Source organism: Strongylocentrotus purpuratus, unplaced genomic scaffold (genome assembly GCF_000002235.5).
Source record: "Strongylocentrotus purpuratus isolate Spur 01 unplaced genomic scaffold, Spur_5.0 spur5_scaffold_1, whole genome shotgun sequence".
Classification (NCBI taxonomy): Eukaryota; Metazoa; Echinodermata; class Echinoidea; order Camarodonta; family Strongylocentrotidae; genus Strongylocentrotus; species Strongylocentrotus purpuratus.
In genome coordinates this window covers 51,716,089-51,777,036 of record NW_022145594.1, presented here as the reverse complement: position 1 = coordinate 51,777,036, position 60,948 = coordinate 51,716,089, and the positions used below count along the sequence as shown (strand labels likewise).

At 37.4% G+C, this 60,948-nt stretch overlaps 2 protein-coding genes and 5 long non-coding RNA genes across 8 annotated transcripts; 5 read left to right on the top strand and 2 right to left on the bottom strand.

The window, feature by feature from the left end:
• The first annotated feature begins 496 nt into the window (after positions 1-496).
• Positions 497-2,599, top strand: LOC105444586. Its single transcript, XR_004062824.1, has 3 exons — positions 497-582; positions 1,845-1,952; positions 2,411-2,599. It is a non-coding gene; the product is annotated as an uncharacterized LOC105444586 (long non-coding RNA).
• Positions 2,600-6,844: 4,245 nt separating this feature from the next.
• LOC115921217 lies at positions 6,845-12,733 on the top strand. Of its 2 annotated transcripts, none has more exons than XR_004062822.1 (5): positions 6,845-6,968; positions 8,970-9,072; positions 9,622-9,716; positions 10,489-10,592; positions 11,461-12,733. It is a non-coding gene; the product is annotated as an uncharacterized LOC115921217 (long non-coding RNA). The 2 variants fall into 2 exon arrangements; XR_004062823.1 differs by having other exon boundaries at positions 10,489-10,614.
• Positions 12,734-21,057: 8,324 nt separating this feature from the next.
• LOC115921216 lies at positions 21,058-26,988 on the bottom strand. The gene is made up of 3 exons (XR_004062821.1): positions 26,875-26,988; positions 23,131-23,307; positions 21,058-21,509 (listed from the first exon to the last, which is right to left on the bottom strand). It is a non-coding gene; the product is annotated as an uncharacterized LOC115921216 (long non-coding RNA).
• Positions 26,989-36,278: 9,290 nt separating this feature from the next.
• LOC115921521 lies at positions 36,279-37,236 on the top strand. Its single transcript, XR_004062927.1, has 2 exons — positions 36,279-36,331; positions 36,999-37,236. It is a non-coding gene; the product is annotated as an uncharacterized LOC115921521 (long non-coding RNA).
• An 849-nt stretch (positions 37,237-38,085) lies between these two features.
• On the bottom strand, positions 38,086-40,584 carry LOC105440646. The gene is made up of 2 exons (XR_971750.2): positions 40,438-40,584; positions 38,086-39,420 (listed from the first exon to the last, which is right to left on the bottom strand). It is a non-coding gene; the product is annotated as an uncharacterized LOC105440646 (long non-coding RNA).
• A 2,846-nt stretch (positions 40,585-43,430) lies between these two features.
• Positions 43,431-44,858, top strand: LOC115921444. Its single transcript, XM_030978931.1, has one exon. The coding sequence runs from the start codon at positions 43,431-43,433 to the stop codon at positions 44,856-44,858; it is 1,428 nt and encodes a 475-aa protein (XP_030834791.1).
• An 8,619-nt stretch (positions 44,859-53,477) lies between these two features.
• LOC105440643 (RING finger protein 207-like) lies at positions 53,478-56,868 on the top strand. The gene is made up of 2 exons (XM_011671060.2): positions 53,478-53,541; positions 54,993-56,868. Exon 2 carries the CDS (start codon positions 55,003-55,005, stop codon positions 56,833-56,835), a length of 1,833 nt encoding a protein of 610 aa, XP_011669362.2. The 5' UTR covers positions 53,478-53,541; positions 54,993-55,002; the 3' UTR covers positions 56,836-56,868.
• Positions 56,869-60,948: the final 4,080 nt, after the last annotated feature.

Genomic DNA, 60,948 nt, shown 5'->3' with positions numbered 1-60,948 from the left:
CTCTCTCTCTGTCTACCACTCATCCCTCTTTTTTTCAATTTGCTCCTATTATGTCTTTCTCTTTATGATCGGAAGAGGTTGCGGTATTGTCATTTACATCAGTTTCCTATTTATGTATGAATGCATTTATGATGTGACTCAGAATGAAGTTTTTTTTTGTACTGTCTGCTGAAAGATGGAATGGTGTTCACTCATTCTTGTTCAACATTAAGTTAACCCCTTTGGCTCTCAGCATACAAAATCATGTTTGTGCCTATGTTAAATTGTATGTAACATCAATGGGAGACAAATTTTTGTATTACAAATGTATTATGGAAAATAAAACCAGAATCTTGAAACTTGTAAATGTATTGTAGACTAAGCATGCTTAATTAAATTCCTTTGAATTTTAATTATTTTACATGTTTTTACTGATTGTATCTATTTCAATATTTTTCTTTTGTATAACCCTAACTACAGTCTTCTTTGGAGCCATATGACAGACGTACATGTATACAGCTGAAATGGAATTTCCCTTCAACCGTACAATATTTCAGGGCTTATATTTCAGGAATCGGTGTTCGCCCAACGTAGCAGTTGCAGGTACATGTAATAATGCTATGTTTTATTTTATTTACAATTTTACATTTGCCGAAGTCCTTTCCCTGGAGATTATTCAAAGCAAAAGTATGTTCATTAAATGTATATACCTTTTTTCATAAAGTTTTCTTGTGAAATATCATGAGTTTTAGTCAAATTCCCCCCTCCCCCCACCCCTGTTTTTGTTGCTTCTTGCTCCTTTATATTTCAGCTAGCCCATAGACCTACGATATATGTTTAGGTCTTTTTAATTGAAATGAAAACATTGCTTTCTTCAGTCATTAATATGCAACATATGCATTATACACATATTGGGGATATGTTACCCCAAAAATATATAAGAGCAAATTACGTTAATGAAATAAAGTGTGGACGAGAGGCACTGAGCTAAAAAAAAAATTAAAAAAGGAAATGCAATCCAGGCTATGTACTTACAGCAGTAAGAACAGATTTAGGCTTCACTCAAGTCATAATGTAATTATTGTAATGAAGTGTTAAATATAGGGTCTGTGCTTGTAGACTAATAGGGAGCAAGAGAGGGCCATAGCAGAAACAGAAAGTGAATACATTTAAGTCATTTTAAGATATCTAATATCAAATGTAACTTGTCACTTTTTATCTCATAGAGCTACGTTTATATTAACAGCTGTGGTTGTAGTCTTATTCAGGAAATATCATAGGGAATGTCACTAAAATAAAGTCATTTGTTTACTCCATTCACAAGCTTTTAATACCCTATTGTACATCTCAAAGAAATCATGTTCACAATACAACTTTGTAATGAATGCACATTTCAAAAGTTGATGCTCAAGGCCATTGAAATTGCCTGTGTTGCTATGATATCGTTTGGTCAATTGAGACTTACAGCATTCATACATTTATTTTGTATAGGATTTTCCTCAAACTTTTACTGAGTTTTGTCTGTCATTTCTCTGCTATCAAGTTCATCAGTGTTTGTAGTGAATCTTCCCTCTCTTTTAAATACACCTTTTCATTATGATTAACATTTATAGATTCTCTAATGCATTGAACTAGCCTCTTTGCAAGTACACACTTTCGTATTTTCATGATTTCAATATTTGTTTTTACATGTATTGTAATGCTGACTCTGATAAAACAGTACTGGAATTGTTATGTACCTACTTTACGTTCACTCGTAAACGTTGTCATAGTCAGGAAGATGACTAGCTACACTATAATCATGATTCTATTAAACTATAACTATGCACATGTAATGTACTGTTTCAATTAAATCTTACTTACAGAAAAAGGACAACAACAAGTGGCACTATTCATGTATTCCTCCAAAGTGCTCATGCCAATCATGCCATAGCTGAACTTTCCTGAAAGACTGAGTCAATGAAAACTCTAAGGTAATTTTTTTTTTAAACTGATAAGTGTCAAAGCCTCACTATATATGCTTTTGTCATGATCTCTTCTTAGACTATACATAAATGGGGTTACAGCGTAAGAAAACCTTTCCGACGTTTTTAGGAGTATACCCATGAAATATATATTGAGAATAGAATATCCAGTCATATTCTACATACATGTATTTGAAGAGTTATATCTAGGGATTTGATATAATGACATGTTCGATAATGATCCGTTGTTGTACTTGATTAGATGCATTCATTCCTTAAATAAAGGCTTTGTAGCATACATGAATTTGAAATAGAGATCCCTCCTACTTAATTGTTATGTGTATAGAATTCATTTAATTTTTTTTCTTATTCGAGACCTTTTGCAGAACCCCAATAGAATCCATTTGATTTGTTTGCGTGATTGTATTTCACCATCCATGCTATCGTTTTCTTATTTCACTGTGCAGACTTCAACATATGTGCAGCATTTCAACCGAGAGTCAACACCCTCCATTGTAGTGTTCGGCAGGCTTTTCAATTGGAGTTTGGGCTGATTTCAATCGTAATAATAATAATAATAATATTCAGTTCTTGTATAGCGCATGATATGTTATGAAATAACACCTCTATGCGCTTCCAAAGAGCTTTGGAAATGATTACCCTTTAGCTCCGGCAGCCGTTATCAGGAATAATCCTGCCAGGTACCCATTTACCTCACCTGGGTTGAGTGTGGCAAATGTAGATCAATGTCTTGCCAAAGGACATTAGTGCCGCGGCGGGACTCGAACCGCAGACCTTGTGATCAACAGTCCGGTGACGTATCCACTCGACCACAACACAGGACCACCGCATAGCACTTTATGACTCTGTCTGCTTAAGCATGGTTGTTTCCTGATGCAACATCATCAACACATGCTTAATTTTCTTGCGTAGTGCTCGTATATCCTATATCCTGAGAGTTACTTTTATTTGTGTTACTTTATTTGGTCTGATTCACATTTGAACTTCCTGGTTTCTAGTGATGAATTATTGGCCATAATTGTAATTATCATTGCATGTCTACTTTAAGATGTGATGATACAGAAGGGCTACAGCCTAAGCACAGCTTCATATGCTTCCAGCCCCCCCAAAAAAACTATTAAAATGAATCACAAGGAGTAGAAAGAGAAAGAGAGAGAGAGAGATGGGGGAGGGGGTACTAATATGAAGGGATGGGATGGGGATTTTCAGCTATCAATGAAATTGTTAACTGACATATATTATCATTAATATTTCATTCACATGTTGCAGGAATGTCTGATGTTGAAATAACATGTACGTGAAGGTACAAAGTAACCACATTGTGTAACATATTTCCTAGTGAATGTTACCAAATATGTCAATGTAAAAGTGTTCAAAACGAATAGTCCCACCATTATTGTCGCTTGATAGGTCTGAAACCATGCTCTGTAATTGCCAATATTACAGTATGTGTCTATTTTCATAAAAAATTACACAGTGAGAGGGATCAAGAAACACTGTTTCAGTTCAAATGTACTATTCATAAAATCGAGATGGAAATCATTATCATTTCTCTGTCTATAACTATCTGATGCTTAGTTCCAAGATTAAGCGTGTAAAAGTAAGTGCAATTTTGTTCTCTTCACTCCAACCACATTGATTTACTGAGCATGATTCTGCATAAATTGATGAGGAAATGTAACAATACACTATAAAAATGTGTTGAATTTTAAAAAGTTGCCAGTTTCCGAAAAGTAAATCAACTGAAATAGGCCCTACAAGGATATTAATTCCCATTAATTGATGTCTTTGTAGTGCATGTTAATTTCTATAATGTGATATCATCAACTGTTTATATTTCATACAGAAAAATATAGAATACAGAAAATTAATTTCATTTGAAATGAAATAAAATTTAAAAACTATATATATATATATAATTCAAAATGATAGTGTTAGATAATTTTCAGATTGATGAGAATGGATAAGGATTTACGATTTGAATATATATTTTCTATGTGAACCTACTAAGATGTATGTACATCAAGTTAAATTAGATATTTGTCTACATATGCTATGAATGGTTTTTCAAAATGTGATGAAATTCAAATGTACATGTATATATCCAATCTTGTTGTTGTTATGGCTTAAATAACTTGGAGGACTAGGAGATATAAGAAACGTTGATTAATTACTCTTGATTGATTATTTACTCTTCTTTGCATCGTTCACTCTAACTGGCAAAACAGCGACAATTAGTAGACACACAAAAAAGTATTGCCAAGGCAATTTTATTTCTCTTATCATCCTGTAATGTATTTTTCTCTTCAATGTTTTGCAGTTGCAATGTGCAGAAGTTGGTATTGCTTCCGGTTCTAGGACACCTACCCCCTGAACAACCATTCCCCCAGTGCCCTACCCCCTGGACACCCACTCCCGGATAACCACCCTCTAGGACAACTACCCTCCTGACAACTATCCTAGGGGGTAGTTGCCTGGGGGGAGGGGTAGTTTTCCGGGGGTAGTCGTCCTAGAGGGTGGTTGCCCTAGGGGGTAGTTGTCCTAGGGGGTAGATTTCCTAGAGGATGGTTATCCGGGGTTGATGTCCAGGGGTCGGTGTCCGGATACGATTACTTTCCATGAATGAATCTAAATGAGCAAATTATCATGCAGTATCATGAATTTCAGTTGTTCTTTTGCAGGGAAGATTTTAATTTATATCATAGCTAGCCAGTTCTGAAATATCCTCGATTACAAATTACCATGCTCAAAAGTTGGAAATTATACATGTAGTTTTGTTTTCATTTTTGATATTGTATAAAATAGCATATGCAAGGGTTGTCCAAATCGCATCACAAGTATACAACCGTTTATTTAAAATTAACATTCATATGTGTTTTCTGGAATAAAGTTTGTTATTTTGTATTATTGTCCATTTCATTCAATTTTCACCAACTTATTTGTTCAATATTTCTACTTTTCCTCAGAACATGTGTTGTGAAGTTTGAATATTCCTTGTCGGTTTCATTATGCCATGAAAATAAGCTCATAAATGTAAATGCCCTTTTTTGCCCTCCTTAACGATTTTAGATATACAGTTAACACATGAATTATTCATACCCCTTTGTATATTTGATTTTTTTTTCTTTTTTCTTGTGTTTTTCGTTATTCAAGAATAAAAGGTCCACTAAGGGTAAATTATATGTTGGCTTTAATATATTACATTCTCAAGAAATGTAAATCGGAACAAATCAATTTTTTACATACTAATTTAAAAACTTGGTAAGGGTATAAATAATTTGTTCAATGTACATGTAGTGTAACATGTTTCAAAGGAATGGAAGTTTGATTTGAGTGTGCATTCGTGTTAGGGAGGAGAGAGAGAGAGGCCGGGGAGGGGGGGGGGGGGGGGGGGCACCAGTATTTTTTCGCCACTTTTTCAGAGAAAGGCAGGCACCTTGGGGTTCATTTAAGTAAAACATTTAATGCTGCTTCCTGGAAATTGAATACATATACGTAAGAACTGTTTTTTCTAGAGTTTTGGAAGAATTATTATATTCGGGTTAGTGCAGCCTAGACAACCAACATCACAGGCACGTACATACGTTTGGCATTTCAATTTCTACTGTTTGTAGCCATGAAGGCGTTAACTTTGTATATATATATTGGTTTTATGCTCTTGTGACTCAAAACAGAATTTCACGTTGACTAAATTTATGATAGAATATGTGATTGAATAAAATCACCAATCATTTTAATTTCACTCATTAATTTTCTTATTGCCTTTTTCTTTATAAACATGTATGAATATGATACAAAGAAACGGTGTTTAAACAAATTATTATAAAGTATTTGCCATCACCTGGGCCATGGACATAAAATTATAAATTAAAAAAAGTAGGCTTATATGCATCTTCTCTTTGTGTTTTGAAGAACATTCTTCAGAGAAATACACATGACATAAGATCATGATTTATGTCTATACATCTCGCAAGTTTCACCTGCTTTGTTTAGTTATTTCCATTGTGGATGTAAGACATCATAACTCCCTATAGGAGGTGACATCATATTTTGTAACCCCTTTCATATTCACATCTTAAATATATACGGGCTAGTATCGCTCCACCTGGTAGACCAATAATATTGCTATAAGAACATGACACCTCGAAACTGGACCTGTATAGTTGTGAATATGCAATATCAATAAAACAATATCATCTGCTTCAAAGTATGAACCACAACATATTTTCAGCACAGGACCACAGTACATGACTGTACTTACAGAGGCAAACAAACCTGGCCACGTAATTCAACAGGGCATATTTGTGTTTCATGCGTAAGGGTGTGGCACTAGCTTAATTTGGCTTAGCGGCAGTGTATATCTACGGAGCCCGGGAAGGGACATGGTAAAAATATTTTTATCTCGTTAAAACGAGATAGTTATCTCGTTTTAATGAGATAGTATCTCGTTAAAACGACATAGTATCTCGTTTTAATGAGATAGTATCTCGTTAAAACGACATAGTATCTCGTTAAAACGAGATAGTTATCTCGTTTTAATGAGATAGTATCTCGTTAAAACGACATAGTATCTCGTTTTAATGAGATAGTATCTCGTTAAAACGACATAGTATCTCGTTAAAACGAGATAGTTATCTCGTTTTAATGAGATAGTATCTCGTTAAAACGACATAGTATCTCGTTTTAATGAGATAGTTATCTCGTTTTAATGAGATAGTATCTCGTATAAGTCCATTGCATACTGGAACCGGGTGGTCCCTGTATTAAGCCTATGGGAGTGAGAGAATTCAGTAGTCCACGGGTTAACAACATAATACCCGCGGGCTAGACTAGACTGCGCGCGCTGGCGCTAGCGCGCTCGCTGCTTAATGCATGCAGTAATAGCGTATATAGCCAGGCGGCCATGCCATGCCAGGCCTTGTACGTATGTACTACTAAGTTACGTCTACGGTAGATCGACTGAATTCAACCAGAAGTTGCCGGTTGCAATCGCGAGGATTGAAGGTTAGTTCACTTCTTTTACTTATTTATGGCCGGGTCATTCAATGTAAAAGTGAACAAACAGCTAATTTAACAGATTTGCTCTTTTTCGCGATCAGTTCTAACGTTAGATCTGTGTAACGTTAATTTTAAGACTGCTCAATGAGCAGACTGCAGTCCCCATCGGAAGCGCCCTGTTCTGGGGCCCGACGCTTCAGGCTCTCCGCGGTCTGGGTCTGGGACCCTGGCCTTGGGCTTGGCCTGCTGGGAAGGCTGTGGTCATTTTGCAAGCTAGAGACAAAGTAAACTAGATCTAGACGTTACTTTTTTACGTGCTCGCATTGCAGTAGAAGTGTGGAATTTTCGTATGTATAGATCTAGACTAGTCTAGAGGTCTAGATATACGAGGAAAAAGCAAGCAAATGTCAGAATTGTAAAAAAAAAAACAACCTCATATTCCACGGCTATTGATGTCTAGTGTGTAGAGTCTAGATCTAGATTCAACTATGCAATATGCAATACACCGCAACTTAGTCTTAGTATAGATCTAGATCTATTTCAGCGGCGCGGCGGATCCAGGATTTTTCAAAAGGGAGGGCCGAAGTTGGACCGAAATATCAGCCTCTATTTGGCGTTGACGGTTGGATCCGCTGAGATTGCATATCTGGCTTCTCTAAATGCCTCTGAGCTCTGTCATTTTGTCAAAAGAATGCCCCCAGAAAGATGGTTATTCCTGTCTAGGCCGAAGTCTGCTCAGCCTCAGGGCCTCATCAGGCACCAGAAAAATTCGCTGACCAGCGAAAAAAGTGGAAAAAATGATCCTTAGCTTTTTCAAGTGTCTGTTTAGATCTAGATCTAGTCTAGATCTACCCAAAATATTCCTTGACAAGCAAACAAAAAGGAGAAGGGGAGGGCCATGGCCGATTCCCCCCCCCCCCCCCCCCTTGATTCCGCCACAGTATAGATTCTATGACTATGTTGTTCAAATTATTTGCTAGGTACCAGTTTACTAGTAGGTTTATTGTCACCCTTAGTCCTTACACTTCTAGCCATGTAATAACATTAACAGTAACTGGGATTTTGTCAAAATGTTTACATTTATGTATCTAGAGGCTAATAAAAAAACATCAGTGCAACACTGTTGAGTATGTTGAAGCACTAAAAATAGAGGATTTATTTATTTAATAAATTTACTGTCTTCATATTAACTTTCATTGCTAACATGTTGAGCTATTTGATAAAATTATTATTTTTTTTTTTTTTTCTCAGTAAATTTACAATATTTTAATGTTTAAATGTTGCTGAAATAGTTACTTGACAAATGCAAAGTAAGATTAATAAACAAAAACCAGTGTGCATGAAAAGTTTATTTAACCAGTTCTTTGGGGGGAAAAACACTGTTGCCTGTGCGTTTTAGATAGGTATACACCATGGGGCTAACGTAGTGAGCCCCATGCCTGCAGGGGTGGTTTATTGTACTAGTAACTACGAGTGTAGAAAATCAATAAGTTTTGAAATATTATAAATAAGGACTAGACCTAGACTGCATGCATGGCTGGAATACTCCCCCAGGGAGTGGAGAATGTGCATACATTGTGTGCGGGCAATCCTGATTGAATCCGATGACCGGGGACGGGGTAATAATAATCTGTAAACTGCTTAGATACAGTATTAATGCCTTACTCTTAAGCACTATAAAAAAGCGGATTATTATTATTATTGATTGTGTTTTCAATATTTTAATTTTGTATTCATTGTATTTCTTCAGTAACTTAATGCCTGGCTAAAACATCGACAAACTTAAACTAATGTCATACATAAGTGTTAATACATGTGTAGGATCTACATCTATATAAGTTAGTTGGGAGTAGACTCTAGACCCTATATCATACATGTATGTATATGGTCCATCCATGCATGGACCACATACTCATCTCCCATCTTCCATAAAAGAATAGCTAATGATTTTGGTAATAAAAAAATTGCCTCACTAATCATCACTGCTTCTTTGTTTTCTGTCTTCAGCGTGTTCTTCGGCAACACTGAGGCAGCATTTGAGAAGAAATATCCCTCAGGCTCAGCTCACCAATTGAAGGACAAGGACAAGGGTTCTATCCAGAGTTTCCAAGTAAGATAATTCCTCTTATAATCCTATTCAGTGTAAGTGTTAAAAAAAGAAACTGAATTGAAATAAGAAATTAAATTAGATAGAAGAATAGGCAGCAAGATGAGGGGTAATGGAATGTAAGTTCTAGGAAAAAGTTTTGAAAACACTTGTAACGATTTCTGGATCTGGATGTATACGATGCTGGACCAGTTGGTATATGATTGCAGCAGATGAGAGAGGGCGCAAAGAATAGATAGTTGAATCGTAGGTGGCTCTTCTCAATCTTAGACTTGAACACCTTTGATGATGGACAGACTATTGATTACTTTAATATTAGAGTACAGACTCAGTAATTTTGAATCCAAAGGACCTGTAGATGGTACGTACTGAACTGATAGACTCTTAGAGCTGTAGCGTACCTTTAGGATAGACCTAAACAATCCAATTTTCTGGGCATTAGTTGGCACATAACCTTATTCTTGAAACTTATGACCTAATTCTTGTGCAGCCCTGATATGGGTATTAATTGCACAGGTCACTTACTGACTTTTTCTTAAATTCTCTTTTTAGGCACAATTTTTGTAGGGTGTTTTCTGCAGCTGTGACCCATGCATACACACCCTAGCCTCCAGCACAGCATTGACCACCCAGCTAATCTCATTCAGGTATGACTTTCTGGGATTGATTTGAAGCTCAATGAACAGAAGGCTCAAGATTAGCTATTGTCACCTTCATCAGGGGTGGGTTCATTAGGATCAGGGGTGGGGGCTAAATGGAAAAGGGAACAGATTTATCAATTTTTTTGGTCAAAATGCATGATCACATGTAACCAAACTTGGCAGGAATCATTCAAAATTCTACCCATGGATGTACAATTTTTAATCATGCATGTAACTCAATAAATGTCTTAAGATTGTTCTAAAGATAAAAGAAAGGGGCTAAAGTGTGGTTCGATTCACCTCTCATTCCATGTGTATACCTTCACCATGTACAAAGTCTATGGCACTAGACTATGGAAATGGTAAGCTGTCACTGGCAATTCAATGCCAATGATGAAATAAATGGCAGTGCTTGGAGTAGTGACATTAACCATAATGCGATTGAAGTAAATAATGAAATGTTTCATGTATTTTTAAAAAAAAATGCATTTTCAGATTGTAACCGATATATGTATGACTATAGGAATCATCCATGAGGATAGGAGCTCAATGTAACTTAATTCAAACTCTCTGCAAGTGAGAATCAGCAACAGGTAAATTATTCACAAGTTGCATATTATAGTAAGTTCATACATGTACCTCTTCAAAAAACAGAAAGACTAAACATTTTATTATATTTCAAGAAATGTAGGTAATTGTTAGTCACTACCTAAGCCCCCCCCCCCCAAAAAAAAATGCATCATTAGTCGTCACTGTTCCCTCCTTTTTTCATTTTCAGCATTTTCCTTGGCAACATTGAGGCAGCATTTGAGAAGAATTAACCTTCAACTCACCAACCTGCTCTTAGGCATTTTCTTCAAGGATGCTATCCACAGATGCCAAGTAAGTGGAACAGATATACGAGGTGTGTCAGAAAAGTTCCAGGACTGATATCACAAAAGAAATATATACCCAAATTACAGACTTTGAGTTTTCCCTTTCGAAGCAATCCCACTGGAGTCTTACACAATGTCCCATCTTTCTCTGCCATGCCTCCATGCACTCCTGAATGATTTTTCTTGGATCCTCTGCAGCTTTTTCCGTCCTCATGGCCATGTTTACATCTTCCACATTTGTAACTCTTTGTGCGACCAACCATGAAACCCCTGTGTGCCCCATTATTTTAGGGAGTGACAATTTTGCCGCATTCTGCCAGACACTCCTAATTCAAAGGGCTGTAACTTTTTCTGCAATCGTTATGAAGAAAAATTGTGTCCAGCAAAGTTGTCTAGTTTTGTATTGGCTTTCCAGTCATATATATTTCTATTCTTTGGCTAATTTTGGGATCCAACACTTAAGAGGGGCGTTAAACTGTTATCAATCAAGCATCTCAACACTGAGCAAACAGATACTATAAATTGGTTCTTTCTATTGAAGAATATTACTGCCATTTTACCTCAAATGAATATTTCCTTTGTTAAGAAGAGTGTTTGATGCTATTCTAATTAAACAAGACAAAAATAAAAGAAATCCATTCCTTTCTAATTTCCATACGTCTGGGTCATTCGCTCTAAAGTTTGAACGAAGTTATTTTCATGACAAAGTACTTCTATCCATGAAATTTCATCAAAACTAGGGAGGATGTGCCACCCAAGACTACTTCCCTTGAATGCCGTACTATTTGATGAATATCCATACTATTTCAAGGTGATGTTTCCATGATCTGCTTTTAAATCTTGTTTGGTTTCTTTCTTCTTCTTTTTTGCCACAGATGTCGAAGTTGTACCACCACAAGCTAGACAAGATTTTGATTCCGACTAACCCATTCTTTAAAGGTCCATTGCCTTAGGAAATTAAAACTTTTATGTCTTGTATCAAGACCCTTTTAAAGCAACATAATAACAATTGTTTCATAAATAAATGCCTCCTTATATTTTTTACAATTTTTTGAAAACCTCTCCAAGTTGCTCGTCTAATGGTGGACCCCGCCCTTAAAATTCTCAGAGTTCCTCGGAATGATTGACCAAAGGATTAGTGATGTTATATCAAGAACGATCTCCGCTTAGGCAAGCTACGGTGCTTGCTAGCCAGCTCTGCAGGCATTATGTTTTGTACATAAACATAAACAATTACTTTTGTTATTAAATAGTGTGCTATGCATCTTTACTTGTTATTTATTGTGGTGAAATTTCACTAATGGCCCAATTTTAAAAAGAGAGCTATACCATGAGTCGAAGAAGATCGTAATTGATTTGAATGCCTGTATAACGTGTCAACTAAATGCATGCTATAAAGAATTTCAAAGGTAAGAAAAAAATGTTTCATATATCTAAGTGACTGAATGTTTTTCGTACTACCTTCTTCTCAATTTAAAGAAATATTGAAAGTGGTATATCAGAGTGAAGAAACTTGTGTTTTTCCCTTTACAAGCTCTGCTCTTTCTTACTTCACTTTCAAATTTCCTCTCTTGTTATATAAACATTTAGCGATTGCTTTACTTCACACATTCAAGCAATGTATACTATCCCTCCTAAAAAAAAAGTTTGTAGATGTGTTAACAATAGATATGGCGACGAAATGTATCAGCATCTCTGAAATGCCTAAGCATAAAAAATGTTGGCAATTTCTCTGAATTTTATTTTTTTAATTTTTTATGGAACATTGTTTACATTAATTGCCTAGTTCTTGGCATGCAAATGGTGGACACTTTATTAATTTCTTTATATTTTTGTGCTGTACATATGTAGAGGAATCTTGTCATAAGCAATCGTGTTCGTCTGCCAGAAAGTTTTTTTTTGTTTTACTCGGGAAATTGTGAGGATTGTTTATTATATTCGTACAATGAATTTCAGTATGTTATGTTGTGTTACGTGTAAGCGACAATTCATTTTTATAACAGCTCCTATCGTCCTAGCATTCATTGATAGTAGGCCTATATTGTGACACATTGAGATACCTTGAACTTGAAACTACGTTTACATCTTTTTCGAATTCACGAAAATACAAAAGAAAGATGTACAATAATTGTATTCACATTTACAACAGTTTGTTTATTACACATAAAATAAAGTATGTTTTATCACAAAATCAGTTTATTTTCCTTGTTCTTTTGTTTTGGAGGGAGGGGGATGTATTCAGAGCAAATTCTAAGAAGCAAGATGGTGAACTTTTCATTAAAATGGGACAAATAAGTTGTTATCAAGTTTTGATAGTGATTAAAATGTACAAGATAATAGACATGACGAAATTAAAATAACATGTCCCTCTTGCTTCAATATTGTTATTATACATATCTTCCAGAGGGATCTAAGTCGAGTTCTATAATGAACTTTTCTCAAATTCAGTCTAATTTTGATGAAATTGTTACTATCTTCATTTTGTGGATTTTGCTCTGTTTATTTATTTAATCCAATCTTTAACTACTTGGCTTTTTCTTGTCACGTTGTGATGCATGTGTTTGAATGATTGTACATGTCCGATGTAGTATGATCTTGACGATGTTCTTATGAACGGACGACTGATGTTGGTGTGAATATGTTTTTGAGTTGGTGTTGGTAATGTCACAAGGATGTTGGCATGAACTGGAAAGGGGAGGTACAACGTCGGCACATGGTGGGATACGGGTTGGCATAACGTTGCTTCTACGTCGGCAAATGGTGGAGAAGAGGTTGGCATAACGTTGGTCTAGCATTGGCACATGGTGGAGGAGGGGTCGGCACTTGGTGGGAAAAGGGTTGGCATTATGTTAGGACAACGTCGGGGAGACGTCGGCACATAGTGTAAAAGGGGTTGGCATTACGTTGGTCCTACGTCAGGGAGACGTCGGCACATGGTGGAAAAGGGGTTGGCATTACGTTTGTCCCATGTCGGCATATGGTGGGATAGGGGTTGACATGACGTTGGTCATACGTCGGGGGACGTTGGCCCGATGTTGGCTTAATGTCATTTCGTCGTTGTCGAGCCAACGTTGGCCCGCCGGCAAGAAAGCCGTTGGCCCAACATCACATTGGCGACGATGGCGCAACGTAACAGCCCACGACGTCGGCACGTGGTGGGATAGGGGTTGGCATAACGTTGGTCCAATGTCGGAACTACGTCGGCACATGGTGGGATAGGGGTTGGAATAACGTTGGTCCTACGTCGTGGAGATGTCGGCACATGGTTGAAAAGGGGTTGGTATAACGTTGGGCCAATGTCGAGGAGACGTCGGCACATGGTGGGATAAGGGTTGGCATAACGTTTATCCAATGTCGGAACAACGTCGGCACATGGTGGGATAGGGATTGGCATAACGTTGGTCGTACGTCGGCACATGGTTAAAAAAGGGTTGGGACGACGTTGGTCCAATGTCGGAAAGACGTCGGCATACGGTGGAAAAGAGGTTGGCATAACGTTGGTTCAATGTCGGGAGGACATCGGCACATATGGTCGGATAGGGGTCGGCACAACGTTGGCCCGATGTTGGCTTAATGTCATTTTGTCACTGTCGGGCCAACGTTGGCCCGCCGGCAAGAAAGCCGTGGGCCCAACATCATGTTGGCGACGTTGGACCAACGTAACAGCTTACGTTGGCCCCACGTTGGCGTAACGTCGTATTGTTATCTGGGTTAATACAGGGACCACCCGGTTCCAGTATGCAATGGACTTATACGAGATACTATCTCATTAAAACGAGATAACTATCTCATTAAAACGAGATACTATGTCGTTTTAACGAGATACTATCTCATTAAAACGAGATAACTATCTCGTTTTAACGAGATACTATGTCGTTTTAACGAGATACTATCTCATTAAAACGAGATACTATGTCGTTTTAACGAGATACTATCTCATTAAAACGAGATAACTATCTCGTTTTAACGAGATACTATGTCGTTTTAACGAGATACTATCTCATTAAAACGAGATACTATGTCGTTTTAACGAGATACTATCTCATTAAAACGAGATAACTATCTCGTTTTAACGAGATAAAAATATTTTTACCATGTCCCTTCCCGGGCTCCGTATATATCACATGTAGTTGCTCTAACTCGGATGTATCACTCCTGATCCCATCAAAACGGACAGAGTAGAGTGTAATGAGCATGCAATCTTCTGCCAAGAAACGTTTCATGAATCAGGATACGGTAAGATTACTTATCCTAACCCTATAGGCTTGAATAGTTCATGGTTACAAAATGCGACCCGGCTGCTAAGTAGGGGTGTGGTTGTATAACTTACCCCCAAGTGCATTCAATTTCATTATTTTTGGCCCGGCCCCTCCCCTCAGTGTTGTTGTTGTTGTTTTTTGTTGTAATGGCAATCAGTCAAAACCTGACTATTATCACCAACGCCTTTCTTTTTAATATTAATTTCTTTCTTTCTCTTTTTTTTTTAAAAATAAGAGTATCAAAAATATAATTTAAATATAGGCTTCTCTCTTTTTTTCTTATTCTTTTTTTTCCCCCTTAAAATAAAATGAAAGAAAGTGTTATTTAGGGTACGCATATTTGTGTTCCCAGCACCCCCCCCCCCCCCCTTTCAGAAAAGTCCGGTGTGTAAATTCAATACGGCCGGGTAGATCTTTTTTCTTTGTTATACAAGCCTTTTTAGCACCCCCCCCCCCCCTCTTTCAGCAAAAGTCCAGTGTGTAAAGTCAATACGGGCAGATCTTTTTCTTTGTTATACGATCGAGCCGGAGATTTGGGAACACGCATGCGATACCTCCGTTCCCGGAGGGGGGGGGGGGGTATTCGTTACGACTTAATTTACTGCAGTAAAACTAAATATAAAAAAATATGATGAATAAGTATAAGAAAAATGAATTATGAACTACCAATTACCCCGGACCAATATCAACGAAAATTTAAGAATCCCCATTACACCATCACCATCGTTATCATCATCGCCCCCTCCCCGTTTCTGTCTGTCTGTCTCTCTCTCTCTCTCTCTCCGTCTCCCGAGACGGTAGTCAACATAAAGAATCTCGACTTTTTCATTTTTGGGATGAGAAAGATATCATATTAGTCGCGTATTAACGCAAGTTTGATTGGCATTGATGAACAAATTATAATCACCGTAGTCGTCCAAGAAATGTTCCAGAAATTTGTGAAATGCAGCTATTTAAAATATATATACATAGCATTTTTTTTTCTTGCTTTCTGTCTTTCTTTCTTCTTGTGGTTCTTTCTTTTTTCCCCTTCTTCGTCGTCTTCTTCTTCTTCATTAAGCTAAGACAATAAACATGCACAATAAAATTGTACAATGTATCTATGATGACCTGGTAGTCAACGTTTGATATGGTACATTGCTGCCGATATTGCTAAAGTCTGACTTTTCGTAACGCTTCGTAATGAAAAGTTCAGATAATGCTTACATGGTAAACAATCCTGAAAAAGAAGACTATAAGCTACTGATCATAGTTTAATTTCTTTATTTGCTTTAGTTGCAAAAGAGTCGTAGAGGGCTTTTTCCACTTTGGGCAGCGGTGCAGAGTCTCGTAATTCTGTCGCTGTACAGTTTAAAATAAAATATCCGAAGAAACTGAGCAAGACCCCTTACTTTTCTTAAAATTTGCCTTTTTAATACAGTAGGTGAGATAATTTAGTTTTGCAGATAGATATTTAGGAAATTGTCGCACATCATTATTAATAATGAGTAATAGCAATCTATCTTTATCTAAAACTGCATGCGTATTTATGATTTCATTCATACACCTGCATGGCTGCCGTAATTTGTACTTTTCCATTTTTTCTTTTTGTCGCCATGAACAGGAGAGGATTAAAACTTGTCTATTTAATTCATTTGAAAATTAATTCATTTGAAAGATTGTTTCATGCCTATATGTGGTGCATGGTGTCAAATCTGCAAATAATTCAACGTAATTATTTTCCATTTGTTCAATCATCATTGTTCATTCTTGTTTTAGAATTTGGTCGTCGTCTTCTTTGTTACCTTTTCTTTAGCCAATATCAAAATGTTTTCATGAATCTTTTACCAAAACTATCTCATTGAAACTAAAGATAAACCTATATCTATAATTTTGACCCCAAACCTATCCATAACTCTTATAACATAACTTTTATACGCTAACACCCTAAACTTAGCCACGAATCGCCAATTTTGCTCTAACCCCCACCAATTCCATAGCTTATTCATAGGCCCCGACCCTAAACCAGACGGTATAAACCAAATTATGAATAAAATAATCATAACCCTGTTTAAACTTTGAACTTAACCTATACAAGTAACCATACCACTATAAGCAGTTTATAATATTTGTAATCATGTTTGACTTTTAATAGCAAACAAAAACAAGTGATTTGTTTTTCTTCTATTTTTTTAAATATAATCTGTTCGTATTCTTTTTCTAAATTAGGGCTTGTTTGGATTTCTCGCCTTCCAACCTATTTGTATATTTATGTGTATGTTTTATTTAACTCAGTATGTAAATCATGTTAATATATAATGTATGTTTCTTTGTAAAATTGTGAATGCTTTTTATATGCACGGTCATGCCGAAGAACAGCCATTGGATGAAGTATGTCACCGTACTAAAATGAAATAAACAAACAAACAAACCCCAATCTTTGAACAACAGACATACCCACTAATATGCTTGAAGTGGACGTATAGGAGGAGGGGCGTTTTATTTAGAAAACCACGTAAACCCACTATTAGGACATCACTGCAGAATAATCAACCATCCATAATTATGAATTGGGTCGTTGTCAGGAATAGGGTTAGGGGTAGGAATACGGTTAGGAATATGATTAGGGTTATGACCAGGGAGGGGGTTATAGGACTAGGGTTAGGGCTAGGGTTAGGGTTTGGACTAGGGTTAGATTTAGGACTAGGGTTGGGTGAGAGTTAGAGTTAGGACCAGGATTTGGGTTAGGGTAAGGACAAGGGTTGTGGTTACAATCGGGGTTACAACTAGGCTTACTTTCAACCAATCAGCTCTTTTTGGATGACCAATAAATCCAGCTTTCCAAAAGTGGAACAATAGGCGAACAATAATAGATGAAGATTGACCTCTTTATCCAATCTATTTCACACTAAATGCAACTTTTTATGAAATATGCTTTCAGTTTACATTTGACACATGCAGTGGCGGATCCAGGGTGGAAGCCAGGGGGGGCGGCACCGTCCCTCACCCCTGAAAAAAAAAGGAAAAACCACAATTTTACCTTAACCATAATTTAACGCCCCCCCCCACACTAATTTCTCACGAATTGGACCCCCATCCTCTCCGGCGGCTGCATCCGCTCCTGGACAAAGATAATTATATGTATTGCCCCCTTAACACATATCCAACACACATCATCATCCCCCCCCCCCCCACCTCCCCTCTCCGGCGTAGAAGAGAGACTTGATCAAATATTGAAAAGAAAAAGAAAAGGACAAGAATAAACAGAGGAAAAAGGGGAAGGGAATGTGAAAAGAAGATGCTACGACACCCTACCGCCCGCTCCAATTCGCTCCAGTGCACTCAAACTCACGCTCTTGCTATGCTACATCACTGAAAGCCCTCATTACAACATACAGTGCCTCAAACTCACTTATACACACAGTAAGGGAAACAAACGTGCAAACTAAACACGTCTAAACAATAAAATAAAGCACAAATTAAACAGACTTTGTTTGGGCAATCCATGATTATATCCTACAAAATCTGAGAACAAATTGGGTTGTATGACACATGCTCATACCAAAATTGCTCAACAATAGTTTTCTACACTAACTGAAATCCTAACTTCAACCCTGGACCCATACCATTTCTAACCCTAAATTTTAACTAAATAAAAATCAAACCTGAACCCTAACCCAAAATTTTTCATTAAAAAAAAGCCTAGAGCAAATGTCAAATCACTGCAAACTGACCATTGTGCTCCTGAAATCATATTAACTACATGGCAATCTTTCTTCATTAGGCTATTATATTTCAGCATAACCTACATATAATAAACTGATTGCATACTTTGAATGATATATATATATTGCAGTATTATCCTAAAATAAAAATAGAATTTCTCATCAAAATAATACATTTAACAATATAATACACAGGTCATATATATAGCCTAATACAGAAGCTATACTGTAAACATCTTTAAAACTTTACATGCAATCATTGTTACACATTTAAACTTTAAAAGGCATAACTGCAGTCAGGTATTATCCCAAAGTATGGATGGGGCATCACCTGAAACATACCACATCAGGTAATAAGGCCAGGCAAAGTAAATAATAAGTATGAAGTGGGCGCTTGATCACATTTGAATACAAACAACTTACCTAGATTTTAACTAGTGGGTTACCGAAAAAAAGGAAACCATCAAGGAATTTAGATGATGACCAAGGACTTATAATTGTCACCTCTCATATGTTTAGTACAGTACTAAACTTTTGGAGGGGATAACTTCGAGGAACTTGTACAATGGTGATCATCTTGCTATCTCTCAACGCAATATTAGAGAAAGCGAAAAAACTGGTTGGGCAAGGGTTTACCAAATTGTGCATGAGCTATAAGATACTTCATGTTTGTATAAGGGATCTTATTTGGTTATTGTGTACATGCAAATGTAACAGAAATAGTATGGTTGAATGCTCAATCCTTCAACTGAGAGAAACTAAATGAGCAAATACATGTACTGGATATAGCATAATTATATGAAAGTTAACCATATAATCATATGTATTTACATGTATATGTACATACGATGAGATGGTTTCATGTTGCAATGCCCAAGGTTATTTGTTAACACTTTGTATATCTATGATTAGTGATATTGTATTCAGACTGATGAAAGAGAACCTTTTAAGCACACCATAACCTGTAAAACACTACATAAGAACATAAGGATGACACCATGTATACTTCTATCATGTTCAAACCACAGCTAGTTAAGGTATATGGTTGAAACTATACTGCATTATACTGCTATACTATCCTCAATGATATACACACAAGCATCACAAAGAGGTGGCAGAAAAATATATTAAATCAAGAATTAAATAAGGTTGCTTCCAAAATCAAAGAGGGTGATTGTCCTCTAAAAAATGTTAAATTTGGAAATTGTATTGCTTTATTAAGGCTTATTTTGTTCATTCAATTACCGGTAATGGGAAAATCTACACAAAACAACAAAAAGAAAGTAAACAGCAATGAACAATGAAATATAGGTTTGCTAGCATTGCCAAAAGATATTACACATAGAGTATTGATTAGAAGGAGTCAATGATAGGATTCCCTTAGTTACCAAGTTGTTGATAATACTAAAAAAGTTGAACACATTCCCCAGAATTTGGATTTGCATGTAATGGGAAAATAACTCAAAATCACTCTATATGATTTTAGGATATTTATGGTTGAAGAAAAAAACTTGGTTAAAGTGTATCAGGTTATGCACACACATGCATGTACATGAATATACTACCCTTAAAAGACACACCTGTTAGGACAATGTTAATTGAATATGAGCATGAGCCAACATCTCCAACTAGCAACTTTCATTGCCAATTGCTAATTTTAAGGATGCATACATGTAGCTACATAATTGCTTTAACTCAAATGAGCTGAATATTATGCATCCATCTGCACTCTATATAGCACTGTAAAATCTGTAGTTTTTACTAGTTTTACACACAACATTAAAGTTATACTTAAAACTTTGTGTAGCTACAATACCATACAATATTTAAAGGGATCCGGTAACTTTGTCTCAGATTCTGAAACAAAATTCTGGATTTAGCTCATGCTGCAATGATAATTATAGACCTTTAGGTCAGTCAGGAACCCCAGGACTTTTACAAGCCGATTGCCTGTCTGATTATCAAGATATTTATGATTGGAATTACAAATTTTGAAAACCGTTTGCTAAACTGTTTTCATAACACTACAATCTATTGGGGGAAAAGAGTATGGTAAAACCGATCACTCAAAGATTTTTAATTCTTTGAGGCACTTCTTGATCATTTTGAAGCGCAATTTTTTTAGGACTTCAATTTAACACCATATCACAGACACTGATAGCACGTAGGGCCGTGTATCTCAGATTTAACATTGTTAAACGATCCCTTTATTAGAACAAGCACATGATTCCAACAAGAGGGAAATTGGTTTGCAGTAGCAGTTACAAAAATTGCCCCAAAAACTGTAGTAAAAAATGAGAAGTACAAGATATGCAATATTAAGTACATCCACTTAAATATATAGCAAAGTGCCTCATTATTACCCACTGGCTTTGGCCAAGCCGTATCAAGACAACCACCCCCCAGGAAAATAACCACCCGGATCCACCCTGATAAGAAGTTGGTTTTTATAAAGACAGATTTTAAAACTTTTATTTTGGGGTATCCTTGGGGGTCATTGTCCTCAGGGGGGGGGGGGGGGGGTATTGTCCTTGGGGGTAATTTTCTGAGGGGGTGATTGTCCCGCTGGTAATTGTCACTCCTGATATAACTATGTCATTATGATAGGAAAGAAAAAAATATTTATTAGAGTTCATATTTCTTTTGCAGGGTACTTGACGTTTTTCTGTAAATCGGCATCTTTGTTGTAATGTGGGCTTCTTCACAAGGAAAGTGTCTGTTCTGCTAGATACTCCATCGTTTGGTTCAATTCCCCTTGTAACTTCTGAATTAAATTTCTGCAGACCTTCTCATTTCATGTTTGTTTACACATGGTTGTCTTTCTCTAGACCCTCCTACAGGTGTACTTGGTCATCATCATTTCAGAAAAACCAAGAGCCATGCCGTTAGCCTCTGCCAGGTCCCTCTCAGTGCATGTGTCAAGCAGCATCACCCTGTACTTGATGGGATCCCATATGGAATCTGTTGGTTTGAGAAAAAAGAACAGAGTTTTCATTTGATTTCTGGTCTCAAGATCAGTATGAACAATGACAACAGTTATGTTTCTTTGTGTAGGATTCATTAAAATGTCTATAAAATATCTAACAGATAAAATGTGAAAATCATTCTTTGTTTCAATTATCTTTATCTAGGAAGGGTGTTTCCAACACATGTTTCAAACTAGCAGAATACATCTAAACCATGCTATGGTTATGCAATTCACTTTTAAATGTTATATATTCCTTGTAATTGTTTTTACAAAGAGATGTTTGGAGGTATATTAAACATTTTTGTAAGGCTGTCCAAAATTTACACTGCAGTTTGAATAAACTGAAAAAGCACAAGAATTGGTCACTACATGAGTGACATTTTATGGTTATTTCTTAAGTAACCCTTTACCTGTTAATGCATAACATCAAAAGACAACAATATGAACAAGGAACAAAATAATTCGCAACACTAAACGATGTTTTATATTCAGTATGTTACATTACCATATTTAAAAAAAATACATATTACTACAAAATGTAATAGAATAATAGGGCGATTCAAGACAGTTGCGAAATTTGCAACTGATATTTGCAATTGATTGCAACTCAACTTTGTTGCCACGCCCACTAGTCTCCTAAATTTCCTAGGATTTTGTTAGGATTAAAGTTTTAAGAAATAAATAAAATTAACTAGATCTAGCTTTTATTCTTCCCTCTAGTACTCTCTCTCTCTCTTACTATTAGGGCATTGCTAGAAAGTTCAGTTGCGATCAATTGCAAATTCGCAATTATGCGCAAGACTTATGCTAAGTATGTGCACAATTTATTCCAAACTTATCTTGGATATCATATTACAGTAGGTGTACAATGGATCTCTTACAATACTGATAGCATACTATTTTACTACCAACAAGTAACCAATTTTTTAAAAGTTTGCAAATGAACTGGGTCACAGAAATCTTTAGATTTTGAACATACAGTAATACGTTGATTGTATTTTTTTTTTGAATAAATAGACTTGGGCACTGATTTAATTAAAGTATTGATTATTCATCTAACAACAAAAAACAAAATTTAGTAACAAAGATAGTACACATAGCTATCTCTTTATGGAATCTGCTTTGCTTTCAAAAATTACATGCCAATTGAGAAAATATAATGTAGCTATCAAAAAGGCTTTTTAAAAAAGAGGATGCATGGTAAAATAATGGCCATCTCCCATCACTCTAATTATATAAAATCATATGTCTTTGTTAACTGCCTCCTTAAAAAATCATTTCATTCCCCTGTTATGACTAACTGTATTCAGACTATTGAGAAACAATAATACAAAACAGGTAAATGTAATAGCTCATTGCAAAGTAAACATGTATAAGTTTAAAACAAATTAAAAATGGTCATGAGCATACTAGTACATTATGTTCCGGAGGCATACATTTTTAAGTAGGTATTCATTGAAGAGCTAGAGTACATGCAGCAGGTAATAGACCATCAATAAAAAATAAAATGGTTAAGATGATGGGGCAGGAGTCTGAAATACCCTCATCTTTTCTTAAGTCCAACGTTTCCTAGTAATTAAAATCTATCTACATATACATGTACATACTACATACCTCATAGATTGGCTGCTAGTGGTATACTGGATCATCTTGATCTACCACGTTGTCAAAGGATAATCAAAGCCTCTTGTCCCAGTCAGTGGAGTACACATGTATGCAGTTCTTTCTTCATCTTGACAGTCACCTTGTGCCGCCTCTGCCTTAATAGTGACCAAGTATCTGCCTGCTCCTCTGGAAATGAATATGTGTTTTGAGAATAATCAAAATATATCAAATATTTAACATATCATACACAATACAGGATCACAAGAAGTACATATTCGTATAATATTTCAGTACAGATGTGTAATTTATTGATCAATATGTCTACATGCTACACCAACTATCGAAAATTACTTTGACAAAGCTAAAGAAATTCATGTCACGTATGCAAATTATGATATTAACATCTTCCAATAAACTTTTGCTAAAAGCATCTCAAAGATGTGATACATTGTACGAGCAACAGTGTGTATATATATGCATCAGTGATAATAACCCTGAATTATGTTGCTCTATGATCTTGGTAACAAACTTTTTCAAATTCAAAAAAGCGATAAAGCAAAATTGAAATTCATGACTGATAACAGGTATACATGTATCATTCGTTAGTTTGTTCATGCATTTATTTATTTAATTTTTCATTAAGATACAATCTAATCAAATCAACATATAAATGTATCCAGGGGCGGATCCAGCCAGCAGCAGGGGAGGGGGCCAAAGAGGGGGCCCAATTCATGAGAGAATATTTAGCGGCGAAAAAGCCAGCCAGTGAATAAGCGGTGGAGGGGGGGGGGGGGGGGGGGAAGAGGAGCAATAATTGTTTTTCTTCTTTTTGGCTCCCGAAAATTGGAAAATCGCGCCGGTCAATAATTGATGATTTCAATAAAAAGATATTCAAAATCATCTGAATGAGTTTAATGCCATCTCTATACAGTAATGTTAGGTGAATCTGAATTTAACATACCCCTTCAAAACATACATTTGGATTGGATAAAAGTATAACCTTGTTTATTGAATAATTTGTGACTCCATGTTTCAGAGGAAGCTAGAGAATGAAAATTCAAGAGTATCAATATATCCATCATTCACATTACCGGTAGATGGTCTACTGAGGTTCCTTGAGTTAGTGTATAAAACTTCATAATATGTCCTAATTTGGAATTTACATGTAAATCATCTGAATAATATTCACATTTGTGACTTACTATTTACAAGCTCCATTACAAGATTAATGTTCTTGAAATATTAAATTGATCATTACCTTGATAAGCCCAATGTCACATAATATTTTTAGTGGGAAATACATTTGAGAAACATTATGAAAATACTGGAGAAATGCATGTGCAGGTACTAGAATTTATGTTATCCTTGTTCATATTAGTATTTATTTAAAAAAAAAAGTATAATAACTAAAAGAGGTGCAATATGCAGATGACAGTCACTTCTATATTTTTCAGAGAAGAATCATCTGTGAAATATATTTTGGAAGAATTAGGCAGATTTGGAAGCATTGCTGGCCCAGTGCTCAATAAAGATAAAACAATTTTGAAATGGGTGGGCCCTACTCAGCATAAATGAAACTTTCAAGCGTTTGGCCTTCTTTGGAAAGATGGCTGTATCAAATACTTAGGAGTTTATATAGACACAGACCTAGATTTAGTGGTGAAATTAAGTTGGGAAATGAAATTAGAAAAGATACAGAGAATAGTAGACAATTGGCGGAAGAGAAAACTTACAATTATAGAAAGAGTTCTCATAATTAAGACATTGCTTATTAGTCAAATAGTTCATCTGATTATGTTTTGCTCAGTACCAAATTTATATTGTAAAAAAAAATAGAAAAGATTAAATACAATTTTGGAAGGAATTCAAAAGTTGACAAAGTGAAAAGAAAAATGATAGTTAGAGATTATACTGATGATGGAATAAGAATGATTGATTTTAACAAGTTAATACATAGTTTCAGGTTGAAATAGGCTTGGAAGAATAGTTGATGACACAGAAAGTTATTGGAAAGACTTTGCAATGTTATATTTCCAACCATTAGGAGGTCTCAACGATTTACTTTTGAATTGTACTGTCGAAACATGATAGAAAAAATATTTTGTCGGCAAACTGCCAAGGTTTTATTTAGAAATTATGAAAGCCTGGTCATATATAAATGATATTGTGAAACAGGATTATATTCATTTGGAAAATCAGATTTATGGTATAATAAATATAGGCCTATTACGCATGAAAAACAGCCAATCTTCTATAGAGAGTGGTACCTACATGTGAGTAACATAATCTTTGTAAAAGATATTTATATCGATGACAAAATTGATAACAACCATTGAAAATTAAAAATAAAAAGCAAAAGTGACAGCACTGTTTTTGTTTTTGTTTTATTTGAGAAATGCAATACCAAAAGTTTGCACTGATATTCTGATAACTTAAAAGAATCTATTTTGTTAGAAAATCCCACTATACAAATTGGTAAAAAGGAAAAACGAATGGAATTTGTGTCAAGTAGGGTATTTTATCATATTCTAGCAAGGGACAAACTTAATTGATCATTTAAAGTGGAAAAAGATCTTCCAAAGAAATTTGATGAATGTAAAGGAAACTAAATTGAAACAATTTGATTTTAAGACAATTTATAATTGATTCCTGTAAAAAGAATGTTATTTTATGGGAATTTAGTAATTCTGATGTAGATCTAATGTGAAACATGTAACTGTAGAGAAGATTTATTCCATGCTTTTTTGAACTGTGAAATGAACATGCCCTTCTTTGAAAAATTAATGGAAATGATAAAGCATGTCTATAAAGTAGATATTGATTTTTATATCGGTCTTTTGTAAACAAACAATTTGGAAAAAAATATTGATGATATTGTTAAAAAACTTTGAAAACAAATTAGTTTTCAATGGCGACCTGCCGTAGCAACAAACAGAGTAGACAAAAGATTTAACTATGTTTCGTTGACGATGTATTTTTCGTCTTCTTTGTGAATGGCAATCATACACAAACTGCATTGCACCTACATGTAGGCCTACAGTACATACATCCACTTACCCGTACAACACACTGTCACTACAGTCAGTCTCTTCATAGACTCTACTATTACTAGTATTAGAGGCAGTCAGTGCAGTGGACATATTAGTATTACTATTAGGGACTTTTAGATTTGCACGTCGACATAGTGGACTGCTCCGTGTAACATCCTTTTAAGGTACTTTTAAAAGGACGTCACACGTAGCAGTCCACTATTTCAACATGCAAAAGTCCATATTGTTTATAGCAGAACAACCAACAACGATATCACACTCTTCGGACACTCTGAACTTAGTTAGTGAAGCTTTTGGTCTATTAATCAGTCGAGCTCGAGCTACATGCAGTGCTAGGTGCACTCCCATTCATAAACTAGTACTACAACATTATTTTACAAGACAAAGAGGTTGTCAAGATGGGAATCCTGTACGAACTAAACAACGACTCGATTGGTATTTGCAGATTAGCATGATTAGTGAGCTAAGCTACGCCACGCCTGGCCTAGCCGCCCTGGCACGGCCGGAGCACCAGGCTATCTGGCCTCTGCTAGTATTCACTACTACTACTAGTACTAGTACTAGAGCCAGTGCTAGAGGCTGTATATAGTTACATACTGCGGGCCGCGGGCAGAATCACATAGTTCCGAGGGCCAATTAATGATTAAAACGAAAATTATGCTTCTTGTTGGTAAATCAAAGGAAAAACAGAAACAAATCTTACCTTAAAACAGCGTAGACTAGAGATTTTTCACGGCTTATGAAGTTGTGCGTCACGGGTCGGTACTGAGTAACCAAGTCAGGTGATAACAACATTCTCTAGTCTAAACATACGCAGACGCTATTTGTGACATTTAGCTGATCAGGTGTACCAAAAGTGTAAAAAGTAAAGAGTAACTCCATCTTCAGTATTCAGTACTATATATATACATAAATATATATATATATCTATTCATATTTGTCAGGTAATATGCCAGGGCTGGAAAGTGAATTCCTGCTAGAAAACAAAACAAAAATTAATAATTTTGTTATAGTTCTGTTCTCGATAAGGGACGTTTTGTCATCTACACATTTCTCGTTTACGTGTCGTCTTGCATGGGGGGGGGGGGGGGGGGGGGGCTGTAAGAATTTAAGGACAGGATATTAAACAGTTATTTCGTATACCTTCCTAATAGAGTGACCACCCTTTGTTCTAAGCGATAAGAACTAAGCAAGACAGTGCGCACCATTCCTCCTCGCTTGGTTCCTTACGGAACGTTGAGGAGTACTCCGAAGAAGAAGAAGAAGATTCAAAAGAGGGAGGGTGGAGGGACCCCTATCCACATCCTCTATAGCCCGTTGGTCCCCTATGACCCCCTTTTTCTTATGTTAATTGAAAGCTGATTTGAGGCTATAAGAGTTAAATTATTAGAAATGAAATCGTTATTTGTTCCACCTTTCTTATGTAGTGATGAAAAAGGTTGGTAGATCGTTTCTAGGATGCGGGGGGGGGGGGGGGGCGGAGCAAACCCTAGCCCAATTTTTCTATATACTTCAGCTGCTGTTTTTAGTATATAGGCCTACAAAGATTTTAGTGATGATAAAATCATGTATTTATATTCAAACAATATATATTATAATAGGTATTGCCGGTGCTAGAAAGTGAATTTCTGTCCTAAAACTAACACACCTTTTCAGAAAGCATACCTATAGATCAAAAGACTATTTTCAGTTAGTCTTTGATTTGAGAACAGAATCTCAATAGGGGCACTTTAATATTCACATTTCCCCTGTTTTGGGGTCGGGAGGGGGTACGGGATGTTAGAGTTGAATTACTAGAAATGATATCGTTATTTGTTCCGCCCTTCTCATGGAGTGATGAAACATGTGGGCAGATCGTTTCTATGGTGGTGGGGGGGGGGGGGGGGCAAACCCTGGATGATTTGTTTCTATATATTTCAGCTGCTGCTTTTAGTATATTACTCTGGTGTTGATTATGTTATATAATATATATTTGATAGGTATAGTGACAGTGCAAGAAAGTAGATTCCTGCCAGAAAACTAAACAAAATGTTTCAGAAGGCTTAAGATGCCTAAATCAAAAGACTAATTTTAGTTAGTCTTTGATTTGAGAACAGAATCTCAATAGGGGCATTTTAATATTCACATATCCCCTGTTCTGGGGTCGGGAGGGGGTACGGGATGTTAGAGTTGAATTACTAGAAATGAAATCGTTATTTGTTCCACCATTCTTATGGAGTGATGAAACATGTGGGCAGATCGTTTCTATATGGTGGTGGGGGGGGGGGGGGGGCAAACCCTGCAGTATGGATGATTTGTTTCTATATATTTAAGCTGCTGCTTTTAGTATACATATACTCTGGTGTTGATTATGTTATATATATATATATATTTATATATATAATATAATATAAATTTGACATGTATAGTGACAGTGCAAGAAAGTAAATTCCTGCCAGAAAACTAAACAAAATTTTTCAGAAGGCATAATATGCCTAAATCAAAACCTAAATCAAAAGACTAATTTCAGTTAGTCTTTGATTTGAGAACAGAATCTCAATAAAGGACTTTTAAATAATCTACATTTTCCCCGTTTTGGAGTCGGATTGGGAGAGGGTGGGGGCTGTTAGAGTTGAATTACTAGAAATGAAATCGTTATTTCTTCCACCCTTCTAATGAAGTGATGAAACATGTGGGCAGATCGTTTCTATGGTGGGGGGGGGGGGGGGGGGGGGAGTAAATCCTAGATAATTTTTTTTTAAATATATATTTCAGCTGCTGCTTTTAGTAGATGGTGTTGATTATAGGTTATATATATATATATATATTTATTTATTTATTTGACAGGTATAGTGACAGTGCAAGAAAGTAAATTCCTGCCAGAAAACTAAACAAAATGTTTCAGAAGGCTTAAGATGCCTAAATCAAAAGACTAATTTCAGTTAGTCTTTGATTTGAGAACAAAATTTCAATAGGGGCATTTTAATATTCACATTTCCCTGTTTTGGGGTCGGGAGGGGGTAGGGGATGTTAGAGTTGGATTACTAGAAATGAAATCGTATTTTGTTCCACCCTTCTTATGGAGTGATGAAACATGTGGGCAGATCGTTTCTATATATGGTGGTGGGGGGGGGGGGGCAAACCCTGGATGATTTGTTTCTATATATTTCAGCTGCTGCTTTTAGTAGATGGTGTTGATTAGGTTATATATATATATATATATATATATTATTTATTTATTTGACAGGTATAGTGACAGTGCAAGAAAGTAAATTCCTGCCAGAAAACTAAACAAAATGTTTCAGAAGGCTTAAGATGCCTAAATCAAAAGACTAATTTCAGTTAGTCTTTGATTTGAGAACAAAATTTCAATAGGGGCATTTTAATATTCACATTTCCCCTGTTTTGGGGTCGGGAGGGGGTAGGGGATGTTAGAGTTGAATTACTAGAAATGAAATCTTATTTGTTCCACCCTTCTTATGGAGTGATGAAACATGTGGGCAGATCGTTTCTATATATGGTGGTGGGGGGGGGGGGGGGCAAACCCTGCAGTATGGATGATTTGTTTCTATATATTTCAGCTGCTGCTTTTAGTATACATATACTCTGGTGTTGATTATGTTATATATATATATTTATATATATATATTTATTATATTTGACAGGTATAGTGACAGTGCAAGAAAGTAAATTCCTGCCAGAAAACTAAACAAAATGTTTCAGAAGGCTTAAGATGCCTAAATCAAAAGACTAATTTCAGTTAGTCTTTGATGTGAGAACAAAATTTCAATAGGGGCATTTTAATATTCACATTTCCCCTGTTTTGGGGTCGGGAGGGGGTAGGGGATGTTAGAGTTGAATTACTAGACATGAAATCGTTATTTTGTTCCACCCTTCTTATGGAGTGATGAAACATGTGGACAGATCGTTTCTATGGTGGGAAAGGGGGGGGGGAGCGACCCTAGATGATTTGTTTCTATATATTTCAGCTGCCGCTTTTATACGCATATTCCAGTGTTGATTAGATTATACATATATATTTATAACATATATTTGACAGGTAGTGCCAGTGCTAGAAAGTAAATTCCTGCCAGAAAACTAAACAACATGTTTCAGAAGGCTTAAGATGCCTAAATTAATAGACTATTTTCAGTTAGTCTTTGATTTGAGAACAGAATCTCAATAAAGGACTTTTGATAATCTACATTTTCCCCGTTTTGGCGTCCGATGTGAGTGGTGGGGGCTGTTAGAGTTGAATTACTAGACATGAAATCGTTATTTTGTCCACCCTTCTTATGGAGTGATGAAACATGTGGACAGATCGTTTCTATGGTAGGAAAGGGGGGGGGGGGGGGAGCGACCCTAGATGATTTGTTTCTATATATTTCAGCTGCCGCTTTTATACGCATATTCCAGTGTTGATTAGATTATACATATATATTTATAACATATATTTGACAGGTAGTGCCAGTGCTAGAAAGTAAATTCCTGCCAGAAAACTAAACAACATGTTTCAGAAGGCTTAAAATGCCTAAATTAATAGACTATTTTCAGTTAGTCTTTGATTTGAGAACAGAATCTCAATACAGGACTTTTGATAATCTACATTTTCCCCGTTTTGGCGTCCGATTGTGAGTGGTGGGGGCTGTTAGAGTTGAATTACTAGAAATGAAATCGTTGTTTATTTCCACCTTTCTTATGGAGTGATGAAACATGTGGGCAGATCGTTTCTATGGTGGGGGGTGGGGGCAGTGGCGTAATGAGCAAAAACGTTTGGGGGGGGGGGGCTGACAAAAAAAAAATCTGAATCACCCCACTCTAACATGCAGGCCGCTGAATTACGTTTCTCAAAGTGGGGTTTAGGGGAAAAGCCCCGGTGGGGTTCAAGGGGCGAAGCCCCCCGAAGCTCAAGGGGTATGGGCATCAGTGGAGGATCCAGGAATTTCTTACCGGGGGGGGGGGGGGGCACAAAATGGCATGGGGTGAAATATATGTAAAACGATGAAGCAACAGAACGAGGCTTTAACGGCGAGGGAGCGGAGCGACCAAGCTAGAAATGAAATCGTTATTTGTTTCGCCTTCCTTATAGAGTGATCAGACCTGTGGGCATAGCGGTTCTAAAGAGAGGCGGGGGGGGGGGGGGACCATATCCCTATTTTCTTTATATTTCAAATGCTACGTTTAGTACATACACATGTTCTTGGGTTGATTCAGTTTATACATATCCTGGACAGGTAGTGCCAGGGCAAGAAAGTGAATTCCTGCCAGAAACTTAACAAAGCGTTTCGGAAGGCTTAAGATGCCTAAGTTACAAGACTATTTTCAGCTAGTCTTTTCTTTGAGTACACTTTGTTCACAAGAGCCGTTCTATCATCTATACGCTTTCCTCGTGATCGTGTCGCATGGGGAGGGGGTGGGGGGGGGGGTGGGTCTGTTTGTATAGAAGTACTGGAAATTAAACAGCTATTTGTTACACATTCCTTATATATTGACAACCCTATGAGCAGAGCAAAAGGGGGAAAGGGGGGGGGGGGACCCAAACCCTTTTTTTCCTTTTTTACTGTCATTGATGCTTTGGTATATATATATTACGGCGCTGTTGTTGTTTTATCTTTTCATATCTTCTTCTGGAGTTGCAACGGCTACATGCCTAAAGTTCTGTCGTAGAAAACTGAATCTATGTACCAATACGATTAATAGTGAGGCATATATCACAGACTATCTACTATTAGTCTTCTTTTTTAGAACCATGCTGCAATCAGGGACGTTCTATCATGTCCATGTTTCCATGTGATTTTTTTTGTAGGAGGGGGGGGGGGGGATGGCGGGCTCTTGGAAGATTTAGAATGTATGCACGTAATACATTTTGATGACAACTACCTTAGACAGTGCACCCCAGGGCTGTTATTCTAAAACAGGTTTTTTATATATTTTTTTTTTAGAGTCTGTTATAGCAGACTATTCATGAAGAAATTTAAAGGACGCTCCCATACACGCTGGTTTTGTATTAATCATTTTTGAAAATGTCAAAAGTTTAAATGCTTGAATGTAATAAATTTATTCATAAACACACAATATGACTCACTAAGAATAAATAAACCATAGTCATCTTTACTTTACGACTGTACGTGCTGGTTAAAGTTATGGTGTAAATCATTCTTTTTATATTTAGGATTCACGGGTACAGCACAAATTATTTCTTTATTTGGTGTACATACAACCTGTTATATGTTGCAATATAAAATGGCATTCATCTATCATCATAACCGATATCGTATAGATATGCTGAAAGAAAGAATTAACTGATAGTACCAACTATCAATGGGTAACTTTTATGAAACAGCAACCCTAACGAGCCATTCCCTACACCGATCTGTAACCATAGCAGTGGCGGATTCGTGGTGGGGGCTTGGGGGCACAGGCCCCCACCCCTGGCAAAAAAAAAAGAAGGGGGGGGGGGGTGTTCAGTAAAAAAAAAAGTTATAGCTCATTACCCCCCCCCCCCCCCCCCCCCCCCCCCCCCCCCCCCCCCCCCCCCCCCCCCCCCCCCCCCCCCCCCCCCCCCCCCCCCCCCCCCCCCCCCCCTTCTTATTCGCCGCCAAATATTTTCTCACAAATTGGGCCCCTCGCCGCCGGCTGGAGCCGCCCCTGATCCATATAGCATCGACGGTATTGCAGATGATATGCATCCATAAGTTTTAATACATTTATTGAATTAAGCTACAGTATATCTGCATTAAATCAAAATAGGCCTATACAAAATTGGGGAAAATGCACTCGAGCAGGTTTAAACAAAATTACTACAAACAGATTGATTTTCAATCAAGCTCCCTGCCAGATGTAAAATACTATTTTAAAAAGATCAAAATAATCCACATTTCGCTCGCATCTTCTTGCGTCCTTTAATTGAAAGCAGTTCGCAGAACCATCTCTTCAATGGTATATCGTGGGAGCAGCCTTGTGTATTCGAAGAATACGATTGCCAGCCTCCCTTGATTATCCTGGGAAATTCCAGCAACTAATGACCAATAGACGCACTGGAGAAGGAAAAACCAGGGAGACTGAGGTAAAATCTCCCTTGATTATCCAGGGAGAGTTTGTGGATGGGCTGAAGAGGGACACCGTCATGCAAGACTACCAGCTAGCTGTCAAGAGAGGAAAGTCCATGAAGAAATACAAACGTGAGTTATTCATTAAAAAAAGCTGCGTAATTTGTGTATGAAATGTTACTTATTATATTCCTTCTTCTGTACTTACCCTCTATAACTCAGGCAAAAAATCCTGAGAAATTCTCAAACTAAAGGATATTTGTATGGTTTTCTTTGAAGGCATCAATGTGCAACACTCTCTTACAGTGATTAACAGTAAATTCTCCCAACCATTTTTTGAATTTTCCTAACCGTTTTTCCTTAAAAATAAGACATAAGACATAAGACAGGCTTCGAAAATCTTTCAACACTTTAATGTCGCCTAAAATGTTATCAAATTTTGATAACATATTTGGGAGAATTAAGGAATCGATCAGATCAGATCAGTTTTCCCCAATAATTGTTATCGTTCATGGTGGTCCGTTTTCACTTTCAGATTATCTTTAATTGTACACCTAGCATTGAAGTCACTACCACCATAGACGTAATTACGTCTATGCTACCACGCACCATTTTCTCTCATCTGAACTATGTTACCAAGTCCCTTTTATTAGCAAGGTCGAATCCAATGATCGAAGACCACCCCAGGCGCGGATCCAGGATTTCTTAGGGGGGGGGGGGGGGGGGGGCCAAATTTGAAATTTTGCGAGCCAAATATTGGTACGTAATGGTGACCAACAGTGACGTAATGCGGGGGGGGGGGGGGGTCGGTGCAGGGAGGGGCGATTATCCCCCTCCCTCCTCCGCAAAACGCGGAAGCTTTGACGTTTCATTAAATTATTAGAGAAAAAAGACGATTCGTTGTACCGTTTTCGAAAATAATTCTCGTCTGAATTTAGTTTTCCCCAAAATTTTACGATTTATTAAATTATTAGAGAAAGAAGACGATTCGTTGTCGAGTTCTCGACTCTTTATCCTCGTCTAAAAATAGGTTCGGAGCGCGGAAGCTTTTAAGTTTCACAAGATTATGAGAGAAAGAAGACGATTGGCTGTACAGTTCTCGACTCTTAATCCTCGGAAGCTTTTAAATTTCCTTAAATCATTAGAAAAAGAAGACGATTCGTTGTACCGTTTTCGAAAATAATCCTCGTCTGAATTTAGATTCTCCCCCAACCCCCTCCTCCCGCGCGAAGCGCGGACGCTTTTACGTTTCATTAAATCATTAGAGAAAATAGACGATTCGTTGTACCGTTCTCGAAAATAATCCTCATCGGAATTTAGTTCCCCCTCCATCCCGCGCGAAGCGCGGAAGCTTTTACGTTTCATTAAATCATTAAAGATTCGTATTACCGTTCTCGCCTCTGAATCCTCATCTGAATTCAGGTTCCCCCTCCCGCGCGAAGCGCAGAAGCTTTGACGTTTCATAAGATTATGAGAGAAAGAAGACGATTCGTTGTACCGTTCTCGATTCTTAATCCTTGTCTGAATTCAGTCCCCCCCCTCCCCTCCTGCGCGAAGCTTTGACGTTTCATTATATTATTAGAGAAAGAAGACGATGCGTTGTATCATTCTCTATACTCTTAATCCTTGTCTGAATCAGGGGCCGTCTTAGGGCCCCTGGGGGGGGGGGGGGGTCGAGGCGGCGGAGCCGGCCCCGGAAGCTCAGGGGTTTTAGGCGTTTAATTAAGGTCAGATGAGCATTTTTTTGTATACCTTATTATTTTGTGAGACTGGCACGTCACTATTTGTCGTGGGGTCCAGGGGTTTTTAGGCATTAAATTACCGTCAGATGAGCATCTAAGGGCCCGCCGTAGGGCCCTAGGTGAAATCCAGGGGGCAGAGCCCCCGGAAGCTTTCATTGCTCTCATTCTATTTTATTTCTCTTTAATATACTTTTTCAAAAAAGTAGGGGGGGGGGCTCGGGGCTCCCGATCACCGCCGTACCTCGGGCCCTGACATGTAGGAATCTACTAAAAAGTGAGGAAAAATCTCGGAAATTATGTCATTTCAGCATTATTTGTAATCCACCGTTGTGGAATTAGAAATAAACCACGTTTAAATTTGATTTCCCCCAAGCCCCCCCCCCCTATCAGTACGCCAGTATCTCCTCTTTCCCTTTTTTCTTTCCCTTTCCTTCCTTCTCTCTTATTTTTTTGATGGGGGGGGGGGGGGGGGGGGGGTCAACAGCCTGGGAGGCAAGGCCCTTTCGCCCTTCCCGATCTCCTTCTTCCCCCTTTTTCCCTTCTTTTCCTTTCTTCTCTCTTTTTTTTTTTTTTTTTTTTGCGGGGGGGGGGGGGGGGCCAAGGCCCGCTCGGCCCCCCCCCCCCTGGATCCGCGCCTGGACCACCCAATTATGAGAGAAACTGGTCGGCGATAGATTTACGCAAAATCCATACGAAAAAGCTGGAATCAATCGACTAGAAACTACCAACTCAGTAACGAATCGTGCGAGCGAATCCTAATTCATGAACTACCATTTTCTTTGTTTATAAAGCCAAAGGATTAGGCTGATATTCCTTTCCATACAGAGTTTGTGTAGTAACGTTATGTGCTCTTATAAACATTATATTAAGCGCTTTATAAATGTAATTTATTATCATTATTTATTATAATATCTAAAGATAATTTAGATAAATGCATCTCTGATAATCTCTGAACTAAAAAAGAAAAGAAAAATGGGATAGGACATTATCAAGGGGCACATGTCTTAAAACGTTTGTAAAGAAAAAGAAAGGAAGAAAGTACAAAAAACAACGAGGCAAACACCCTGGGACAAAACAAAAACTAATTTAGAAAATATAAAAAATAAAAGAAACTTTCTCTCAATTTTGAGAAACGGTTAGCCTATACGTGTTCAAAATCTCTTTTGCAAAACAACGAATAAACTGACAATTTTGCTGATAATATGGGATATTAATCGCCCCTAGTCACGCCCTCAATGCCTCCTTTCTATCCATTCTTTATTCGTGCGTTCATTCTCAATCTATAATTCATGGTTATTAATTTTCATTTCTGCTATCATTTTTTTAGCTTGTGAAAATCTTTTGAACTGTTGGTGCAATAGACGAGGAGGCGCTGTCGCTTTCTGCTCCGGTAAGTCACTCTCAGATTTAATGGATCAAATTTACGTACACATATATTTTAACCATTGTCAAAACTCTGAACCAAAACAATTTGCTCCCGGTGGCGTAGGGGCATTGATAACATGGAGAGGGGGGGGGGGGGGGGGCAACATTGTTATGATGGTTGTACAACACATGCTCCGCTATTTTTTAATGTTAGACTTCTTGGGAGTAATTTCAATTGATGAATAAATTTCGGCTCGCATCCAGTAAACACAGATCGAGTGGTGCTCATCAGATAAAGGTTCGGAACCAGTGGGATTTGAACTTGCCATCTACCATATTTTTGTCATAATTGATAGTTGGAGTAATCGGATGTTTATAATGGATTGATCCCAAAGAAATACAGCTAAAATCCTTGAATTGCATGTCCATGTCAAGAGGGGGTCACATTAAAGCTGACTGCAGCAATGGTCTCTCATCTGCACATGCTTTACACAATTACCTATAAGGTGAATTTTATTTTATTTGTTTGTTTGTTTGATTCTCCCTCCCTCTCTTTTTCTTTCCCTCATCAGTCCTTCCTTTGTTCCTCCGTTCCTTCCTGTTCTCTCATGGTTATTGTTGTTAAGGAGTTTAACTGGTCATATCTTGTTCATCGCATCTTACATGTCATATTGTTGTCTGTTTTTCTTTAGGCCAAGGAACCGGTAATGGAATCTAGACTAACCCGCTGAATCTCACTGCCAACAAACCCGACCATCGACTGTTTAGGGATGCGCAAATACGACCCGAGAGAAGACTAGAAGCTGATTTGACCAATTACTGCGCAGTATTAAATGTGACGTCACATCATGTCAACAGTGGTTTTATCTGGATCAAAGAATAGTTGGATAACTTGAAATAAATGGATATATATGTAGAATTATGAAATAATTAAATGTGTGTTCTGAGTATTGTTGTAAGAAGTATCTGCATGCATCACTATCGGGACGCTACAAGAGACAGCATCAGAGGGAAAGAGAGATAGAGAGAGAGAGAGAGAAAACGAGAGAGAAAAACAAGGTTAAAAGAACAAGGGAAAAAATGAGAGAGAGAGAGAGAGAGGTACAAAGAAAAAGGGAAAGTAAAAAACAGGGGGCGGGGATATCTAGATAGCCTACACAGATAATTATAAAGTGGTTGAGGTGAAATATAGCACGGCTTCATGAGCAAAAGTGACAAACTTTCTTAAATCATTGTTACACCGGCGTTGTGGTGGATATAGGAGGTGAAATTAAGAAAAGGAAAAACATTTGCTTCTGACCTGTATTTTCTTCCTCTTTTTTTTGGAGAGAATTTTGGAAACCTAAAAAAAGAACACATAAAACCTGGTCAGATTTACTTTTCAGACTTGTTTTCACTGAAGTACTACAAATGCATCGTTACAACATTTATAAATTTGACATGTCTTTACATTTGGTCTGTTGGTAGATGAGGATATGTCTTTCTCTCTTCATCTCCCTCTCTCCCCGTCTCTTTTCTCTCGCCCCACCCTCTATCTGTCTCCACTAACCCTCTCTCATTTCGCTCTCCATCTCCTTCCTTCCCCTCTATAGCTTCTTTCCTCACTAATACCCCTGTCACACCAGCACACTGCCAGAGCAGAACAATTAATGTACCCTGAATGGAGGAGTATTGGTCGGTTTGGATTCGATGTGACTGAGGTATCAGGCTAATGCTTCCTCTCTCTTGCTGTCTTGCACACATTCATACATTTATCAACAATCCATAAGTATTTACTTCCTCTGTTCAGATATCATTATTTATTTATTTATTTATTTTTCTTTTCTATGAATGATAACGTCTACACTACATGCCTGTCGAAACCACTTGTTGTATTATTTCTGAAATACAAAGGTATATTAATTATCCAACATATTACCGATGTCAATGACCTCTTTTGAGTACAGTAATGATCTACTTCATATTAAAGGGCAATCCTTCCTTTTTAATAAATTCAATCGTATGAAAACAGAAATAAGATAACAGAACGGTGAACATTTGAATTAATTGGACCAATTATAAGAAAGTTGTAAATGCTTGAAAAATGAGATCACTATAGCTATGGGGATCTCAAAGTAGCAATTTGGTTAGTGGATTGTGACATAGTCATAGACAACTCTCACGTTTGTTATGTACAAAATCATAATTAATTTCTGTTTTACCCCCAAGTGCCTTCTCCCTTGGGGCAATAGTCCTTATATATTACGGTGAGCATAGTATTACAGATCATCTAAAAGAAAAAGACCCTCCTGAGTCATACATTTTTTAAACATTTATAATTTAGTAAATCTGCACGTTGGAACAGGTGAAGAAAGGTGATGACTTGAGGAGTGTGGGTCTAGGCTTCAAATGGACGCCTGCATAAGTCCCACACTATGTCTTTCATGTTATTAAGATCAAACACCGTCTGGTTACAGTTACATGCTGGTTACAATGAACATGATCTCTCTATTGCTCCCACCATTATCTACCAGTCCCATGCACTGCATTTCATGTCATGAGTGTAAAATCGGACTACAATTCTTTCAGCTACGTGTATCTTGCATCGTGTATCGTGTATCTAGGTTTGAAGAGCAAGATCTATCCAACACTCCTCTATTAATTTCTTGATCCTATTCACTGTCTTTTATATCAAGGACCTTGTCTCAGTTCAACTGCTGAGCTAACTTTGTCTGTTATGCGATTAAAAGAGAACCTACTAATACATTTTTCAGTCCCACACGCTGTTTCTGGCGTGATGAGTGTCACATCAGTCCTTCAGCTCATGGTCTGTTAGGCTTCAATCATATCTTAGTCCCATTCACTGTCTTTCACGTCATGAGAATGTACAAATGCTCAGCTACCCTGGTTTGAAGTTTGTGAAGCTGTGAGGTTATGAAGTGCAAGATCCGTCCATCGCTCTTCTGCTTTCTTCCCTCCTTCTTCCTTCCCTCCATCCATATCATTTGGAAGCTGGTTTGGAGGTATCTCGATGTCATCGTTAGGAAGCTTGTCCATCCTCCATTGGTCATCGATGATGTCCAGCAAACGACCTTCTCGCATCACCTCCGAATCCATCCTCACGTAATGATGTTCCTGTATCAAAAAAAATGATGAGACAAGAAAATAATGATCTGCCTTGATAAAGATTAAAGAAATTAAAACCCATTTGTTGCCAGAACTCAAAAGTCAGAAGTTCTGGTCATGCGACTGCATTGTGAAGGAAACGGTGTGGAATCGACCAGAAAAGGTTGATCATCAGTATATAAGAATTTGTGTGTATTGCAAGGTTCTGGAATCATCAAAATGATAAGAAATTTGGCCAAGTCTTGGTAAAGTTACGAACACTGTACACAGAAAGATGTATATGAGACTACACGAACCAAGGCGTAAAAATCCTACCCTGGATTTTTACGATGTTACATGACATATTGAGAATATGAAGGCATTTGAAGAGCCATGCTTTTTAAGGAACATGTCTTATCTGATGTTCTTCAACACTTGCATAATAAGACGCAGGATATGTTAAGTGGAAAACACTCCGTCCCTCAGGTAGGACGTTAAATGGAGGCCCCGTGTAGAGAAGAGTCACTACCTTTGCACGATAAGAACCCACTGCACTATTCGTATAAGAGTAGGGGGAAACCCTGGTTGAGTGGTCCACCTGCACACACCCCCAGTATAGTATGATAATACTCTGTAAAGAGGTCTGTACTCAAAAAGAAAGAAGGAGAAGAAGAAGAATGATAACGCTCACAAATTATTTTTCACCTCTTCCCAGAACTCAACCTTAATTCTCCTAAAAACCTTTCAGTTTAGCAGGTAGGTCTATTAGATCAGGATGTCCAATAAATTTGACATCTTTAAGTTTAACATTATAGTCTAGTAATGATTAGAACAACGAGGTTTACGGTTAGACTTAATGCATTGTAGAATTGGTGTACACAGAAGCAAAGAAGAAAAAGACAAGTACAAGCTTATTTGGAGATACCAATTACAATTACGAACACAAAAATTAGTATGTGGGGCTGATGATAATTCAGGTTATCTAGAGTCTACTATTTCTCAAAATTGGGAGGGGAATATTTGTTTATTAAATTCAGATTCGCTCACCTTGATTCTGTCTCTTTACTAGGTTAGTTATCTGTGATAGTATTTACAACACGCTTCTTCTAATAATCTATTTATAGGGCAAACAACGTCAAGAAAACTGAAAACGAAGCTTGACGTCTATGGTACTTTTGGGAGACAAACAACAAAACAAAAAGTAATTGAGCGGGTGACGAACAAAATCACCAGCCATTATAAACTAAAGAAATATTAATTACACGACCCACGGAACGTTTTTCAAAGTGGGGTGGCTAAAGTATTTACGATCAGGTAGAGCGGAGAGTAGATTGGCGTGGGGTCCAGGGGCAAAGCTCAGGGGTTTTAGGCATTTAATTACGGCATGGGCGTAAATCCTTACTATTGTTCAGGGGGGGGGGGGGGGGAGGATGAATGAATAGATCATGCACCCCCCCCTGAACAATAGGTATTACGTAAGGATTTACGCCCATGAATTACGGTCAGATGAGCATATTTGGATGCCTTATTTGTGACACTGGCAGGTCGCTATATTTTTGTAAATCATGGTCTGAGCCCCTTCAAAGTATATTGGGAGCCCCGAATTCCCAAAACTTTAAGACACATTTTTACAACAGAAAACCCAAATTATGTATTCGTTTATCAATATTAATGTTGTAGTGGGTACTTATTATTATTATTATTTTTTGCCCCCTCCCCTAGATCCGCCACTGGGACAAAATAACATATAAATATTTAAGTAGGATAATAGGCTTTCTTTCAATATTACGCACTTGTCAGAATCGGGAGGCGGTTGCACGTACGTGCCCGAATATATAATTTGCAATTTTATAATTTGATGGGAGGGAGGCGCAGCCCCTCCGCCCCATAATTTTTGTGTAGGCCTAAGAAATTAGGGCATGGTAGCCCCTATTCAACCCAAAACTTAATCGAACAACTTCTTAGTTTTCTCAACAAGACGAGTCCAGTGAAGGTATAAAGGTCTAAGATCGAATATCTTCTTTCATTACTTTTCTCCTTTCCAGTCTTATATGGTTTGCATGTACTTGTATAGCGCCATCTCCGACATTCCAACTGTATGTCAAAGGTTGCTGGGAATTCCAAGTACCAAAAATAGATCGACAAATTAACTAAATACATACATGTATAAAATACTAGTTATGATCAGTGTACCATTACCTGCACTGCACCACTATATCGCAAAGGCAAAGAGTTTACATGTTTACTGATTTCATATAGCACATAGACCGATACATATAGTGACGGAAAAAGACGTGAGTAAATTTAAATGTATATTATTTCCAACTTGAAAAGAAATCCAGTGATATTTTGCAATATTTTCGTTTTACATTGTCGTATATACATGTCACTATATCTAAGACCAACTTCCAGACCCTTCTGAAACTTTGTTTGTATCTGGATATAAAGTCATCTTTGACCTAAGACTGAAATACTTAGACATTGGGTTAAATGTCTTTGAGGTGATTAATGGAGAGCGATTGAGTTAAGACCAAAATGGGAATGACGGGTGTTTCGGAAATGATATCAGTTTGGTAAACCATGGGGAAATAGGCTGCAAAATGCAACCAGATCAAGACTTTAGAGTTTAATGTCCTTGATCTTGAACCCGGAAGTAACGTTTGACGCAATAGAAAACTCGTGATCATTTGATATCGTTCATATGATATATGTATATCTTCTCAGTGTTTGTTTATCCTGGGGGCAAAAGGGTGGCGATTTCGTTGTGATTAGAATAATTAATGTGTCACGAAGTATTATTCTTGCACGGTTATGTATAATGTAGATACATGTATGAATACACATTGGAAATATTTCAGGCTATTATGCGATCTTAACATAGATTATTCATTTCATATAATGATTCTGCAAAATCAGAGCAATTTAATTTCCTCTGTACAATCATGATAATTATTTTAAATAATATATTCCAGTGTGCAAGTACATGTTTATCGTACTTCTTTTGATTCTTCATCAGCTTTAAATATAATACAAAATGTTGTCTACTGAGTTTTAGAGTTGTTCAGAGCCTAGACTCCATGTTAAGAATAAGGTAGGCCTATGTTTATTTGCATCATATCTGAAGGCAGATCACGGATCATGTATTTTTTCGTTTAAATTTCACGAAATTTGTAATGCTTGGTGTTATGTACTCTTATGTACTAAAGGGCACAGGTGAATACTCGAGACAGATAATTAGCACACGTGCGATACTCTTGGTATAAGATCCCAAAAGCAAGTTTATTTCGCTCGGCACATGCGTTGCTATTGTGAGTTTTGTGACTCATGGTATGACACTTGGTTTCAGATTAATGAAGAAATATTGTAATGATTGTTTTTCCAATGACAAAATACTAAAATGTGAATGGTAAACAACATTTCTGAGACTTATGTTTACATTTTGTTTTCCTTTTTCATGGTTTACCTTTAACCATGGGCTTTAACTCAGTGATGCAGTTATAACTTGTATACGTCAGATATTTAAACAATGTATACTAGCATGACTAATTGCGATACATGATCAGATGAATCAAAGCTCCACTAGCTATCATTATGTTGTTTCCTTTTCTTTCCTCTCGTATTCCTGTAGAATTCGAATCATGGCTGATGCATTTAAGAATGTTATTGCTCAGAGTCTGGAGTGTCCTGTATGTCTGGATACCTTCACCGATCCAAAGATCCTGTCTTGTTCTCACACCTACTGCAAGGCCTGTCTGGACAACCTCTTGGAATGCCATGGTAACGACCAGATGCTCCGATGCCCTGTCTGCAGAGCTGAAACACAGGTCCCAAACCGAGAAGTCAGCAAATTACCGGCAAGTCTAGCTTTGAAGTCTCTCATAGAGGACGTTAAGAATCAATATCAGTTTTGCACGAATTGTAAATCCGAGGACAAACCCCAAGCTGTTGTCTACTGTCAAGACTGTGGCATGTATCTCTGTATTACTTGCCACAACAAACACTCTCAGTGGCAAAACTTCATTAGTCATGAGGTCTTAGCCATGAGTGAGATCGTATCAGGGAAGGTGTTAGTACGTAGGTATCGTAAATGCAGGAAACACCCCAAAGAGGATGAGGAGTGCTTCTGTTCCGACTGCAGGAGATTTGCCTGCTTCAGGTGTGTTGTCATGGAGCATACAAACGAAGGACATCGGGTCATCGAGGCGACTGTTTATGAAAGCAACCATATGAAGAGTATCGAGGACCTCAAATCCAAGGCGGACAAGAAACGTTCTTGCTTTCAGAAATACGTTGATTTCATTGATGAACAGAAGGAGCATGTGAGCAATGTTCAAAAGCAGTGTACAGATGATATCCACAAAGCATATGAAGAATCAGTCCGACAGCTGACAGAGCAGAAAGAAAACCTCGTTGGTGAAGTCAAGGGTAGGACTGAAGGAGTGGAGAAAGAATTGGACGAAATGAAGAAATCAGCTCTGGAGCAAATCACTCACTTGACCATCATAGCTGACGTGGTAACCAATAGGACAAAAGTACCGTCAGATATGGATGCTTTGGCTGCACACGACACTCTATGTCAAGACTTACATGAGGCCTTGAAACAAGAAGATCCTGACTACAAGCAGCCGATGCAATCGAGCAAGAAAGGAAAAAGTGTCAGTTTTAAGGGGAACGTTGGAATGGATGAGATAGCTCTCGGTAATATCGTAAATGCAGTTACAAAGAACATCACTAATTTGCCTACTAAAAAAAGCATGAGTGACTTGGTTGGTACACCAGACGGTAAGATGGCAGTGGGATGTACGACAGGGGGCGTGGAGATCTTCTCTGCTGATGGCCAGCTCCAGCAGACGTTTCTCCAAGAAGTGAAGATTCGTGGAGTAGGGTTCCTCTCTGATGATCGGTATGTTATACTTGATGTCTCTAACAATATCACACTGTACACACTAGAGTACACAAAATTGAATGTAATGTTTGAGACTCTGAGTCGCGATGAATGTGAAAGTGCTAGCCTAACTGTAGACGGTGATGATCAGATCTATGTTAGCTACTGGGAAATTCGAAAGATCCAGGTATTCTCACCAGCAGGTGGAAAGGCAATCAGTGAGATACCATGTGATGGGTATCAACCTGGGCAGATCACTAACTGTAACGATCACCTGATCTCCGATTCTTATTATAAAATACGATTGATTGACAAACAAGGTGTTGTAAAATATGAATTGGCGAAATTCAGGAATTACCTAATCGCTGCTGTGTCTCAAAGGAATACAATCCTGATAGCCACACAGAAACCATTTGAAAGTTTGGTCAACATCGATGAGTACACTAACGAGCTGAAGCATGTCCAGAACCTCGTCATTGATTACAAGATTGAAAGACACGGGATATATTGGCACCAGCTCCAGCAGTACCGATCTGGAGAGATCGCTTTCTGCACTCCTGATAGACTCTATATATTCCACTGAAACAAATGGATGACTCTCTCTTACTTGCACTGTATGACATGCCCGTGGAACGTTTACGATCAGGTAGAGCGTTTTGTAGGTGAAAAATACATTTCGGTTTAAAATATAATGAAAGCGAGTACCGTAGTTTTTTCTTCCTCTCTCATATTTCTAAAGTTTGTGAGAGATTTGTTTTGTAGAGCAATATATTATAGACACAGGTCGCGCTAAGTTTCGTTTTTGCGCCCGGAATCACCAAAAACAAAATCTCACGCACAAATTTGGCAAAAGAAAGGGACGCAAGCAAAAATCCAGGTCGGTTTCCGGAAGCTGTAGAAGAATAATTTTCGCATCGTATACTGATTATAATATAAATGATTTTCACATCTATCCGATCTGTTCATATAATGTAGCAATAACGACCCATCTGTTACACTAATAAACGATGTGCATGAGACTAATTTTGTTCGCTATAATTTGCATATATTTCATGCGCAGATTGAGGAAGGAAAAATCCAAATCCAAACCAACATTTTGACGTTCGTCTTTTGCGCACCTGTATAACTAAGTGGAGAGTTAATTTCAGCCAGATTCTGGATAAAATTGTGTTTTTTTCTGAACAAATTAGGCTTTTACGATCACTTTTACGGAAATAATTTTATGAATCAACAAACTGCCGATTTTAAATGCTTTGCCGACATGCTTGACAATGATGCCTCCGTGTTTTTGCTTCTCACATTCGCTAATTTTAAGGTTTTTTTTTGCTGAATTAGGTTCGCTAAATCGCGCTTTTAGGTGAATGTGGTCTCGCACTTGGTTGGGAGCCTCAATATTTGCCTGTGGACTAATACCATCATTGATATATGTACCTAAAGGAATTTAAGGGATTCAAGTCACCCCCTAAATGAAAATTATGTCAGGCTAAGAAGTGGTAAAAGGTGGCAGTCGAATAACTCCGGCACCTTGAGGTACCTGAACTCTTATGTTCCGTGCTCGATCTATCCGTCTGTTGAATGAAATGTAAAATGTGAAATATATGATTCGTATTGTATTATTTTCAATTTGATTGTAAGAAATTATCAACAAATTATTTGTATTTACTATACGACAATTATATTTGATTTCCTATAAAAGCCATCTTTTCTCAAATGAAATGAAAAAGCATCTCTTGTATTAAATACTCACATGTTATCATATATTGCATCATGTTTATTAATGATTATTTCATACTGCCGTCAATAGGTATTAATATTTCATACATACTGCACTCATATTTAGCTTTCATTTATAGAGAAATTTATTGTTGTGGATCTATATTATAATAGGCTATTGCATTCCCCAGAAGATATGAACATTTTTTGTAACTTAAACTGTCCAGGATACATGGTTATTTTTCCACCATAAAGAAAATAATTATGATAATTTTTTTTAATTGTTAAACTTTGTATGGTTTATTGTTTGCCCGATAACAATTTTTTTTATTATAGTTATATAATGAGCCAAACTAATAATATTAATAACAATAACAATCATAATAAAAATACTAATGATATTAATATTGAAAATAATAATAATAATAATTATAATGTTACATTGTGTTTGTAATTACTCTCGATAAATGAACAAACATTGAATGTAAATTCATAGAAAATATCTATATAATGTGAATGTTAAAGTGCTATATGGCTATATTCTCTCTATATACTCGTTTTATGTTATATGTACATGTCACATGTATAGTTTAGTTATTTTTCTCTGTGAATAATGCATGTAAGAGCAATGAATTTATTTTTGGACCAATAAATTTGAATTGAATTGAAATTGAATGAACTGAAAACACGAGAGTTAGGTAAGAGCGCACTATGTATCAGGGGCGGCGATTTCTTTTCATGACCGGGGGGGGGGGGGGGGTGGGCGAAATGCGAGGGACGAGGGAGCATAGTGAATGATAAGAGCCAGTGGCGTATTAATTAACAAAAACGTTGGGGGAGGAGAAAGAAAAATCCGCATCGCCACCACTCTACATGCAGGCCTCGCTGAACATTTTTCAAAGTGGGGGGCGTAAGTATTTACGATCAGGCAGAGTAAAGCGAGCGAAGCAAGTGGAGTGTAAATTGGCGTGGGGTCCAGGGGCAAAGCCCCGGCGGGAGTCAAGGGGTGAAGCCCCATGAAGCTCAGGGGTTTCAGGCATGTATTTACGGTCAGATGAGCATATAGGGGCCGCCTTAGGGCCCGCACCCGGAAGCTCAGCGGTTTTAGGCATTTTATTACGGTCAGATGAGCATATTTTGATACCTTATTTGTGACACTGGCAGGTCACTGAGTGGAGTGAGGTCCAGGGGACGGAGCCCGTAGAAGCTGAAAGGTTTTAGGCATTCAATAAGGCCAGATGAGCAACCAGGGGCCCACCCCCGGGATCTCAGGGAAAAATCATGCCATTTCAGCAAAATGTGTAAATCACTGGTTTCAAATTAGAAATAAACCACGTTTGAACTTTATTTTGGGGCTATTCACCTCAAGCCCCTCCCCCCCCCCCCCTCAGTACGCCAGTGGGAGGCACGAATGTAACGGAAGTGAATAACCTCCATAGAGCTATATAATAAGTCTTATTGCATAGGTCTATGCTACCCCCTCACTGGTTTTGAAGTTTTGTTGTATTAAAAAATTACATTCTTTAGAAAAAAACAATGGAATAAAAACAAGCAATTATACTTTGTGCACACTTCACTTTTACTTTGCCGGTATTTAGTGCGCAGTCCGAAGGGTTGTCAATATTAATTTTATTAGGTCAATTTCAGCTTGAAGTAGGCATGAAGGGACTTCTATTAAAAGAGCAAGCGGAATATATCTTTCTTGTAGCACTGATCTTTTTCTTTAACTCTTTATCTTGTAAAAAGACAGTGTAAACTGTGCTTACGTGATACCAACGGAACACAGATTTTTCTACAATATTTACTTGTACATTTCGGAGGATACTATGCGAGAGGGCGCAGCGACCGAGCGAGAAGATTCTTGCATTTTATTAGTCTTAACGCTGCACTCTTGGGCCCTCCATAGAGCCTAAACGTGTGGTGCAGTCTTTAGTCAGTATTTGTTATACATTTTTGTGTGTGCACCTTTCAAATTTTCGGGGGGGGGGGGACGACCCCCTGCAACGTATCGTTTTGTATTTAACAATTAATATACGTCACACAAACGATCTCTTAATGTAGCTCCCCGAGCTATTAAACTTGAGAATGTTTTTGTAATTCGGGGGGGGGGGGGGGGGTAACAGAAATAGAATTCCAGTTTGACACGGGCATATATTATTTGCTCTACAGGCGCTTGACAAAATCGAGTTTTTATTATGGGGTCACTTTTAGGACGATTAAAACCTCAATCTGCTTGTCTGTCAAAGGTTCATGGGAACTAAATACATAAATATATATATATATATGGTACTAATTATGATTAGTGCACTACTACATCATAAAGGCAAAGAGTCTTTGAATGGTTGCTGATATCATGTAACGCGTAAGCCGATACGTAGTTACGGAATCTTCTAAATAGTGGAGGTATACTAGAGGGGTTCATTCACTCTGACTCTCTATCCAAGAGTTCATGTTTCGAATCTCAGCTCAGCATTAACGTAATTTAGAAGATTGTGTATTGTGTGTGTCTATGTGTGTGGGTGTGTGATTGGGGAAGGGGGGGGGGCAGAGCATGTCATTTGCTCCATACAAACTGAAAATGAGGGCAATCTCAATCTGCTTGTCCGTGTCAAAGGTTGGTGGGAATTCCCAGTCATTAAAAATAGACATTGTAAAAGCAAAGAGTACACATTCGTCGCTGTTTTCACGAAGTGACGGTAGTGAAAAAAAATTGCATTCACTTTGCGTTACGATTTTCCTCACTACCGTCACTTCGTGAAAACAAGGATTTTCTGATTTATTTCCTCTGCTTCCAATATGTATTCCTTAATTTTTGTAAATGATTATAATTGAATTGTCATGTTTTGTTGGAATAAGAAATAAAATTGAATTGAATTGAATCGAATTTGATGAACTCCTATAGACTGATATGTAATGATGGAAAAAGGGTGAATTTATTATAAATGTCCTTGTCGTTTCAAAAATAAATCCACTGACATTTTTCAAAATGTTTGTTTTATATTGTCTTATACAGTGCGTCCCAGAAAAAAACGACACCAAGAGTCATCGATGTTTCATCATAACTAACTCACAATTATAATTAATAAATGACACATCTTTGTAAAGCTTGAAGAGAGTAAACCAAAAAGACATTTGGCGGACGATATCCGAATTTTTAAGACAAAATCACATTTCTAAAAAGTTCAGTTTCTGCCCTTTCATATGACACCTCAATCAGGAAAAATGAGCAAGGAATAACAAAGTTCTGTTTGTTTAAAGTATTGCTTGCATTTCCATAACTTTAGAAAACGAATTCGTTTTCACTGGCTGCCTGCCGTAGCAACAAACGGAATTGACAAAAGACTTAACTCCGTTTCGTTGACAACAAGCCATGCATGAAGTCTTTCGTCTATGGCTGATGCTTGGATTTGGTTCATAAAATAATCATTTTTCTTAGACTGAAATAGTTGGGTCTGGGTCGTGGCGTGCGCCTGTAATCCAGCTAAAAAGTGGAAGTTACACAGGCGCGGATCCAGGATTTCTTAGGGGGGGGGGGGCCCAAATTTGAAATTATGCGAGCCAAATATTGGTACGTAATGGTGACCAACAGTGACGTGATGCGGAGGGGGGGGGGGGTCGGTGCAGGGAGGGGCGAATTTCTCCCTCCCTCCTCCGCGAAACGCGGAAGCTTTGACGTTTCATTAAATCATTAGAGAAACAAAACGATTCGTTGTACAGTTCTCGAAAATAATTCTCGTCTGAATTTTGTTTTTCCCCTTTCGCGCGAAGCGCGAAAAATTTTAGGATTCATGAAATTATTCGAGAAAGAAAACGATTCGTTGTAGAGTTCTCAACTCTAAATTCTCGTCTGAATTCAGGTTCCCCCCTATCGCGCGAAGCGCGGAAGCTTTTAAGTTTCCTTAAATTATTAGAGAAACAAACCGATTCGTTGTACCGTTTTCGAAAATAATCCTCGTCTGAATTTAGATTCTCCCCCCCCCCTCCCGCGCGAAGCGCGGAAGCTTTTACGTTTCATTAAATCATTAGAGAAACAAAACGATTCATTGTACAGTTCTCGAAAATAATTCTCGTCTGAATTTAGTTTTTCCCCTCTCGCGCGACGCGCGGAAAATTTTTGGATTTATTAAATTATTAGAGAAAGAAGACGATTCGTTGTAGAGTTCTCGACTCTAAATTCTCGTCTGAATTCAGGTTCCCCCCTTTTAAGTTTCCTTAAATCATTAGAGAAAAAAGACGATTCGTTGTACCGTTTTCGAAAATAATCCTCGTCTGAATTTAGATTCTCCCCCACTCCCGCGCGAAGCGCGGAAGCTTTTACGTTTCATTAAATCATTAGAGAAACAAAACGATTCGTTGTACAGTTCTCGACTCTTAATCCTCGTCTGAATTTAGTTTACCCCTTCCGCGCGAAGCGTAGAAGCTTTTACGATTCATTAAATCATTAGAGAAAGGAGACGATTCGTTGTACAATTCTCGACTCTTAATCCTTGTCTAGATTCAGTTCCCCCTCTCTCCCCCTCCTGCGCGAAGCGCGAAAGCTTTGACGTTTCATTAAACTATAAAAGAAAGAAGGCGATTCGTTGTACCGTTCTCGAATCTTAATCCTCGTCTGAATTCAGTTCCATCCCCCCTCCGCGCGAAGCTCGGAAGCTTTTACGTTTCATTAAATCATTAGAGAAAGAAGACGATTCGTTTTACCGCTCTCGAAAATAATCCTCGTCGGAATTAAGTTCCCCCCTCCCCTCCATCCCGCGCGAAGCGCGGAAGCTTTTACGTTTTATTAAATCATAAAAGATTGGTATTACCGTTCTCGCCTCTGAATCCTTGTCTGAATTAAGGTTCCCCACTTCCCGCGCAAAGCGCGGAAGCTTCACGTTTCATAAGATTATGAGAGAAAAAAGACGATTCGCTGTACCGTTCTCGATTGTTAATCCTTGTCTGGGGCGGCGGCGAAGCCGGCCCGGAAGCATAAAGGTTTTAGGCGTTTAATTAAGGTCATATGAGCATATTTTTTTTAGTATACCTTATTATTTCGTGACACTGGCAGGTAACTATTTGGCGTTGGGTCCAGGGGGCGGAGCCCCCCCAAAATCAGGGGTTTTAGGCATTAAATTACCGTCAGATGAGCATCTAAGGGCCCGCCGTAGGGCCCTTGGTGGGATCCAGGGGGCAGAGCCCACGGAAGCTTAGAGGTTTTAGGCATTTAATCACGGTCAGATGAGCATATTTTGATGCCTCATTATTTGTTAACACTGGCAGTTAACTATTCTTTCTTTCTTGCTCTCATTCTATTTTATTTCTCTTTAATATACTTTTTCAAAAAAAAGTGTGGGGGGGGGGGGAGAGCTCGAGGCTCCCGATCCCCACCGTACCTCGGGCCCTGACATGGAGGAATCTCAAGAATGACATTTCTTGCCTGGCTGCAAATTTAGGAATTTGTCATTTTTGAACAAACACATACAAACGTATAATTTACTAAAAATCTCGGAAAAATCTCGGAAATGATGTCATTTCAGCATTATTTGTAATCCACCGTTGTGGAATTAGAAATAAACCACGTTTGAATTTGATTTCCACTAACCCCTCCCCCTCCCTATCAGTACGCCAGTATCTCCTCTTTTCCTTTCCCTTTCCTTCCTTCTCTCTTGTTTGTTTTATGGGGGGGGGGGGGGGGGGGGGGGGTCAACAGCCTGGGAGGCAAAGCCCTTTCGGCCCCCGATCTCCTTCTTCCCCCTTTTCTTTTCTTCTTCCTCTTCTTTCTTTCCCTTTCTCCTTTCGCTTCTTTTCCTTTTCTCTCTCTTTTTTTTTTTTTTTTTTTTTTTTTTTGCGGGGGGGGGGGGGGGGCAAGGCCCGCTCGGCCCCCCCCCCTGGATCCGCGCCTGAAGTTACAAACTGATTCAGCCGAGAACGCAGGTTCGAAACTGAGTCACGTCTTTCGGATGGTGACGTTAAAAGTCGGTCCCCAGACGTAAATAATCATATCTGATTGATAAATGTATATACCAAATAACTTGTGCGGTAGTAGCTTAAGACCAAGTGCGTTGCACATGGATAAGGTTTTTAATACAGCTCACGCTTGCCAGCTAAAGAAATTAGCCAAATTTGTTAGAATCATTATGTCATATTTTTCAAAAGATTCAAGGGTAGATGGTACTACTGTAAATGATAGCTCACAAATAAGCAATGTTGTTAGGCACACTCGTAGCGGTAGGAAGGTGAATTGCCCAGTTCGCCTTGATTTGTAAATATGTTTATTTGTTCATATTATCACATGTTTATCTTTGTTCATATTATCACATGTTTATTATTGTTCATATTATCACATGTTTATTATTGTTTATATTATCACACGTTTGTCTTTGTTTATATTATCTTATTATGTTTATCAATTTTCATGTTATCACATGTTTATCATTGTTATACTATTGTTATATTGATACTATGTTGTAAATATGTTTGTACTCTCATACCCGAGAGGGGGTCGATAGAGTCAATAAAATCTTACAATCAATCTTACACGTCTGTAAAAACCCAATTACACACACACTAGATGTCTTTGAGGTAATAAATGGGGAGCGATTGAGCTAAGACCAAGAAGAAAATGACGGGTGTTTAAAAAATGATATCAGCTAGTTTGTTAAACAATGAAGAAAAAAAAAAAAAAAAAAAAAAAAAAATTGAAACCGGACCATAAGACTTTAAAGCCCCTTTTATCCATTGGGGCTACATTAAACCTTAACATGCTTTTATTATTATGTATGTACATTTTTTCACACTATTTTGGTGAAATGAAAACTAATTAAAAAAAAAAAAGATATAGAGATTATATTAAAAGAATAGTTAGCTTGTTTTTAATATTAAGCATCTGTAATAATCAGGATGCGGTTATAAGTGTCCGAATAGTCTATGTCAGGGATGCCAGTTAGATTTGATCAGAGGGCCTGAAAATCACCTAGAATGAGCTTTTTTGTACACAAAAAACGCCTAAACTATAGGTCTGAAAATAACTTGCCAGGGCCAGAAATCAGGCTATTGCCTGAAAACTGCCATCCCTGGCCTATGTTATTTACAATTTCAAAATTCGAGGGGAGGGAGGGAGGCACAGCCTCCTCCGCCCTATGTCTTGTATGCCTAAGACATTAGGGCATAATAGCTCCTACACAACCCGAAACTATGATAAACCAAACAACTTCTTAGCTTTCTCAACAAGACGATGGTTAGTCCAGTGAAGGTAAAGGTCTAAGATCGAATATCTTCATTTATTTTCTCCTTCGCGACCGGATGTGTTTTGCATCAACGCCATCTATTAATCAATACCTAATCAATGGCACTGGTTTGCATGATTGTATAGCGCCATCTTCGACATTCCAACTGTATGTCAAAGGTTGCTGGGAATTCCCAGTACCAAAAATAGATCGACAAATGAAATACATACACGACTTGTATACACGACCACTTATGATCAGTGCACCGCTACATCGTTAAGGCAACGAGTATACATGTTTACTGATTTCATATAACACCTAGACCGATACATAGTGACAAAAAAAGACGTGAGTAAATTTTAAATGTTTATCATTTCCAACGTGTAAAGAAATGCAGTGGTATTTTGCAATATTTCCGTTTTACATTGACGTATAAACATGTCGCTATCTAAGGCCAACTCCCAGACCCTTCTGAGACTTTGTTTGTATCTGGATTTAAAGTCATCTTTGTCCTTAGACTGAAATACTTAGATATTGGTTTACATGTCTTTGGGGTGATTTATGGAGAGAGCTATAAGACCAAGAAGGGAATGACGGGTGTTTAGGAAATGATTTCAGCTTGGTAAACCACGAAGAAACAGGCTGCAAAAATGAAACTAAACGAAACAGAGCTTTGAAACCAGACCATAAGATCTAGAGTTTATTCTGTTGATCGTGAACCCGAAAGTAATGTTTGTCGCATTGGAAAACTCGTGATCACATTAAAGGTATTACAAAGTTTTGGTATCGGGTCATGAATTTGGTTTAGATTAACATATTGGAAGCATATGCGTTCCTATAATATTCATTGATCGTTGTCGCGGTTGAAATCGAGTCTAAAGTTATGAAATTATAAATAATAAACTCTTTATGTTGTATAGCTCCCTCTCAAGATATTAATTAGCTATGAAAAAATGTTTATTGACTAAAATCGACCGATTACCTATTCCTGTTTGGAAATTATATATCACAACTACATATTCTGAGATTTTCATGGTCGTAGCTACCATTGTACGGCCATAGGCGCTATTTAAAATTTATCAAAATTTACCGGGAGCACCGGTAAATTGTTATATTCAATTTTTCTCGAAAACAGAAGTGTTTTAGGGGCTAATATTTTTAGTGCTTATAAAAGATCCACAGGGTCATCCAAATATATCAACATTGTAAAGATTCACTATTTACCCAATTTTCAAATTTCCCAAAACTTTGTATTACCTTTACTATCGTTCAAAAGTATAACTTCTCAATGTTTGTTGTCCTGGGCAAAAATCATCCATGTTGGTATGTTGTTGTGGTCACGTTAGAATAACAACATTATTATTGCATGTTATGTATATATGAATACATATGGGACATGTCTCAGGTTATTATGTGATTATTAATATAGCTAACATTTCAGCTAAAGATTCTGCCAAACCAGAGCAATATAGTTTCCTCTGTACAATCATGATATTTAAAAAAAAATAATATATTCCCGTGCATGTGCATAGTAGACATACATGTTTAAAGTACTGCCTTTGATTCTTCAGCAGCTTCTAAATTAATACAAAATGTTGCCTACTAGGTTTTAGAGTTCTCCAAAGCCTAGACTCCATGTTAGAATAAGGAATGTATTTTTCGTGTGCGTTATTCTATAGGGAAAAGGAGTGAGGACAATTATATTAAACACTCCTTTTTAATGCGATCAGATGAATCAAAGCTACACTAGCTAATGATCATGTTTCTTCCTCTTTTTTGTCTTGCTTGTATTCCGGTAGAATTCGAATCATGGCTGAAGCATTAAAGAATGTTATTGCTCATAGTCTGGAGTGTCCTGTATGTCTGGATACCTTCACCGATCCCAAGATCCTGTCTTGTTCTCACACCTACTGCAAGGCCTGTCTGGACAACCTCTTGGAATGCCATGGTAGCGACCAGATGCTCCGATGCCCTGTCTGCAGAGCTGAAACACAGATCCCAAACCAAGAAGTCAGCAAATTACCGGCAAGTCTAGCTTTGAAGTCTCTCATAGAAGACATGAATAATCAGCATAAGTTTTGCATGAATTGCAAATCAGACGACAAACCCCAAGCTGTTGTCTACTGTCAAGACTGTGGCAAGTATCTCTGTATCACTTGCCACAACGCTCATTCTCTGTGGCAAGATTTCATAAGTCATGAGGTTCTAGCCATGAGTGAGATCGAATCAGGGAAGGTGTCAGTGCGTAGGTATCGCAAATGCAAGAAACATCCCAAAGAGGATGAGGAGTGCTTCTGTTCCGAATGCAGGAGATTTGCCTGCTTCAGATGTGTTGTCATGGAGCATACAAAAGAAGGACATCAGGTCATCGAGGCAGCTGTTTATGAAAGCAGCCATATGAAGAGTATCGAGGACCTCAAATCCAAGGCGGACAATAAACGCTCTTGCTTTCAGAAATACGTTGACTTCATTGATGAACAGAAGGAGCATGTGAGCAAAGTCCAGAAGCAGTGTACAGATGATATCAACAAAGCATTTGAAGAATCAGTTCGGCAGTTGACAAAGAAGAAAGAAATCCTCATTGGTGAAGTCAAGGGTAGGACCGAAGGAGTACAGAAAGAACTGAACGAAATGAAGAAATCGGCTGAGGAGCACATTACTCACTTGACCATCATAGCTGACGTGGTAACCAATAAGACAAAGGTGCCGTCAGATATGGATGCTTTGGCTGCACACGACACTTTATGTCAAGACTTACAGGAGGCCTTGAAACAAGAAGATCCTGACTACAAGCAGCCGATGCAATCGAGCAAGAAAGGGAAAAGTGTCAGTTTTAAGAGGAACGTTGGAATGGATGAGATAGCTCTCGGTACGATCGTAAATGGAGTTGTAAAGAACATCGCTTTGCCTACTAAGAATAGCATGAGTACCATGGTTAGTACACCAGACGGTAGGATGGCAGTGGGATGTAGTACAGGTGGCGTGGAGATCTTCTCTGCTGATGGCGAGCTCCAGCAGACATTTCTCAAACGTGTGAAGATTCGTGGAGTAGGGTTCCTCTCTAATGATCGGTATGTTATACTTGATGACTTTAACAATATCACACTGTACACACTAGAGTACACAAAGTTGAATGTAAAGTTCAAGACTCTGAGTCATGATGAATGTGAATTTGCTGATCTCACTGTAGACAGTAATGATCAGATCTATGTTAGGTACAGTAACTGGAAAGTTCAAAAGATCCAGGTATTCTCCCCAGCAGGTGGGAAGGCAATCAGGGAGATACCATATGATGGGTTTATACCTGGGCAGATTACTAGTAATAACGATCACCTGATCACCGCATCGTGGGATACAATACGATTGATTGACAAACAAGGTGTTGTAAAATATGAATTAGCAAAATTAGGTGATAATCTATCTCATGCGGTGTCTCAAGGGAATACAATCTTGATAGCCACCGTGAAACACGATGCAGCTTTGGTTAGCATTGACGAGTACACTAACGAGCTGAAGCATGTCCAGAGCATCGTCATTGATTACGATATTGAGAAGCCCGAGAGAGGGTGGTACTATCTCCAGCAGTATCGATCAGGAGAGATCGCTCTCTGCACTCCTGATAGACTCTATATATTTCACTGAAACAAATTGATGACTCCCCCTTACTTGCACTGTATGACAGGCCCCACGGAACGTTTTTCAAAGTGAGGTGGGGGGGGGGGGGGGCTAAGTTTTTGCGATCAGGTAGAGAGAATCGAGCGAAGAGTAAATTTGCATGGGGTCCAGGGGCAAAGCTCGGGAGTTTTAGGCATTTAATTACGGTCAGATGAGCACATGTGGATGCCTATTTGAGACACTAGCAGATCATTATATTTTTGTTTGAGGACGTAAATCATGGTCGGAAGAGTTATTTCATTCAAATGAGACACTTGCTAAAGATTAGAAAATCTAACGTTTACCCCATATTTTTTATGAGTACATTTTCAAGGCAAACAATGAATTTCTGTTTTTGAAAAAAAAAGCGAGTACTGTGTCATCTCTTCCTCTTACATATTTATAAAGTTTGTGGCAGATTTGTGTTGTAGAGCAATTTATCGTGGCTCTTTTCACGAACTTTCGGACACACTGGCCCAACCATTTGGAATTCTCTCCCAGAGATATCCAGCATTTTACTTTCTTCAAATCTTTTAAATGTTAACTTCTACTATGTTTTGTACACTGTTTTTTAAACATTGTTATATATTTTATAGATAATTGTTTTAATAACAGGGACCGCCTAGACAGATTTTATTTGCAGTTTCCCCAATCTATTTATATTGATTAACTTTGTATAATTCTGGTATACTTGTAGACATATTTTCATTTTTGCGTGTGTTCTCTGTTTTCCATATTGTACTTGAAACTTTTATCGACCAGAGAGGCCCCAAAAAACTATTTTGTTTTTCACTACATCTTGAACCACACAAAACATAAAAACCTAATTAGGCTTAGGTAAGCTTTTAAAGATGTGCTGTCTTATCATTTTCTCGAATCATCTTGAAAAATGATTTTCATAAGGCGACCGCTCAGCAGCGTAACCACACCCTGTCAGTTCGTTTATGTGCTATATGACAGGACGGGGATGAAGCAATGATTAAAACGTTTTTTTTTTACAGGACAGGGATGATACAATGATTAAAACGGTCCTATATGACAGGACGGGATGATACAATGATTAAAACGGTCCTTTTAGACATAGAGGAAGGTCTTAGTCTCTGAAGAGAAAGTCTTGTTCACAAATGAATTAGTACAATTAATTAAGGCCTATTACATATGAATTTGCAAACGCCGATTCCAGAATCAATGTCAATGAAAGAAAATGTATTAACTTTAAGATAGCGTATGTAAATAGGTTTCAAATTAGTTGATTTCATGCATTTCAATTTGTTTATTTAAAACTAACACTGTACGAAGTAATTGTTATGTATGTATACATTTATAATATGATAATAGATCAAATTGAAGAAAATTGATTGAATTCATCTTAAACTTAGAATAAAAATTATACCTTTTAGTTTTCAAACAAATACTATTGTATAAGTACATTTTTATGATGAAAATATGATCAGATTATTGATTGCTCTTTGAATCTGATATCACAATTAACAGTTTACAAGTATTTCAATAGTTCACAAATGAATAAGTACAATTAATTAAGGCCTAATGAATATGAATTTATAAACTATTCGACAGTCAATGGAAGAACGTGTATTAACTTTGAGATATAGAGTATATAAACAGATTTCCAATCAGTTGATTTTATGCATTTTAATTTATTTACTTCGAAATCGAATACTGAGAGAATTAATTGCTATTTATTTAAAACTTTGTATGATGGATTTAAGTCAAGAAAATTACATGCCTTGATTGAATGCATCCAACATTTATACACTTTCAAATACTGTTGTATACTGATGACAATATGAGCAGATTTATTATGCATGTAGTTGTTAAAAAATGCTGTTGTCTATTCATCATAACCTACTAATGTTGCTATAGTAATAAGAGTCATATGTCTTGTAATTATCTTCTTTTGTTGTATTTCTAAAATTATCATGTCCTTTGTACTATACATATTTTTCAATACTGAATGTCTAGCTTAACAAATACAAATAAAATTACCAAAACAAAATGATTGAAAGCCTATTTTATTATTCGTTGCCATTGTAACGCATTAAAAATTCATGTTTAATTTATAAATTTGATGATTTAGCAATTCATGAACTATTTTAAGATTAGGCAGAACCCTCACTAAAAGGGTAATGTTGAATTTGTAATTAATTCTGGCTACACTTGTATTTTCCAGAAAATTGAAGAAAATTAAGAGTGAAACCCAAAACCTGAAAACTAAACAATTTTGGTGTAAATCTGATTTTTGCTGTCCAGATTGAAATAATTTGTTGTTATCTACGTGCTGTACTTAAGTGTTGTTTTAATCCCGGGTTTTAATTTAAGTTTAACAGAACCAGTTTAACCACTCCTGTAATTAGATTCATGACTACATGACACATTTCCGTGTAATGTGACATGAAGTATGACATGATTTTGAATTGCAGGTTTGAACTTGAAGGTTTCAATCTCATAGTTACAATCTAAAATAAGGTTGCAAAATTGATTGTATAGGAAACGTCATGTATTTTTTTTTTTAAATACTTGCCTGGTGCAACTGAAATGAATTTATACAGTTTAGAACAAGAGAAAAGAGGTCACTGTATATCCACTCTCAAAGCAGTTTTGATTTTGTTTACACTTTGATAGTGCTTTTTACTCTTTGAGTAATGATGATTATTAGTTCTCAAATGAAAAGTTTCAATAATAATATTTTTGTATATTTATTGTTTCCTTTCTTTAAGGACTTCACGAAATGGTCTTTGTGCTGAAAAAATGGTGAGAGAGAATATTCTCAAAAGTTAACAGGTTGCGTGTAGGATAATGTGTGTATAAAATATTTTCCCTTTCTTCAATAAAGTCACTGAAACTTGTTCAAATTTTATAGTAGCAAACCTTTCCTTTTAAATAATAGTGAAATCACCATTAAAAAACGTTTAAAAAAAGTAGACAACAAATGATAGTTTTTATTACAAAAGGAGCTAAAACCGTTTCATTCCCAAAGGAGCTAAATCCATGTTTCATTCCAAAAGGAGCTAAATCCACTGGATTAAAAAAAAAAAAAAAAAAAAAAAAAAAAAAAAAAATCAGAATTAACTGGTAAATGTTTTCTTATCATATATTTGGTCCAGGGTGACTCCATTAACATATATAACAACATGAATGTACATGGCTAAAGGGAAAGTGGAGTAATAACAAAGGTGATTTACTCAGAAGTACCCAAAGTTGATTTATCTCCTTTTGGAATAAAACTATTTAAATATGGATGCAGTTGTCGAATGCTAGTGCTAGTGTGTGACTTTGAGCTACACGTACACATGAATATAACACCAAATAACATGAGACCAAGATCTGCATCAGCTTCATTCCTCTTAAAAAAAATCATTAAATATGTTAATCAAAGTTTGTAGAAAGTGCTAGAGGAAATGTCAATAGGTCGCATTGACAACAAACAAGCAATTGATATTGAAAGACTTTTTAACATGCTGCAACTGCATGATGCTTAGCTGCTTATAAATCCTTTGTCTACCACAATACCGAGAATAAAACAAGTTGGATCACTTCACGGGGACACAAACAAGTGGTTGATTTTGTTCCCCTCATTTCCGGTAGCTGATAATGGTTGAACATTGTATTTATCGTGAGATTCCTTGCTCCACTGTGACACACTTTGAATTGTGCATCAGATCACGTTTGTGCTACAATATGTACATCATGCCCATACATAGATTTTTAAAATTTACCCTAAGCAAGTATTTTATCGAAGCCCCAAATCATACTCTGAGCTTGTTTTACTTTGTACCTTCTTGTTACGTCCTTTACCATTGCCACAACTTTAATCAAATATTAGTTTAATAAAGAGTGCCCTTATTCAAATTTGAAGGTGCCTCATTATCTCTGTAATAAGAGTATAATGATAATAATAATAATCCGTTTTTTATATAGCGCTCAATACACCGTTCCAACGATGTGCCTAAGCGCTTTACAAATATATTATTACCCCGGTCATCGGATTCAGGCTTAGCCGCACACAATGTGTGCACATTTTCCACTCCCTGGGGAGCATTTCAGCTAGTCGCCATTTTACGAGCGCACATTTGCTCGTCC

Excerpts from the sequence above, each read along its gene's own strand:
- LOC115921444 (XM_030978931.1), top strand. The coding sequence starts at position 43,431 with ATGAGTGAGATCGTATCAGGGAAGGTGTTAGTACGTAGGTATCGTAAA.
- LOC105440643 (XM_011671060.2), top strand. The coding sequence starts at position 55,003 with ATGGCTGAAGCATTAAAGAATGTTATTGCTCATAGTCTGGAGTGTCCT.